We start from the raw sequence: 61,352 nt of genomic DNA on the forward strand, positions 1-61,352 counted from the left end.
TTAGACCTCAAGTAACAAACTTACTTTATGAGTCTTTAGATAAAGTTTGGATCATTTAGGATAAACTTTGAGTGACTTGGAGTAGGCAGAAGTGCTACGTAGATCATAGAATTCATGCCTTGAGATTTAGTGTTTGTGATTGAGTCTTCCTTCTTGTGTCATCCATTAAGGGATGATGAGGTTTGGGAAGAGGGAAAATCTTAGAACCGGGTATATTGAACCTTTTAAGATCCTTCAGACTATTAGGGATGTGGCTTATGAGTTATAATTGCCCCCAGATTTGTCAGTTGTTCATCAAGTCTTTTAAGTTTCTGTGCTTTGGTGTTATATTCTAGATGATTTTCATGTCATTCATTGGGATTCAATCCAGTTAGATGATCAATTGTCTTTTTTTGAGGAGTTTATGTCCATTTTAGTAAGAGAGTTATGTTTTAGAGTTTTTCTTATGGTTAAGGTCCAATGGAGGCATCGGCCTATAGATAAATCTACTAGGGAGGACGAGTCTGATGTGTATGGTAGTTATCCCCAAGATTTTATGGATTTAGGTATTTATATTACCTTTAGTTTGAGCACAAACGAGATTCTTAGTGGTGGATAATGTAATAATTTGATTTTTAGTGATTTGTGTGAAATAATTATTTGTTTATGATTCAATCATTTTACCTCTCCCCATAGTTGCTTTATGGTATTTCTGGGATGTAGGGATGATTAACATGATTCCCAATGTATTTTGGCATAATTTGTCCGAGTTTGTGATTTTGGTGGTTTGAAAAGCCTTGTAGTTGACTTCGATTAACATTTATTGATTTGTGCATTGTATATAAAAATAGATTGTACCAGCAAATATGAAATGTCAATTTTAGGTTGGTAATATGGTCGGTATGGGTTTACGTCTTTTATATCTCATTTCGACCCTTTATTTTAAAAGTTGTGAAAATAGGTCTCGGGTGTCAATTCCTTGAAAACAACATTTTTTGAAAATATGCTATTGTTGTTGATTTTGGAGCATCAAATTTAGTGAGTTAGCATGGTTCATTTGTGTTCTCAGGATTCTGGATAAATCCTGAGGGGTCCACGGAGACGTCGAATTCCAAGTCTCTACAGCTAGTGCAGTCGATAAAGCGCCACTTTGGTTGCTTTAGCAACGGGCACTAAAGTGACACTTGGTCTATTTAGTGGTTGACTACTAGCTGGGCAAGGGCATATTAGCAGCCTTTGTCTACTTTAGCGGAAGGCGCTAAAGCGGCCTTTGTCTACTTTAGCGAAAGGCGCTAAACCGATCCTTCTCTACTTTAGCGGAAGGCGCTAAAGTGGCCCTTGTCCACTTTAGCAGTGACCGCTAAAGCAGCCACTTGACCACTTTAGTGGTACGTGACAGCTGGGTATAAAGAATCCTTTTCTCAATTTTCTTCACCATTTTTCAGACGTAGAGCTTCGGGATCGAGTTATTGAGCATTTTTTTCCATTTCTAAGCTTGGATAAGCTCTAAAACTCCTATTTCAACTTATTTCTTCAATTTTAATCATTAAATTCTTATTTAAATGTGGGATTAAGGGCAGAATTTGGGGATTTTGGCTTAGAAGACCAAACCACCATTTCTTCAAATTAAACCCTAATTTTACCTTATTTTTACTTGGGTTTTCTCCTATTAATTTTTTTAATCTTGTATGTTTTTGGATAAAAATTTTGGTTTTATCCTTTTTTTGAAAATCCATTTGGGGGTTCATTTTTATCCTGATTAGAAATTGGGCAATATGGGTGTTGTTGGATTTCTTTTGACGCATAGATTTTATGTTTTTATGTTTTAGTTAATTCTGGGTTCATTTGTGAGGGGAAATCTCTGAAGGCTTTTAGGATTGATTTTTGGCATTTGAGGAAGTTATGGCTTAAATTCTTCAGGATGGATTAGATAGTTAATAATAATGTAAGAATATGCCATTGTTATGCGATTGTATCATGGAAAATCTGTTTATGTGATTCATGTGCCCATATGGGGACCTATGTTCATAGTATTTGGTGGTTTTGAGACATTATTTTCTATGTTTGACTATGTAGGGTCTCATATGATTTTGTTGGTCCGATATTGATATATGTATATTTAGTTGTACTCTTTTTGGTGGAACAACCTAGATTTTGGGATTTATGTGGTGTCAATGACATTTTTTGCATGTTTCACTTAATGGTTTCTGGATTATGTTGGATCATGGATGGTTGGTTGATTTGAGTAAATTTTTAGCTGACATGGTTGGTATATTGGTTAGATATTGGATATTCTTATTTTTTGATTGGTTGTGAACATTACATACCCATATCATATTTATTCATGAAACATTGGTAACACTATGGAAATTCTGGAAACACTAGATTTTTTATAGAAAATATGACATGTTTAAGAACCCTCTACCAATGTATGTGCCAGAGAGTAGATATGGATATTGGTTGTATACGGGTTGACAAACCCCCCATGGGTCCTACCTTGGGAAGCTTTAGCTTGGTAGGTGTATACGGAGGTTGTACGCTAACCTCGTACATCACATCATCATTATCATCTTCAGTGTAGTTCATAAATTGTTCTTATGTTGTGATTGTATATTGTCTTTGACTTGATATTTGTCCACTTGTTCTATCTTTCTATACTTTTATTTTATGTACGTGTAAATTTGTTCTTCTTTTGTCTACCAGCATTTTTTATATTTGTGAATATTAGAACTGTTTGTGGAGACAGTGTGGGCTACCGTTTGGGACATTTTCTAATTGCAGGTGACGTGCTCATAGTTTGAGTTTACCTTCTTTTTTTCTACTTTATTCGATTGTCCTATGATACCTACTGAGTAAAAATGGACTGTACTCACTCTTATACACGCTTTTGGTACATATCCAAGTACGAGTGCACGACAGCTGATTCAGGTGTACCTAGAGTATATTCAAGGTAGAGGTTGATCTAGGCTTCTAGAGTTGATCTACTACCTCTTCCTATCTATTACATATCTTATTTTTTATTCTGAGATAGAGTCTTGATTTTTTTGGACAATTATTGTATCTTTGGATATTTAAGATGTATTTATCAATTCTTACACTATGACACCATGTTTTGGGGTATTGTATGGTATCTTGACTATGTATTTTGACTTTTACTATATATGTGTGGCTCAACTCTATTCTAGGAGTCTTTCCTTAGGTTTGGGATTGATTTCTCATTTCATATCAGTTTCGGTGATAGGTTTATTTGTCAAGACTTGCCGAGACAAGTGCCATCATAATCCTTGGTTTTTGTGTCATGACAGAGACTAAGTCATACGTAATGTAGAATCAATTTGCATAGATACCTGCTTTCCAAATTATTATAAAAACTAAGAGAAAAAGACCCCTAATCAAGGAGGTTTAGTTAAGCTTCATAAGTCCCAACTTCATACGATTTCCTTCAAACTAGTCCTTGTTGAGAATTTTGGTGAAATGTCTATGATTTGATCTTTAGTTTTAGAGAAAACCATTTTGACCAACACTTTCTCTACATTATCTCTTAGGAAATGATGCTTGATGTTAATGTGTTTTATTCTCTCGTGTTGTGCTGGATTTTTGGTCATATTCATAGCACTGGTATTATTACAAAATAAGGGACATATTTTGATCGAATTCCAAAATCTTCAAGTTGTTGTTTGATCCAGAGAAGTTGAGCACAACATGGTGCAACCGCTACATACTCTGCCTCAATTATAGAGAGAGCCACTGAGTTTTATTTCTTTGTACACTAGGAGATCAACGATGATCCTAGAAATTGAGTTATTTCTAAAGTGCTCTTCCTGTCAATTAGGTACCTTCATAGTCTGCATTAGTATATCTAACTAAATCAAAACTGTCACCAGCAAGAAAGAAAAGGACTAGGTTTGTGGTTCCTTGAGATATCTGAGAATTCTTTTAGCACCCTTAAGATCTGATTCATATGGACATGCCTAAAATCTTGCACACATACCCACACTAAAGACTATGTTAGGTCTGCTAGTAGTCAAGTAGATAAATGAACCAATATTTCCTCTATACATAGTCTCATTCACAAAGGGATCAGGTTCATCCAAGTCCAACTTTGAAGAAGTCCGTTAGGAGTATCAATAGGTTTATCCTCCTTCATATGAAACTTTTTCAACAACTCTTTGAGATACTTTCATTGATAAATTGTAGCACTATTTGCGCATTTCTTGATTTGCAATCCAAGGAAAAAATTTAGCTCTCCTATACAATTCAAACTCACTTCCTATCAATTTGACAAATTCATCACATAGGGAACTAGTTTTGGATCCAAAAATAATGTCATCCATATAAACTTCCACAATCAATAGATTTCATACCCTGGCATTTAAGAGAGAGTGTGTCAATCTTCCCTCTCTTAAATCCATTAACTAGAAGAAACTTGGATAATCTCTTATACCAGGCCTTAGATATTTGCTTTAAACTATAAAGTTCTGTGTCCAACTTAAACAGATATAGAGGATAATCAACGTTTTTTAAACTAGGAGGTTGCTTTACATACACTTGTTCCTTTAGTATCTCGTTCAGTAAAAATATTCTTTACATCCATTTGGTACAACTTGAACTCCATATATGGAGCAAAGTCAATGAGTACTCTGATTGCTTCCATCTTAGCAACTGGTACAAAGGTCTCATCATAGTCTATCCCTACCTTTTGATTGTAGACTGTTGCACCCAAGCACACACACAAGTGTACGTGGTCTACCAAGTAGTAAAATAGCCTTTATAAATCCAAGTATCGATCCCATACAGACTTGTACTCAAAAACTATCCTATTCTAATCTCACTACAAGGACTTAAGCAAGTGCTAAAGTAGCAGAAGGTGTTTAAAGGTTGAAAATTAGATTAAAAGTAAACAATACGATAATGCAAAGTAATTGAACAAGAATGGGGAGAATCCCAGGGTTAAATTACTATGAAAAATCCTCCATAGCTATATAATCTTGTTGTTTTAGTTAATTATCTTGATTGTTAGTTCACAAGGTTTATAACATGATTGTGGTCTTCTGAACCTCTAGTCAACTATCAAACTTAGCCTCATAACTACATTGTTGAGCAGGGATGCAAGAACTAACTTAAATGCATTTGTAATTCTTCCCATATATTAACCAAATAGGGAAAATTAGGTATATTCCTATCCTAAAATAAAATCATAACTTCAATTCATTGAATGATTACGATCCTATTCCACATATACGACATTCTATTTTATCATTAATCCTTCTAGGCTCCCAATAGAATTATGCATTTACACTAAGGGTCGCAAATATGTAGAATAGTAAAACACAAGGATATATGAACAACCAACAATGATAATAACATAAACCAACTTAATTATAAGACCTCGCAAAATTCTTTGCTTAATTCAGTCCTTTTAAGTTTGCTAAGGGGGCCCAAACTTAGAAAATTCTAGCTAAGTATTCAGACTTAGTGTTATTTTAGCCTTTAAAAGTTGGCAATCTTACTTCACGGCCTTTATGTCCATTAAATATTGATATTTGAGTTAATTCATGAATAGAAATGTCAATAGGTATTTTTGGACAAGTTTTGGATTTTTTGGACCTCGTTTAGATCATGTTCGAATTACCAAAATAGTGAGTCAACGTGATCTTGACGCATCACGATGTCCATCATGTTGACAGATAAATTTTCCCTCGGCTCAGTGCAATTTCTAGTGAATCAACGTGGACTCAACGCGGCGCATTGGCTATCACATCGATGTAAATGACGCGGTGCGTCGGCCTATGTGTCGATGATTCAATTTTTCAGTAATTATAAAGTCGCATCCTCAGGGTTAATTAAGTCTTTTTCCCATGCCCTTAAGCCCCCATAACACAAAATTTAGCCCTCCTTTAGCAAAATATAATCATTCTTTCACAAATTGCTCAAGAACAAAAACCCTAGGTGAATTAAATTCAATTCAAGGCTCAAGATTCCACCGTTAATTTTTCAGAATTCACCAACTAAGGTATGTGAAGTGTTTATCCAAGGGTTTCTTCCACTCTTGGAGTCCAAGAAACTCTTTTAAAGTTCATGTAGAGTGATTTCATGATTTCTATGATTTGAATTAAAGTGTATTCATGATTTATTGCAAGATTCATGTAAAGTTAATCGATATGTGTGCTTTATCATGTGAATCCATGTTGAAACTCTTAGAATTGTGGAATTGGAATTGAATCATGATGCCTACATGTTGTTTTAGTATTATGTGCATATATTGTGCCCCACAAGTGTGTGATGAATTGTCCATGTGAGTTAAATAGTAAAATTATATCATGTTAGCACATATGTAAGTTCATGTCATGCAAGTGTTTTCTTGAATGCCCAAATGAATGAATGATGACTAAGTAGTTAATTACCATGTCTCAAGATTATTCCATATCTTTTAAGTTTATGCTATCGAGTCTTCGGGGTATTTAATACCCGACAATTTAGCTGTTTGTCTAAAGCCATAGTCAGTCACAGAGTAGAATCAGTCATGTCTCGATCAGTAGAATTTAGTCAGTTATAAAACGTAGGAAAACTCAGTGAACTCAGAATCAGTCCAGTTTAGTTCAGTAAAAATCAATTCAGTTTAGTTATACAGTACGATCAATAACAGTTTAGTCCAACCTAGTATAGTTTAGAGTTCAGTCCAATCTCTATTCATTTGGGAGTAGGATTAAGCACCGAGTGAACCCAAGGATGGGGACTCAAATGCCAATAAAGGGTGTAATCCTTAGAAGCAGTCTTTGTATTCTAGAACTACGTATTCAGCATAGGTTTTGACATCAACCTGCCAGTTGAGGGTTGATAAGGTGATCTACCTGGCAGTTAAGGGTACCACCATTCTCGTTAAGAGTACCTGTCAGATGAGGGTGACTCAACACTTGTCCTTACTCATGGCACGGTATTGACACCCTTCCAACTGGGGTTACAGGTTAGACCCCAAATCAGTTAGAGAAGGGGCATGTTTGTTAGATGATTATTTCCCACAGTCTCAGTTTCAGATTCAGTCTCAGTATGGAACTCAGTTCAGTTTCATAGATTCAGGACTGTCAAACACAGTCATTCATCTCAGTATGGTACTCGTTATAGTTCCACAGAATTAGGACTATCAAATGTAGTCATTCAGTTACCAGTAATACAGTATTCAGTGTTATTACGATCTTAGTACAGTTTACATATTCATGCATATACTCTTATTCAGTCTAGTTAGTATTGTTAACGCATATGAACCCTACCTCACTGAGCATACCAGTATATTCAAAGTACTGACACATGCTTTTATTTTACGCTATGATGTCTTATATCATAGGTTCAGACACACGGGCTCCCGAGCACCTTTAGTAGTTCAAACTCTCAGCATACAGAGTTAGTGGTGATTTCTTATAGTTTGAGGACATGATTATTTATTTTAGTATTTCAATTCATTTTTAGTAGTCGGAGTTAGTTGGTGACTTGTTCCATCAAATCCACAGTTCAGACAGTTTAGAGGCTTTTTAGACTAGAGTATTTTCAGACAGTTGTTTAGTTTTCAGTATTGATGTTCATTTTTGGTATTGTGATACCATATTCAATATTATTTATAGTATTGAACCATATGGCCAGTTTTCTGCCTATTTTTAATATATTTATCGTATTATTATTCAGTTATTGTAGTAGGTACTAGTCATGGGTTAGCTTGTGGTCCTTCGAGATTATGACCACCGTGTAGCATCTGGGGTATAAACTCGGGGCACTGAAAACTTGGTATCAGAGCCTAAGGTTCAACAAAGTCCTAAAAAGTCTAAAAGCCACATCTAGTAAAGTCTTGTGCATGGGTGTGTTGCACGCCACACTTATGGATAAGAGGCTACGAGATGTTTTAGGAAAAATTTCCCTTCTTATAGTATTCATATCATGTGAGTGAGCATGAGATCCAGTTAAACTCCCAGTCTAATCTTTTCTCTTATGTTTACAGGAATATGCCTCTAAAGAGGACTAACAAAATAGGAACAGGAGACTAGCCAGAACCCCAGCTCATCCATCCAGATTTACTGGACGAATACATCTCCCACGCAGAGTTTAGAGCAGCCTTCACTACCCTAGCTCATTCTTTGGCAGCCCAGAATGAATGCCTAACTACCGTTCCGGCCAACTGAGTGGCTAATACTATTGCTGCCAAGATTCGGCACTTTACTTGATGAACCCTTCATCGTTTATCGGGTCTAAGTCAAATAAGGACCCTCAGGAATTTCTTAATTAGGTGTAGAAAGTTACTGATATTATAGGTGTGACTACGATTGATAGTGCTGAGTTATCCGCATATTAGCTACGGGATGTGGCTTACTCATAGTTTAAATAGTGGAAAGTAGAGAGGGCTATAGATGCAAGGCCCATAGAGCCAGAGGAGTTTACCACTACTTTTCTGGATAGGTTCTTCCCACTGGAATTGAGGGAAGCGAAGGTTTTGGAATTTATCAATCTGAAGCAGAGAAATATGATAGTGAAAGAGTATTCTCTCAAGTTTACTTAATTAGCTATATATGCTCCTCATGTGGTGGCAGACAGCAGATCTCGAATGAGTAAGTTTGTGTTAGGGGTGTCTAGCAGTCTAGTCAAGGAGTGTAGGACCGCAGTAATTTTTAAGGAGATGGACATATCTAGGCTATTGGTACATGCTCAGTGAATAGAGGAGGCCACGAATAAAGAAAAGAAGAGGGAGAGTAAGAGAGCGAGAATAGGTAGTTTTAATTTCGTTCAGCCTAAGTTAGAGAGTGGAAATTGTTCTCAGTTTTTTCTGAAATCCTTAGTTCCAGCTTTGTCCTCATCCAGTTCTCTTGTGAAAAAATATAGAGATGGCAATAGGGATAGGGCACCAGGCCCTAAACCCTAGGGCAGTGTTAGCAGTGTCTGAACCAATCCCCTTCGTCAGAAGTGTGGCATAAACTACCAGGGTATCTGTAGAGCAGGTAGTGATATGTGTTTTGGGTGTGGAAAACTAGGACACTAAGTCAGAGATTGTCCCCAGTCAGGTTCTCAGGGTCAGAATAACCGTCCCCCAGCTCAGTTCGATTGCACGAATTAGCAGGGTGCCTCTTCCAGTCCAACAGTGGGAAGTGCCCAAATAGACTCTATCTTTTTAGTCCTAACGGGATCAGAAGAGTTCTCCTAATATAATCACTGGTATGTTACAAGTTTTCCATTTGCATGTTTATGCTTTGCTAGATCCAGGTGCTTCTTTGTCCTTTGTTACTCCATATATAGCAGTTGATTTTGGAGTCAGTCCTGAAATTTTAGTAGAGCCTTTCTCAGTCTCTACCCCAGTGGGTAAATCCATCATAGGCAGGCGAGTATACAGGAACTGCCCAATTATGATATCTAAGAAAATCACTTCAGCAGATTTAGTCAAATTAGAGATGATCGATTTTGATGTCATTCTCGGTATGGATTGGCTTCATTCCTATTATGCCTTAGTCAACTGTAGAAATAGAATTGTCCAGTTTTAGTTTCCAAATGAAACCATCCTAGAGTAGAGGTGTAGCACTTCAGAACTTAGGGGTCAGCTTGTTTCTTACCTTCGGGCTAGAAAAATGATATCTAAGGGATGTGTCTACCATCTCGTTTGAGTTCAAGACTCTAGTTTACAAACCCCTACTCTTGAGTCAGTTTCAGTAGCATGTGAATTCCCATATGTATTTCCCGACAATCTTCCCAGAGTTCCTCCTGAAAGGGAAATTAATTTTGGAATTGATCTTCTTTCAGATACTCAGCCCATATCTATTCCACCATACAGAATGGCTCCAGCAGAACTCAGAGAATTAAAAGAGAAGTTCAAAGATATCATAGATAAGGGATTCATCAGACCCAGTGTGTCCCCATTGAGCTAGCAGCAGTAGTGTTTGTCTTAAAGATTTGAAGGCACTATTTGTATTGAGTTTATGTGGATGTATTTACAGACCACCAAATCCTGGAGTATTTATTCTCTCAGAAAGACCTAAACCTCCGTTATAAAAGGTGTTTGGAGTTGTTGAAAAACTATGACATGAGTGTCTTGTATCATTCGGGCAAGGCCAATGTAGTGGTGGCCAATGCTCTCAGTAGAATGTCTATTGATAGTATTGCTCATGTAGAGGACAGTAAGAAGAAGTTACCTTAGGAATTTCATAAGCTAGCCTGACTAGGTGTCCGTTTAGTCGATTCAGTAGAAGGTAGTCTATGGGTACAGAGTAGTTCAGAATCATCCCTAGCTTCCAAAGTAAAGAAAAAGCAGGATAGGGATCCCAGTCTAGTCAAGTTGAAAGAATCAGTCAAAGATCAGAATGTAGAGGTTTTCTCCTAAGGGGGAGATGGTGTTTTACGTTGTCAGGGTCGACTATGTGTGCCAAGCATAGATGACTTGAGGCAGCGAGTTCTTGTAGAAGTGCATGGTGCACGCTACTCTATTTATCCAGGGGCCACTAAGATGTACCGTGATTTGTGGGAGATCTATTAGGGAGTTGGTCAAATTACGCAGCATTTCTTTGTCCATCATATAAGATAGAGGTACCTAGTTCACCTCTTATTTCTGGAAAGTATTCCAAAAGGGTCTTAGTACCTGAATTTACCTCACTACAGCATTTTATCCTCAGACAAATGGTCAACCAGAAAGGACCATTCTGATTTTGGAAGATATGTTGTGAGAATATGTGATAGATTTTAAAGGTAGTTGGGATGACCACTTGCCTTTGATTGAGTTTCCATACAACAACAGCTATCATTCCAATATTCAGATGGCTCTATTTAAGGCACTTTATGGGAGGAGATGTAGATCTCCAATTGGTTGGTTTGAAGTGGGTGAGGCCACAATGGTAGGGCCCGAATTCGTACTTGATACCTTAGAGAAAGTTCAGTTGATTAGGGAAAAGCTTAAGACCACGAAAAGCCAACAGAAATTGTACGCAGATATGCGCATAAAGGATATCAAGTTCGAGATTGGTGACTATGTGTACTTGAAAATCTCTCCTATGAAAGAAGTAAAGCATTTTGACAAGAAGGGGAAGCTCAGTCCCCAATTTATCGGTCCTTACTGAATTCTCAGCCATTTTGAAAAGGTAGCTTACGAGCTTAGTTGCCTTCTGATCTATCATCAGTCTATTTAGTGTTTCATGTCTCCTTGCTAAAGAAATACATAGGTGACCCATAAGCTATAATCCCCATAGAGGGCATAGATTCTCAGAACAGCCTCTCTTATGAAGATATTCCAGTTGAAATCCCTGATTATTAGATTCGCAGACTGAGGAACAAAGAATTCTCTCTAGTCAAAGTTCTTTGGCTGAATCAGTCCGTTGAGAGAGCTACTTTGGAAGCAAAAGTAGATATGCAGACCAAGTATCCTCACCTCTTCTCCTCAAACTCAGATTTAACTCAAGGTAATAATTTTCCTTAAGCTTATTCAGTTTCATTCTCAAATTTTTCATTCCAAACTTAGTATCAGTTACCATTGCATATTCAGTCATATGTTTAGGAGCCAGTACAATCATGTACTCATGCATCAGATATGCATTTTTGGTATGAAATTCAGTATGTCAATAATGACAATCAGATAATTATGTTTCAGATGTTCATGTTCAGGAAGTAAGTTTAGTCTACCAGTCCTCTTAGCATAGTCAGTTTCATTCGAGAACGAATGTTCCCAAGGGGGAGATATTGTAAGACCCCGTAAAATTCTTAGCATAATTCAGTCCTTTTAAGCTTGCTAAGGGGTCCTAGACTAAGAGAATTCTAGCTAAGTATTCAGACTTAGTGTTATTTTAGCCTTCAAAAGTTGGAAATCTTATTTGGCGACCTTTACGTCTATTAAATGTTGATATTTGAGTTAATTCATGATCAAAATGTCAATAGGTATTTCCGAACAAGTTTTAGATTTTTTGAACCTCGTTTAGATCATGTTCGAATGACCAAAATAGTGAGTCGACAAGATCTTGATGCGTCGTATTGTCCATCACATCAACAGAAAATTTTTCCCTCAGTTCAGTGCAATTTCTAGTGAATTAACGCAGACTCGATATGGTGCATTGGCTATTGCGTCGATGTCAATGACCCGATGCATCGGCCTGTACGTCGATGATTCAATTTTTTAGTAATTCAAAGGTTGCATCCTCAGGGTTAATTAAGTCTTTTTCTCATGCCCTTCAACCCCCATAACACAAAATTTAGCCCTCTTTTAGCAAAATATAATCATTCTTTCACAAATTTCCCAAGAAAAAAATCATAGGTGAATTAAATTCAATTCAAGGCTCAAGATTCCACTGTTAATTTTTCAGAACTCACCAACTAAGGTATGTGAAGTGTTCATCCAAGGGTTCCTTCCACCATTGGAGTTCAAGAAACTCTTTTAAAGTTCATATAAAGTGATTTCATGATTTTTGTGATTTGAAAAAAGTGTATTCATGATTTATTGCAAGATTCATGTAGAGTTAATCGATATGTATGGTTTATCATGTGAATCCATGTTGAAACTCTTGGAATTGTGTAATTGGAATTAAATTATGATGCCTACATGTTGTGTTAGTATTATGTGCATATATTGTACCCCACAAGTGTTTGATGAATTGTCCATGTGAGTTGAATAGTGAAATTATATCATATTATCATATATGCAAGTTCATGTCATGCAAGTGTTTGATTGAAAACCCAAATGAATGAATGATGACTAAGTAGTTAATTACCATGTCTCAAGATTATGTCATGTCTTTTAAGTTTATGCTATCGAGTCCTGGGGGTATTTAATACCCGATAATTTAGCTGCTTGTCTAGAGCCATCGTCAGTCACAGAGTAGAATCAGTCATGTCTCGATCAGTAGAATTCAGTCAGTTATAGAATGCAGGAAAACTCAGTGAACTCAGAATCAGTCCAGTTCAGTTTAGTAAAAATCAGTTCAGCTCAGTTATACAGTACGATTAGTAACAGTTCGGTCCAGCATAGTATAGTTTAGAATTCAGTCCAGTGTCTATCCAGTTACGAGTAGTATTCAGCACCAAGTGAACCCAAATATGGGGAATCAGCTGACAATAGAGGGTGTAATCCTTAGAAGAAATCATTGCTTTCCAGAACTATGTAGCCAGCGTAGGTTGAGACATCAACCTGCCAGTTGTAGGTTGGTGAGGTGATCTACCTACAAGTTGAGAGTACCACCATTCTCGTTCAGAGTACCTACCAGATGAGGGTGACTCAGCACTTGTCCTTACCTGTGGCACGGTATTGACACCCTTTTAACTTGGGTTACAAGTTGGGCCCCAAATCAGTTAGAGAAGGGGCATATCATCTAGATGATTACTTCCCACAGTCTCAGTTTCAGATTCAGTCTTAGTATGGAACTCAGTTCAGTTCCGTAGATTTAGGATTGTCAGACATAGTCACCTAGCTCGGTACGGGAATCAGTATAGTTCCACAGTATGGAACTCAGTTCAGTTCGGTAGATTTTGGTATTATGATACCATATTCAGTATTATTTACAGTATTAAACCTTATGGCCAGTTTTCTGCCTATTTTCCGCATATTTACCGTATTATTATTCAGTTATTGCAGCAGGTACCAGTCATGGGTAGCATCCGGGGTACAAACTCAAGGCGTTACAGATCATTACCCCACAGTTAAAGTCTTTTTCATTCTCAAACAACTCTTTACCTTAAGCTTCATCTAAGGAAGACTTCACAATACTACTAATACAAGCAAGACACTCAAGCTAGCACTATAATGACTACACAAATTGTAAGTTCTGCACTAAGCATTTATTATACAATTGAAAATCATAAATACTACTTCAAAATATCCTAACCTCAAGAATTTCCTCCACAAAGTTGGAAAACCCATGCATATTAATCAACCAAGGATATAATATAAATTACATAACTATCATTAAACATGTGCCCTCACCACAAAAGAGATTTACCCATATTCACTCACAGAGATGCAAGAATACAAGAATGGGTATAGGAATCAAATTACTCTCACTCTCACAAAGAATTCTCATGTCACACAAGATGAACCATATGCTTGACCTTAGTGTAGTACTCTACTAATATCAAAATTTTAAGGCTTAAGATCAAATAGGACCTTAAGGGCTGTAATGTAGGCTAGGGGATGGGTAGGAACTATCATGGCCAATAATAGTGGCTATCTTCCCTAAGCTCTTTAATACATCACATTTATCATTGAACTCTTCTCTAAATAGCCAATCTTTCATCACCTTTACCTTCACACATCTCTTTTGTTTTACTCCATCTCTTTAATCTAGTTCATCTATATGAAGTGGGGGTATTCTCTATCACACATGATTCAATTTTTCACATTTTTATTTCTTTTCCTTATATCATTCATTACCATAAAATATAAACTTTTTAAACACCAATAGCTACTACTTTGGGGCTTCACTTTCACCTCTCTCCTTTTTATTTTTCTCACTCCTTACCCTTAATAAGTTTTAAATTAAAGCGCTTAGGAGCATTGGATCAAATTATGGTCAATCAAAGAAGGGGAATAGGCTACATATGAGGCTTGCAAAGAATAGTCTAAGACTCAATATGGCTAAAAGGGTATATAAAAGAGGTATAAAGCATGGCTATTAAAGAAAGGCCTATATCATCTCCTAAACCCTTATTTTTATTTTTCTTTGCACATACACCAGGAAGCTCTATACATTAATATGCAACAAGGAATACACAAAACCTCACTCACATATGGAATATGCTCAAATCATGTAGGATCATAATAGACTCTAAACTATGCAATTAAACAAATTCAAAATATAGCCAACACCACACAAGAGTCATAAACATGAACCTAGGTGTCTCAAAAGTAATTATTCAATACAATCAACATGCTTTCAAATTCAAAATCCAATTTGCATCATGTAATCATACATAACACATAGCAAGAATATTTCACTTATTCGTAACACAAAAATTTTAAAATTTACTCCTAAAAATAAAAAAAGAATACTGGGTTTAAAGGGCGACCCCTCGGAAAAGAACCAAAAATAAAAATCAAGGGGTGGGTGAAGTCTGCACCTACAAGACTGACACCAACAATAACTAAAAGAACAAAGAGAAAATCTTTTTGTAATTTTTCAAATTTAGTCAAAGAAACTACTAGGAATGAATTTCTATAGCAGCACTTCACTCTCAACTATGGGAATTTTCCCACCCCCACACTTAAAAGCACACTTTGTCCCCAAAGTATACTCAAAAGTAAGGGTAGAAATACTCCTCGAGGACTCTAGGACTAGATAGTAGTATCTTTAAATATCAATGTGGTCAGATGAACCCCACACCTAGACTTTATCATATCTCTTAGCTCAGGTTTCCAGTTCAACCTGTGAGTCAACAAAAACAAAAACTATGTGAAAGCAGAACTAACATACAAAAATAAAATACATACCTTAACTTGAGTTGCCTCCTAGGAAGCACCTAATTTAATGTCGCGGTAAGACCCTCATCACTATATCTCATCTATGTTCCGTCATTCTTTTTCTCCTACTCAGAGGATATCTTTTCACTCTTTTGTAACCTCTAGAGTATGTACTCTCAAGGTCTGAATCTTTATCAACAATAGCCTTGTCATTCTCCTTCTTAACTTTTCCAACTTTGGGCTTGAGTGATGGTTTGGGAAACTCTATGAGATAGTCCAAAAAGGTCACTGTTGGTTTCCACTCTACCACCTCACACTTATCCACTTCCGTGGTTGTGATCATGCATAAGTCTATATAATGCAAAGGTGGATTCAGTGGTTTGTATACTTTGAAGACCACCTCTTCATCATCCAATCTCATCTTTAGAGTGTCCTCTCTAATATTAATTATCATTTCTCTCCATTGCCAAGAATGGATATTCTAATATAATTGACACCCTATAATCTGCATAATAATCAAGAACAATAAAGTCAGTAGATATAATAAATTTACCAGCCTTAATAAGCACATTCTTAATGATTCCTTCGGGCTGAAATTTGGTTTTATCTACCATTTGAGCACCACGAAACATGACCTCAGCTTACCCAAACTAAGAGTATTGAAAACTAATAGAGGCATCAAGTTTATACTTTCCCCTATATCACTAAAGTCATAGACCACATCATTATCACCAATTTCTATGAAGAGGGTGAAACTCCCTACGTCCTTTAACTTTTTAGGCATCTTCCTCATTATCACTGAACTGCACTTCTTAGTAAGTTCCTCCATCTCAATATCCTTCAAATTAGCCTTGTAAGTCACCACATCCTTCAAGTAATTAGAATACTTAGTCATACCCTATAAAACATCTAACAAAGGAAGATTAATGTGAAGTTCTGTGAATGTGTCAAAAGCTTCTTAAAAAATGCATCCTCATTGACTTTTTTGAGCCTTTGAGGGAATAGTGGTGGTGGCCTTTCATGGATATGATATATTGCCTTTGTTTTTGGGTACTCATACATTCCCAAATTTTTAGCATCTTTACTTGTAACCTATTATTAAACTAACTATGTCAGTACCTCCGAATTTTTCTTTGGAGGCCTTTCAATAAGATCTCTACCACTTCACAAGGTAATTGCTATAACTTGTTTTGGATTCTCTGTATTACTTGGTAATCCACCTTGGGGCCTGGTATTTTGTGCCTGATCTACCTACCCCAACTGCATCTCTAAATTTTTTTGTGTAAGTTGTTGATTATTTATCTCAGCAGCCATTTGATCTTGATTGGCATGATCTTTTGCAATATCTCCTTAATATTACTAGCCTATATATCATGCTGCAGCTGAAATTATTGAGTCTGGTTATCACTTCATGAATAATTGGGTTGACTTTGCAACTTGAGGTTGCAGGCATTACCATAAGTACTTTTCTATGCATTGCCTATAAAATTCATCAACTCCAGATTTTATCCACACAAGTCTACAGACTGGCCATTATTGCCTCAAATTTCACACCAAGATGGGATCTGCTAAATTGCATTTACCTGAGCCTGAGATTGATTCATACCTAATTTGCTAAACTCTGTCGTCATCTGATTCTGAAGAGCTGACAATTGGGCAGATAAGGTTGTGATACTATCAACTTCAATCGTTCCTGCAGGCTTTTACACTACACCTATGGAGATGTCACCATGCCATTCAAGATTACTTATGTAATACGGTTAAACAAGTTACAGATCTCATCATAGGTTTTCTCCAATGCTTGACCACCTGCAGCTGAATCTAGAAAATTCTTTGTATTACGGTCAAGTGCTTCAACAAAAGTGTAAGCCAATACCTCATTGGAATGTTGGTGATGTGGATAGTCCTAGAGTAGAGATTTAAATCTCTCCCAAACATGATATGAGTATTCATTAGGCTTCAAATTAAAACTCAAAATTTCACAGTGTAGCGTTGCACACATGTTGGGAGGGAAAAAATGGATAAGGAACTTCCTTTCTAAGTTGTCCCACATTTCATCATAAATCTACCTCCAGGTGCCGGTCTGTGGATTGCAGAGATATCATAAGCTACGAGTGGGATCACCACTTTATATACTGTTCTACGGGCTGGTGGATCTTCAGCCATAGGTGTAAGAGTATCTTTCTCTTGCTAAATTTAAGGTATTCAGTAGAAAATTATTGATTCTCTTCTCAATTAGTGTAGGTATTACTCAGGTTTGGGATATAGGTCAACCAACTCCCTATCCCTTACCAGCTTACTAGCTTTACAAACCTAAACCTGTAAATTTAAAAACTAAGGTCAAGTAATTAGCACTCACAAAATCAAACAGCAAAACTAAAACTAATACATTTGCCAATTATTAAGTCCACAACAATCGCACCAAAAACTTATAGCACCCAAGAACACACGCAAGTGTACATGGTCCACCAAGTAGTAAAATGGACTTTAGCAAGCCAGGTATCGATCCCATAGGAACTTTTACTCAACAAATATCCTATTCTAATCTTACTACAAAGATTTAAGTAAGTTCTAAAGTAACCAAAGGTGTTTGAAGGTTGAAAACTAAGATTAGATGTAAACAATGCAGTAATGTAAAGTACTTGAACAAGAATGGGGAGAAGCCTAGGGTTAAGGCACTACAAACAATCCTACATAGTTAAAATCTTGTTGGTTTAGTTACTTATCTTGGTCGTTAGTTCAAGGTGTTGATAACATAATTGTGGTCTTCCGAACCTCTAATCAACTATCTAACTCAGCCTCACAACTACATTGTTAAGTGGGAATGCAAGACCTAAGTTAAACACATTTGTATTTTCTTCCATATATGAACCAAATAGATAGAATTAGGTATATTCCTATCCTAAACACAAATCATAACTTTAATTTATTGAATGATTATGATCCTATTCCACTAACCCACATTTTGTACTATTGTTCCTCCTTTCGGGCTTCGAATAGAATTATACATTTATCCTAAGGGTCACGAATCCACGGAATAGCAAAACAAAAGGATATATAGACAACCAATAATGATAATAACATAAAACAAACTTAATTATAAGAAAAAGTACTCATGTTCTTTGCCTCAATCGTAGATAAAGGTGTTTAGCCTTTCATGGACTTACAAGGAATCATAATGATTAATACATGTAATAATCAAAAAGTGAACTAAAGAAAGGGAATAAAAACCCTAATTGAAACCTACTCAAGTGTATTCTAATCCCCACAAGTCTTCCAAGGTGTTTACAAAAGAATTGGAGTTTCCCTTTATAGTTGGATAAGAGTGCCCATTTTTGACATACTAGCATGCCAAGCAATGACATTGATGCAATAAGGGCATGGCACAACCTTATAGTGGATGCTTACTAGAATTTTCCAATCGTGGTTTATGTCTAAGGGCATGGCATGCCCTTAACACAGAGATCCAAGGGCATGGCATGCCCTTGTGCTCAAATTTTCTAGATTTTTTCATGCTTTGCTCCATGGATTTGGCCTTTGATTTCTTGCTTAGTGGTAGATCTTCCTCTTCACCTCCAACTTGTATATCATCACTTTACCAAGTTCATCATCCCACCAAGCTTTCTATAGTATAAAACATCATGAATTAGAGCTCACAACATGATAAAATCCAACACGAATAACTAGAATAATAAATAGCTTGAGCCAAGAGTACTAATCTTCTTGTCTAGACTCTAAATGAATGTTTTGATTCCAAGTTTGATTTGAACACACCTTAAATGCTATAATAAGTAACTTAGAACTTAGATGCTCATTTATATAAAGGTTAACACATTACACACCCAAGAAGTCCTCAAAACTAATCTAATTAAGGCTAGATAACAAGACTTAGGTGCATAAATCCACCTAAGATCATAGCCCTGCACCACAAGACAAGCCTTATTTCTAATAGTATTTCCATGTTCATCAACTTTGTTCCTGTAAACGCACCTGGTCCCAATAAAAGTTCTATCAACAAGGCTTAGGGACTAAGTTCCATACCTTACTCTTTTTAAATTGATGAAGTTCTTCTTGCATGGAATTTCTCACATTTTTGGGTTTAATTTAAGACAAAATTGTTGAGAAGGCACATATATTTATGGCTTGATTCTAGATTTGAATCCCTGAACCCAAAGGATAAAAAAGATTATCTAGAGGATGAGAAGACGTGTTTCCAGCTTGATATTTATTGAGGAGGTTGTGATTGATAGTTACCAGGTCCCTTTGATAGATCTCCTTGAGGAGACTATTTATCTCTAGAGATTAAACTTGGGTCTGGATTATTCTGTGAAGCTTTAGGGGAACCAGGTTCCTAAGCATCTACAACATCACTTCTATCTTCTTCCAACCCTTCCTTGCTAACTGAATCTCTTTGAATTTAAAGAAGATCTTCAAGTTTTATATCACCTTGAACTCATACTTCACTTGAGTTTCTAGATTCATCAAAGATCACATGCATACTTTTTTCCATACACTGAGTTTGTTGAAAATATTGTAAGCTTTTCTATTTAAGGAGTATCCTACAAAGATTCCTTCATCACTCCTTAGATCGGACTTTCTAAGATCATCTTTCCCATTATTCAACACAATGCACTTATATCCAAAGGCTCTGAGATAGCTTATCTTGGGATTTATTTTGTTTAATATATCATATGAAGTCTTCTCAAGTATAAATTTGATAAGACATCGATTGATCACATAGCAGGTGATATTGACAGATTCTGCCCAAAATTTTTTAGCAATTCCAATATCAATCAACATGGCTTGAGTAATATATACCAAGGTCCTATTTTTCCTTTCAACAACACCATTCTGTTGATGTGCTCTTGAAATAGAGAAGTTATGGTTAATTCTAAACTCATTACAAAATTCATCGAACTTGGCATTTTTAAATTTTGTTCCATGGTTTGACCTGATCCTAGTAATTTTTTTCACTTAACTTGATTTGAATCTGCTTAGCAAAAGTTACAACATCTAGGAATGTTCCATCCTTGGACCTTAAATGTATGGTCCAAGTAAACTTGGAGTAATCATCAACGACCACTTAAATGTATCTTTTCCTCTTCTACTCAAAATTTTGATAGGTTCATATAAAGAAGCTCCAGAGGTCTTGATGTGCTCATTTATTTCATTTACTTGAATGAGGACCTGATCTGCTTTCCTTTTATGCAAATATCACAAACTTTGTCGACAACAAACTTCAAATTACTAGGTTCTTGGACACTAATTTGTTGAGAAGATAGGAACTAACATATCCCAACCTTTTATGTCATAATTCTGTAGCATCATCTTGAATACTGAAACAAATGAGACCTTTAGCATAAGAAGATACCAAGTCGGCTACACACATATTTCTGCTTCTCCATGCTGTGAGAATTGTTTCACCATTTTTAAGACTTGTAACTGTGCATTTGTGTGACATGAACTTCACTTCATTTCCCTTATCACAGAGCTGAGGCACTAAGCAAGTTGTATTTGAGTCCATCAACATAGTGCACGTCTTTAATTGCATGATTGAGATTCTTGCCAATATTTTGAACCTCAAGAATATATCCTTTCTTTCCATCACCAAGGAAGACACTTCCTCCATCATGGGCCTTGAGAGAGAGGAAAATCTCAATTCTTCCATTCATGTGCTTGGAACAGCTACTATCTATATACTAAAGGTGATTGTTTCCTCTTACTCTTGCCTACATACACAATTATTTGTTATCCTTGGGAACCCATTTTAGTTTGACTTCCAAATAAGGAGATAGAGGGAGAGTAAAATTTTTTCTAGTCCATGCAAGTAGGTTGATAGTTTTAATCTTTGAACTAGCCATCTTGCTATGATACCCAGATTCAAAAACTTATCAATCTTTCTAACAACAGTAATTCTTGTTGAACAAGAGTTTTTCATATGTCCAATCCAACCACAGTGAGTACACAATAGATTCTTTGCCATAGATATATATTTGTTGTGAGTATTATATGGAGAATTAGTCTTTTGAAAATCAAGACCCACTGCACCATTGGATCTCTGACACGTGAGATTAGCTAGGACTTGAGAGGACGTAGTCCACTTAAGTGAATTTTCAAAATCAGCTTTGATCCAGACCAGGTCTCTCTCAAGCTCTGAGCTCCTCTCCAAAAAGATAGTCAAATTTAATTGATACTTGATTAGTTTCTCCTCAAGCTTAACTTGAATGCCACTACCTTAATTTTTTTCTTTTCATTGGACTTGGCTATTTCTTTAAGTTTCTCATTCAACAAATCATTTTCAAAATACACTAATTGATATTTCTCTTCTATTTCAAAAATTGGCATAGTCAAACTAATTTTCTCAGTTTCTAAATGATCAAGATTTTTGTTTAATAAGTCCTTTCTTTAGTGAGATCACACAGTGTCCATTAATACATTTGTAAGATATTTCAGTTCCTTAAGAGTGTAATCCTTAAGGTTATATTTAATGTATAGAATATTTACCTTGTCATCATCCTCATCCTCATATTTGGTCATGAGAGCAAAAGTAGAATCATATATTTGATTTTCATCTTCTATCACCACCATTGAGGCATCCTCAGGTTATTCTAATGTCACTAATTCATGGGAGGAGTCTCCCTAAACTGCAAGAGCATGCTTAACACTTTATTAGCTGCAACTTTTCTATTAAATATTTCAGGGACCTGATCCTTCTTTTTCTCTCTGTCTCCCCCATCCTTCATATAATCTTTGTACTCAATTTTATGCTGAGTATATTTCTTGATAAAATGACCAGGCATACCAAATTTATGACATGGGTCATTTCCAGTAGAGTATTTGTTGGAGTTCCCTCTTCTAGGAAAACCTTTATTCCTTCTTGCTATCTTTGGAATCTTCTTGTGATGTATGCAGTGTCTTCATCTTCCTCGATTGACTCTCTATTTGCTGACTTTAGTGTTAAATTCTTTTCCTTTTTTGGTTCATTTCTTCCTTTTTCTTGTTGTTTCTTAAGATCATGAATCTTCAAGTTTCCAATCAACTCATCCATGATGAAGGTTTTTAGATTTCTAGCTTCAGTAATGGCATCAACCTTACTTTCCTAAGACTTAGGCAAGATTTTAAGAATCTTTTGAACTTATTTACTTGGCCTGATTACTTCACCAAGACAGTGTAACTCATTTGTGATTTTTTGAATTAATTAACCTTCTTTCATGCTAAAGGCTTCATACTGAGTGATTAGCATATCAACTTTTGATTCTTTAACTTGACTTGTACCTTCGTGAGCTGTTTGTAAGCATTTCCAAATCTCCTTAGCAGATTCATAAGTATAAATTCTTGTTGTATTCATCAGGTCCAATACCACAAACAAGAAGTTTCGTAGCTTTGAAGTTCTTTTCAATTTTTGTTCTGTTATTTTCATTCGATGCCTTTCTTGTTTTTGGAACCATTGAAGTGACATCTCCAATCTTCATAGGATTTATGGAAACACAAGCTCCATCGAGGATTACATCCCATGACTCACTATCTTCAATCATGATAAAATCGTGCATGCGAGTCTTCTACCATCATTAATATTGTCCACTGAATTGGGGTGGTCTCAAGTGGATTGACCTTCTTCTAGATTAGGTGGTGAAGTCACTAGAGATGATCCTTCTTAGGTGGTAACTATTTAGAAAGAACCTGCTCTGATACTAAATGATGAAATGTAACCACTATATACCAGACTAGAGACTAGGTCCTCTAACAACTTTGCTATAAATAACAACGAACAAGAAAGAACACAAACTGAAATTAGATGACACAAGATGTTTACGTAGAAACCTTCTAGCTCAAGGGAGTAAATCCATGACCTACCTCGTCAAATTTTTCAACCACTTTGCTATCTTCAAGCAATGTTAAATATAGACTTCGTAGTTGTATGTATTAAACTTGTAACCCTTAAACATCTTGCAACTACTATATTACAAGACACAATCCACAATAACTCTATTGCTACCAGCTGAAACAACTAACTCTAGTCGACTCTATGCACAAACTAAATTTAGTCTTAGAATGTTAACTAACTCTAGCTAACTTTTTCATTGTGTATGAGAAAGGACGTTACAAAACAGCTACAACAACTTTACTAGAAAGAGTAGGTTTGCACTTTTAAGAACAAGTAACAAAGACTCAATTACAATAAGAACTCATGACAAAACAATTTTGATTGAATTGGTCCCTGTTGTGATTGAGGTTGTGTTATGCTTTTGCTTAAGAGAGATTGTCTTTCAATTCAATGCAAAACCTAGGTCTTTTTTACCATCCTTTTGCATATATATAACACATGAAAATCTAGAATTGTTCTCATTAGTCTAGGTAAAAAGGTTTTTGCACCTCTGCAATCGTACCCACAAACTTTCTACTAGAAATACACAATACAACTATAATGTTGACTTGTCAAGAGGTGCCAAAAAACACTAAACCTGGTCCTTGGAGGTTTGTACTCATCATAAGAATTACAGTCTATCTAGGGACCAAAACCCATCAATAGGTGGTTTTAACACTAAAGAAAATGACTTCCTTAATCAAAATAGGAAAAATAAATTGCAGTGTTCATACCACTATAAAAATCACCCACGCCCACCCAAAATAAAATATTCTTACTTACCCCCAACCCTGACCCCTACTACCCACCACTCCTTCAAAAAGAATTTAATATTTTTAAGTTGTTTCTTAAAAAAAATTTAAAAAAAATTCTTTGTCCCCCCCCCCCCCCCCCCCCCCCAAAAAAATAGTAAATTTATTTTTGAAATTTTTCAAAAAGATTTTCTTACCCCACCCCTTACCAGCAGCCCCTTCCCCCATTAAAAAGAAATTTTTTTCTTCAAATTTTTTAAATTTGATTTTAAGAAAAAATTCAAAAAAATTTCTTATCCCACCGCCTACTAGCCCCCTCCCCCCAACCAAAGAAATTTTTTATATAATCTTTTTTAAAATTTATATTTTGAAAAATTTCAAAAAAATGTCTTGCCTCACCCCCTTACGCTATTCATTCTCATTATAAATACATGTAGAAAATATTTTGCTACTTGCATAACGAACAAGAGAAAATAAGTAAGCAACAATAAAGGTAAATCAGGCTCCTTAAAAGACCTCGTGTGTAATATTTTATCCTCATGCATTCTCTTATTATATAAGAGGGATTTGGCAACAATGAAGCTCCTCTCCGTTAACATGTCTGCTGACATAGGAGGGGTAGATTTGATATTTCGTAATTATTCGTGTTTCAAATCTGTTGTACTTATGGTATTGACTGTGTACTATCTTTTAATTAGACAAATAGTTAGACCGCTTTTTTTAATAGGGATCAAATTTATTCCTCTACTTTAAAATATTAGCTAAATATAGCTTTTGTCATACTTTGGGGTCAAATTAGCCTTGCTGTCATACTTTGGGGTCAAATTTACCCTTCTGATTTGAAAAAATGACTAAATATATCCTTCTTCATACTTTGGGGTCAGATTTACCCTTGATGTCATACTTTGAGATCAAATTTACCCTCGTTGATAAGAAATTTTCCATATGTATCCTTTCCTAATAGAAAAGGTCAAATCAATGTTAAATATTTCATTTTTAAAAAATAAAATACACCTTAATCTAACATGTTCGATTCGACCCGAGCCACAAAAAAGACACAAATAAATATATCCCCTAAAATTTTATTGGTCAAATTTTTCAACGAGATTAAACCACTGGATATATATCAATGCAAAGCTCATGAAAAATTGATCCAATTAGTGCAAACGCAAAGAAATATATCCCTCTCTCAATTCATGGATCTGCAGCAGTGCAAAGCTCATGATAAATAACGTTTGACGGTCAAATACAATAGATTAGACACATTGGACATTTCTCTGTATGACTGAGTTAAGAGGTATCCATGTGTGACAATCGTGACATCTCTCTATTCATATATATTTATATGCAATTAAGATCTATATAAACTTTTCATCATGTCATTTGCTTAGAAAATTTATTCACTAATTCTAGAATCTAGATGCACATAGAATTGCATACATCAAATTTTAAAATTTGAATATAATTGAACAAGAGCGGAGTTTGTAATAGACATTTTCTCTAGTTTCATGCTTCTATGTTACCCCATTTCGTTTTACGTTTTGTTCATTTGTAAAACAACCTACCAGTGTTGCACGTTGAAAGAGAAGTATTTTTGTTTGTTGGAAAAATTCGACCAACAGAATTGAAGAAGGAGTATATTTGTTTGTATATTTTTTGTGGGTCGGATCGGACGAATTAGATTAGGATGTGATTTATTTTTAAAAAATTGAAAAAATTTTCATTGATTTGGGATATTTTGTTAAAGAAAGAGTACAAGTGAAAAGTTTCTTAACGGTGAGGGTGAATACGGCCCCAAAGTATGAAATCTAGGGTATATTTGGCCCCAAGTATGATGAAGGATATATTTAGCAAATTTTTCAAAGTAGAGGGGTAAATTTGGCCCCAAAGTATGACATCAAGAGTAAATTTAACACTAAAATATAACGAAGGGTATATTTAGCCTGTTTTTTAAATTATAATGGTAAATTTGACCTTTTCCCTAATTTCTTTTCACATTTCACTTTGACAGTATAAGATCTACTCTCCGCTCCAGATGCTATATATTTAGATTTTTTAGAGTACCACTCATCTTAATTACTCTTTTAGTTCCTTATTCCAAGGCTTAATACACATCTATTTCCTATTCTATCCAAGCAAAAAGGGGAGGGGGGGATACTCTAGCAATTAGTCAACCAAATAAAATGGTAGCTTATTTTAAATTTATAATTATACTAGTTAAGTGTAAGTGCACATGTATATCACATTAACTAAAAGCTTTGAATATAAAAAGAATAAATTATTGTGGTTTTGGCATGTTTTTTTAAAATTACAATAACAAGTGTTCATTAATCGATGGGATGATCATTTCTCTTCTTATAATATGATGAGTATTGGATACTATTCAATTGTAAATCTAGTTTTTAACGTTGAATAGAAAAGTCTTGTAAAAAGAATATTATTTGGTTTGAATTTTTAATTTGAGAAAATAGTTCTTCTTCTTACCATATATTTAGAGCTCCTTAAATATTAATTCTCCTAATATCTATTACCATATATTTTTTCTTATCAAATAATTTAGGACTCTTCAATTTTAAAAATATATTACTCTCTTATAAAAATATTTTTGGACTTCTTAATTTTAAATGTTATAAAAATAAATAATAATTAAAAAAAATAAGTGAAAAGACAATTTCAACTATTACAGAGTCTTTTAACGAAGGACAAAAACTTCAAATCACTTTTCTAGGAGTCTTCACATTTTTAATATATTATAGATATAGATATAGATGATATACAAGTTTTGAGTTTAAGTTAATTAAATTTATGTTAGTACTAATTATATGGAGCCTAATTTTTAAGTATGAGAAAGTAACGGATAGCGCTCAGAATTTTTTGTTATTAATAATATTTATCAAAAATTTATTTTATACTTAATAAGATGATTTACTATCATAAATATACATAATTTAATTCAGATCAAATTTTTAAATTTATTTAATTAAAATTGGTTAAAAAAAGAAATTTATGAAAAAATGTTGTGCACGGGCTTTTCCTCACTAGGTTTTTTCCTAATGAAGGAAATCGTGTAAATAAGTCCGGCGTCAAAAGGGTTTTTTTTAACCAAAAATTTCAAAGGGGTCACTTGATTTGGAAGAAACCAAAGGGGACAAAAAGTTGTCGGTCCAACGACTTACAAGTCGTCTGGGGTCCAACGACTTATAAGTCGCATGGGGCCTAGAGACTTGCATGACTTTTTTTTCATTATTTAAGCAGCTTTTTGTTGTGAGTCGTTTTAGCTTTCTCTACACTCCCGTTTCAACCTGCATATTTATTCCTATTCAGCTTACAGTTTCTGTATTTATGCAAATATTTTTATTATCTCTTAAATATGAGCGGTTGCAACTCTTACTAAGAAATAAAATGGGTATAAGTGATTCGAAAGATGTAGTGGTTATCACTGGACGATATCCAACGTCTTTTTGTACAAATGGAGTTATAACATACGATGAGACTTGTATTTGGATTATTTCAATATGTCGTACCCTCTAGCACCATTCGGACTATTCATTACGTACTTCTTTTGAATAAGGCTCCCAAACAAACAATAAAACAAATAGATTATTTAAAAAAAAAATAGTAATTAAAGTGCTCCTTTCAAATAGAAATAATATTAATACTTTAAATTATATATAAGAAAATCTACTAGTAGCAAGTATGGTACTTTACAATTCTTACATTATAATTTTTTTTTAATCAATATGACAAATCATTAGTATTAGAAGTTCAATTACCTGCTCAATAGTTAGGTTATTTAAGACATCTCGACCGTTAGTGGAGTCGAGGTTGAATTCATCAAAATGAGTTGATATAATTTTGTCATCTCTCTGGGGATCCATAATCTGTCACGACCCGATTTCTTAAGTCGTGATAGCGCCTACCTTATCCCCCCTAGTAGGCAAGTGAAGCCATAGCCTGAAATAATAGATAACGGACTAATAGCCAAAAATTAGAAAAGATCGCATATAATGATAGCAGTAGTAATAAAAGTAACAAACAGAAAGTAACCATATCTCATATACTAAAAGGAGGGAAGGACAATTACCAAATACCCAAAAGAATTCCTCCCAAGACCTGGTAAGATCAGTACTAGAGTCATTACTAAAATATACCCAGAGTATTAGACAAAATCCCAAATATACCCAATATACACAAGGAGTCTCGAGTACAAAAGGCTAAACGAGAGTAGATAGAGAAGGATCAGCCTCGGATGACAGTAAGCTCACCCTGCTCCGAATCAGTACTGGAAGGAAGAAATTACGCCAATGTCGGCTGCTAATACTCGGATCTGCATCGGAGAAAAGATGTAGAAGTATAGTATGAGTACCAAAGCAACGGGTACTCAGTAGGCATCATCGGTCGATTGAGCTCAATACAAAAATGGTATAACTACAAAAGGAAGTAATCTAAGTCAACAGTAAAAAGGGGAAAGAAAAGTAAACAACTACCAAGCTACGCCAATGAGATAAAGAAATAAATGTAAGAGATCAAAAAATAAATAACGCAATAATTACAGACAAATCAAACATAACCTAACTGGGCCCCCATAAGGCCACTAGGCACACAACATAACCTAACTAGCCCCTATAAGCCCGCTAGGCATACTGAAGAAGACAATTAACCCAATTGTACCCCCATAAGCCGGTGAGACACACAAGTAACAATTAAAGAAAGTAAACGTAAATAATTTATAACTGAGTCAATCCCAAGAAATCATGATAGTCATCCAGATGTGCACCAGATTTGAACCGACACCAATGGGTTGTAACAAGAGGCCAGATACCGGTCTCGAACCGGTAGTAATGGATAATAACAACAGGACACATGCCGGATTCGAACCAGACATAGTGGGTACTAACGAGTGGCCACATATATAATATGCAACAAAACTCATAATCAGATGCCGAACTCGAACCAGAACTCATAGTAACTATAATAATCAAATGCCGGACTCGAACCGAAACTCATAGTAACCATAAAAATCAAATGTCGGACTCAAATAGGAACTCATAGTAATCATAATAATAAAAATACCGGACTCAAACCAAAACTCATAGTAACCATAATAATCAAATGCCAAATTAAATTAAATAATCCATAATACATTTAAATAGTATGAAAATTATCAAAAGACTCTGAAAATCAAACTATCAGTCCGAACAATTCATAAATAACTTGGGACAGTTATAAAAAAAATAAAGCTCTGCATATTAAAAATATATTAAAAATACGAAAAAATGACTGTGAGGGTCATTACAACGTCCACTACTAAAAGAACTTTAGGAAATACTTGAAAGCTCAAGCAGGTAGGGATACTGGGCGGGCATATCACGCTCGAAAGAAAGACCAGGTAGGTCATTCAAAAACACATCAAGAAACTTGCGAACCACAAGGACAGAGTCACGCAATAGACTCTCGACACTGATATCCCGAATATATGCATAAAATGACTCATAACAATAAATATCAGTCTCCAAGACAGAACGTAAAAAAAATCCCCATCAACACACGACTAATAGAATCCTACCGCATAATCAGATCAACCTGAGTTTTAAACTCCCGAACGATCACCAAACAGGATCTATCCAATACAAAAGAATCACTCACAAGTATATCTATATGCAATGACATAGATAAAGACTCCAAACATGAACCTAATTGCGACGCAAAATAAGCAGAAACATATGAAAATATGAAACCGGGATCAATCAATGTAAAACCTGGCTAATGGCATACGAAAATAATACTTATGATCTCAACATCCTCAGCCTCAGCCTCAGGTCTAACTGATATAACATAAAAATGACCCTGTCCACTACCGGATTGGGTGCCTATCCAACCAACTCTAGAACCCTGGGGACCATCCACGACTATATGTATCACCCCTACCTAACAATGATGTTGACCTGATCAGCTGTGCAATTGAAATTGAAGGCTCAATCATTCTACATGAGGACACTCATAGGCAAAGTGACCAACAACTCTACAGTCATAACATACCCCGAGCAACCTACTCTGTCTAGAAGGTCCGACGAGTTCGGAATGACCACCCTAACTCAACGATTATGACTTAGTACCTCTCTACGGCTGACTGCTACTCTGACCACTAGAACAATATAACTGGGCTGACCCCTGACCTCTGGGTCGACCTCGACCCCTAATCGAAACTCTAGCAGCTAATCGGGGTCCCAAACCCCAATTACCCAACCTCGCGTCCAAGCCATCTTTATAAAGAGTGAACTAATAAAAGCTTGAAAACCAATTCAGACACTACACACGAAAAATGGATCAAGAAAATGAGATTATTTCCTAAAAAATGCTCTATAGCTTCTCAAAGATAGGATACAGATGTCTCTGTGCCGATTCGCGGGACTACTAAACATTGGCTCTAGTACCAACAGTACAGGTGAAACCTAAGCTCTGATACCAATTTTTCACGACCCAATTTCTTAAGTCGTGATGGCGCCTACCTTATCCCCCTAGTAGGCAAGCCAAGCCATAGCCCGAAATAATAGATAACAGGCTAATAGGCAGAAATCAGAAAAGATCGCGTATAATGATAGCAGTAGTAATAAAAGTAACAAATAGAAAGTTACCATCTCTTATATACTAAAAAGGAGGGAAGAAAAATTACCAAATACCCAAAAGAATCCCTCCTAAGACCTGATAAGGTCGGTACGAGAGTCATTACTAAAATATACCTAGAGTATTAGACAAAATCCCAAATATACCCAACATACACAAGCAGTCTCGAATACAAAAGGCTAAACCTGAGTAGATAGAGAAGGATTAGCCTCGGACGACAGTAAGCTCACCCTGCTCTGAATCAGTACTGCAAGGTAGGAATCACGTTAATGTCGGCTGCTAATACTCGGATCTACGTCCGAGAAAAGATACAGAAGTGTAGTATGAGTACCAAAGCAACGGGTACTCAGTAGGCATCATCAGCCGACTGAGCTTAATACAAAAACGGTAAAACTACAATGCAAGGATGTAATCTAAGTCAACAGTAAAAAGGAATAGAAAAGTAAACAACTACCAAGCTACGCGCAATGAGGTAAAGGAATAAACGTAAGAGATCAGAAAATAAATAACACAATAATTACAAACAAATCAAACATAACCTAACTGGGCCCCCACAAGCCCGCTAGGCACACAACATAACCTAACTAGGCCCCCATAAGCCCGCTAGGTACACTGAAGAAGGCAATTAACCCAACTGTACCCCCATAAGCCGGTGGGACACAAAAGTAACAATTAAAGAAAATAAACGTAAATAATGTAACTGAGTCAATCCCAAGAAATCATGATAGTCATCCAGATGTGCACCGAACTTGAATCGGCACCAATGGGTAGTAACGAGAGGCCAGATTCGGACTCGAACCGATAGTAATGGATAATAACAAGAGGACACATGCCAGATTCAAACCAGACATAGTGGGTAATAACAAGAGGTCATATATATAATATGAAATAGAACTCATAATCAGATGCTGGACTCGAATCGACACTCATAGTAACCATAATAATCAAATACCGAACTCGAACTGAAACTCAAAGTAATCGTATAATCAAATATCGGACTCCAACCGAAACTCATAGTAACCATAATAATTAAAATGTCGGACTCGAACCAAAACTCATAGTAACCATAATAATCAAATGCCAAATTAAATTAAATAATCCATAATACATTTAGATAGTATGAAAATTATCAAAAGATTACCTGAAAATCAAACTATCAGTCCGAACAATTCGTAAATAACTTGGGATAGTTATACAAAAAAATAAAGCTCTGCATATTAAAAATATGTTAAAAATATGAAAAATGACCGTGAGGGTCATTACAACATCCACTACTAAAAGAATTTTTGTCCGCTAAAGCAAAAGATAAGGAAATACCTGAAAGCTCATGTAGGTAGGGATACTAGGCGTACATATCATGCTCGGGAGAAAGACCAGGTAGGTCGTTCGAAAACATATCAAGAAACTTGTGAACCACAAGGGGACAGAGTCATGCAATAGACTCTCGACACTGACATCCCGAACATAAGCATGAAATGACTCATAACCATAAATATCAGTCTCCTAGACGAAACATAAAAAAAAATCCCTATCTACACACGACTAACAAAATCCTACCGCATAATGAGATCAACCTGAGTATTAAACTCCCGAACGATCACCAAACACGATCTATATACCTAATCCAGTACTAAAGAATCACTCATAAGGATAGCTATATGCAATGACATAGATAAAGACTCCAAACACGAACCTAATTGCGACGCAAAATAAGCAGAAACATATGAAAATGTGAAACCGGGATCAATCAATGTAAAAGTTGGCTAATGGCATACGAAAATAATACTTATGATCTCAACATCCGAAGCCTCAGCCTCAGCCTCAGGTCTAACTGATATAACATAAAAACGACCCGGTCCACTACCAGATTGGGTGCCTATCCAACCAACTCTAGAACCCTGGGGACTATTCACGACTATACGCATCACCTTTAACTAACAGTGACGTTTAACTGATCAGCTATGCAATAGAAATTGAAGGCTCAATCATTTTACATGAGGACACTCATAGGCAAAGTGACCAACAATTCTGCAGTCATAACATACCCTGAGCAACCTACTCTATCTAGAAAGTCCGACGGGTCCGGAATGACCACCCTAACTCAGCGATGCTGACTTAGTACCCCTCTACGACTTACTGCTACTCTGACCACTAGAACCAATATAAGTGGCTGACCCCTGACCTCTGGGTCGACCTCGACCCCTAACCAAAACTCTAGCAGCTAATCTGGGGTCCCAAACCCCAATTACCAAACCTCACATCCAAGCCATTTTTATAAAGAGTGAACCAATAAAAACTTGAAAACTAATTCAGACACTACGCACGAAAAATGGATCAAGAAAATGAGATTATTTCCTAAAAAATGCTCTGTAGCTTCTCGAAGATAGGATACAGATGTCTCTGTGCCGATCCACAGGACTCTACTAAACATTGGCTTTAGTACCAACAGTACCGGTGAAACCTAGGCTCTGATACCATTTTGCCACGACCTGATTTCTTAATTAGTGATGGCGCCTACCTTATCCCCCTAGTAGGCAAGTCAAGCCATAGCCCGAAACAATAGATAACGGGCTAATAAGCAGAAATCAGAAAAGATCGCGTATAATGATAGCAGTAGTAATAAAAGTAACTATCTCTCATATACTAAAAATGAGGGAAGAAAAATTACCAAATACCTAAAAGAATCCCTCCCAACACCTAATAAGGTCCGTACTAAAGTCACTACTAAAATATACCCAGAGTACTAGACAAAATCCCAATTATACCCAATATACACAAGCAGTCTCGAATACAAAAGGCTAAACCTGAGTAGATAGAGAAGGATCAGCCTTGAACGACAGTAAGCTCACCCTGCTCCGAATCAGTACTGGAAGGTAGGAATCACGTCAATATTGGCTGCTAATACTTGGATCTACGTCGAAGAAAAGATGCAGAAGTGTAGTATGAGTACCAAAGCAACGGGTACTCAGTAGGCATCATCGGCCGACTGAGCTTAATATAAAAACGGTAAAACTACAATGTAAGGATGTAATCTAAGTCAACAGTAAAAAGGAATAGAAAAGTAAACAACTACCAAGCTAGGCGCAATGAGATAAAGGAATAAATGTAAGAGATCAGAAAATAAATAACGTAATAATTACAGAAAAATCAAACATTACCTAACTGGGTCCCCATAAGCCCGCTAAGCACACAACATAACCTAACTAGGCCCCCATAAGCCCGCTAGGCACACTAAAGAAGACAATTAACCCAACCGTACCCCCATAAGCCGGTGGGACACAAAAGTAGCAATTAAAGAAAATAAACATAAATAATTTGTAACTGAGTCAATCCCAAGAAATCATGATAGTCATCCAGATATGCACCGAACTTGAACCGGCACCAATGAGTAGTAACGAGAGGCCAGATTCGGACTCGAACCGATAGTAATGGATAATAACAAGAGGACACATGCCGGATTCAAACCAGACATAGTGGGTAATAATAAGAGGTCATATATATAATATGCAACACAACTCATAATCAGATGCCAGATTCGAACCGAAACTCTTAGTAACCATAATAATCAAATACCGGACTCGAACCGAAACTCATAGTAATCATATAATCAAATGTCGAAATCGAACCAAAACTCATAGTAACCATAATAATCAAAATGCTGAACTCAAATCGAAACTCATAGTAACCATAATAATCAAATGTCAAATTAAATTAAATAATCCATAATACATTTAGATAGTATGAAAATTATCAAAAGACTGCCTGAAAATTAAACTATCAATCCCATCAAGTCATAAATAACTTGGGATAGTTATAAAAGAAATAAAGCTCTGCATATTAAAAATATGTTAAAAATACGAAAAATGACCGTGAGGGTCATTACATAATCAGAGATGTCCTAGATAACCCAACTATTGAGCAGATAATTGAACTTCTAATACTAATGGTTTGTCATATTGATTAAAAAAAACTTATAATGTAAGAATTGTAAAGTACTATACTTGTTACTAATAGATTTTTTATATATATAATTGTAAGTATTAAAATTATTTCTATTTGAAAGGAGAAATGTAATTACTTATTTTTTTAATAATGATCCATTTGTTTTATAGTTTATTTGGGAGCCTTATTCAGAAGAAGCAAGTAGTGAATTTTCCAAGTGGTGCCAAAGGGGACAATCTATTTGGAATATTCTAAATACAAGTCTCATCGTACGTTATAACTCTATTTGCAGAAAAAGACGTTGAATATCGTCTAGTGATAACCATTACATCTTTTAAATCACTTATACCCATTTTGTTTCTTAGTAAGTGTTCCAACCGCTCATATTTAAGAGATAATGGAAATATTTGCATAACTACAGGCCGTTGATTATATATTACAAAATCAGTTTCATATAAACCTTTACCGCCCCAATATAAATTTACACTTATTGTATCTTGATTCATTTTTAATGCAAGAAACTGTAAGCTGGACAAGAATAAATATTCGAGTAAAACTATAAGCTGAACAAGAATAAATACACAGGTTGAAACGGAAGTGTAGAGCGAGCTGAAACGGCTCACAACAAAAAAAAAACTTAAATAATGAAAAAAAGGTTATGCAAGTCACTTGGGCCCAGGTGGCTTGCAAGTCACTGGACCGACAACATTTTGTCCCATTTAATTTCTTTCTAAATTATGTGGCCCCTTTAAAATTTTGGTAAAAAAAAAAACACCCTTTTAACTTCGGACTCTTGTGTAAATTTGCTAAAAGTTGTTGCCTTAAATAATAAATAATTAACAAACGAAGCTTCCAATGATACACCGGTGATAATACACCATCTATTATTAACTCTTGGACCTTGTTAGGTGAGAGGAATAAGGAATAAATAATCCCCAAATTAATTTACGAATGAATTTATCCCATGTTTATTAGGAATAACTTATTCCAATGTTATTTTTATTCCACATTGAGGGTAGAATAACAATAATTTTGAGATAATTTATCCGAAATAATGTGTTCCCAACCAAACGAGCCCTTAGTTAAAAATATCCCACCTCCTGTATGTATCAGCCAACCTTAGTAATATATGAATGGCAACAAAAATAAAACCAATGTGATCCCTCAAGTGAGATCGGAGAGGGTAGTGTATACGTAGACTAGGGGTGACAAAATTAGCCTAAACCCATTTAGCCCGCCCAACCAACCCATGCTTTAATAGGTCGAGTTAGAGTGATTTTGAAGATGGGTTGGTTTTGGCTAGCCCAAGTGAACCCATCACAAATCAACCCAAATGGGCTCATAACGATGCCCAACTTTGACCCATAAAATATTTAATTTTAGTATTTATAATTTCATTTTTAACATTTTTAGTTACTTCAAATATATTCTTTTTTCGTTTTGAAATAATTGTAGTAATAAATCAGTTTTCTAATGAAGAAAAATAATTTTTTTTCTTACACCATCCCCCTACCCTTACCCCATCAAAATAAATTAAATACTTTCTAAAATTATTTAAAAAAAAAAAAAAAAAATTCCCCACCCCCTAGCCCAACCAACCCCAATCCCCTCCTTCCCCCCAAAATTTATATTTTTAAGAAAGTAATTTTTTTCTTACACCATCGCACTATCCCAACCCTTACCAGCCCCCTCCCCCCCCCCCCCCCCCCCCCCCCCCCCCCCCAAAAAAAAAAAAACTTAATTTTTAAGAAAAAATCAAATTCATTTTTGCCCCAACCAACTCCTACCCCCAACCCTCCTAAAAAAACACATTAATAAAAAATAAAATTCTTACGCGATCTCCTTACCTCCAGCTCCCTAAATACGACCCCTTATCCCCTACCCTCACCCCGAAAAAAAATTAGATTTTCTTAAAATTTAATTTTTTACAACAAATAAAAAAAAAAAAAAAACTTTTTCTTGCCCCGCCCACTCCCCTCCCTACCCCAACCCATCCCAAGCCCCCTCCTAACAATTAATTTTTTTAATTTGCATTTTAAAAAAATTTCAGAACTTTTTTCTTAGCGCACCCCCTACCCTTACCCCTCTCCCCCTCACCCCCCCGGCCCCACCCACACACCAAGAAAAAGAAATTAAATCTTTAAAATTTATTTTATAAAAAAATCATATTTTTTTCTTTTTCCACCTCTTATCTTATTCGTTATCATTATTTTGTGTTAAATATATATACAAATGCTTTTATTAAATTTTTTTAGTTTTCATATGTTATTTTTACGTAAAAATGATACTATAATAATATAAATATAAATATAAAAAAAAATATCATTCCAACTTAAATTGCTACTAGAATGATAACTTGTTCAAAGATTGACTAAGTTGGACGGATTGGGCTATAACCCATTGTTTAGCCCCTCTTGGCCCAACCCATCTTAGCCCATCTATATTTTGGACGGGTTGGGCAATGACCCATTTATTATTTTAGCCCATTTTGACTTGCCCAAAATCGGCCCACCCCGTCCTAACGCAGACCACAAGTTAGGGGAATATGCATGAGTCATGAGATATCAATTATTAACCTCTGATAAATCTGAATTTCAAGATATTACAGCAGACAAGCAAGATTATATCTATGAACGTTTCTATGAACATGACTCGGACGGAAAAAAAGAATGTAATATACATAGAACTTTCTATTGAAGCATATGGTAACTAAGTTGATTTAGCTGGGAATGGCCATGCTATTGTAATACCTATATCTTCAGCCTCTTCTGAGCTTGCTCCAAGTCTTCATCACTGCTTGCCTCCCGGAAATGATCCATATGTTGTTTGCCAGAGGGTGTAGGATTCTCATTATCCTAGAGTTAAATGCAAATGAATTGGTAAGCGTACAGTGGGGAGGGGGTGGATCGCTAAAAGAAGACATTTGGTGAGTGACTGAACATTCTCATGGTTACTGGATGCAGAGCGATATCTCCAACATATGTGCTTCTCGTTTGCAACAAGTCACAAAGTTCATACCTTTGCAATAGGTGGCCCTGGGGTCATTCCTTGGTTTGCCCGGTTCCCAAAATTAATCTGCGTTGAGATAGTAGCCTCTGAAAGATCTATACCGGCACACAGCAGTGCTTGTATCACCGAATCCAGTAACCTGATTAGACCAAATCAATGACCAGTGATCAGTAGAAATATCACATTGACATCAAGGGAGCCTAATCCAAAGACATCATAAGTCTGGTAACGGAAAAAAAAGGAATGATAAAAGTAATTGGTATTTATATGCATGTGGGAGGTAGCATATATCCAGTAGAGTAGTTGAGATGTGCACAAGCTAGACCGAAAACTACCATTATATGAAATAGATATGTATATATAAATTTGTATACACACTTGGTATTTACTTGAGACATCATTCTCCACCACAGCTTTACCGGGATCATTTCTCAACTACAGAGATGAGTATGAACCATACCGTAATACCCCGTACTTCTACCTAGCTTAAATTCGTCCCGAAGATGTCAAAAACATGCCTTAAAGATGAATACACTTTTATACATGTGGTATTTTCAAACTTTTTACTTTTTACCATGTGGAAAATTGAATAAGCTTTCCATCGATACCAAATTCGCCCAAATCCGACACCCAAGCGAAGAGTTAGAGCCTTTTTAGTGAGACAGTGTATCACCTGAGTCATCAACGCGTCGCGGAGTAGGCCAAAATGGCAATCGTCAAAATCCAGTGAGCCTCCGTGATTATGGTGCGTCACGCTAGGGCTCAAATTCACAATTATCCTTTTTCCAATGTCTCAGCGTGATGTCTCCGCGTCGCGCCAAACATCCAGGTCCCATACAGTATTGCAACGCGATTTCACCGCGTCGCGCCGTCAACCCAGTTCCCAGTGTGCAATTTCCAGTGACACGGCACGATAGCGCCGCATCGCGCCAGCCTACCAAATCGGGAAATTTTGACAAAAATCAAAAGACGCGTCCAGGGTTAAATAGGTATTTTCCCATGATTTTAGTTCAGCCTTAAACACGAAATTTAACCCTACATGACCTAAGGATATCATTATTCACTCTTTTTTTCCCAAATTGTGTTGCTCTCTCTCAAGCCAAGGAACCTTAGCTCTCAAATTCAAGGGCCAAATCACAAGAACTCTCCATCAATCCTTCCAAATTCATTAACTCAGGTATGTCAAGTGTTGATTAATGGGTCCCTTTCACCCATGAAGCTCAAGAATCTCTTTTTTCAAAGTTCAAGTATATGGATTTTTATGAATCCCATGTTGGGTTGCTTTTGTTCATGTTGATAATGACCAATTGAATTCTAATCCATGTTTGGTGATAAATTTTATGTGGAATTAGTTATTATATGAGTAGATTTATGTGAACCCATGATTAAATCCTTGAATTGTGAAATTAGAATTGAATCATGATGTTTACTTGATGTGCAATGTTGTCTACATATATTATGTTCATTATGTGCTTGATGAATTGCCTATGTGAACTAATAAGAGAAGAAACCATGCCATGATATATTTATGGGCAAATGTTTGATAAATTGTCCATAAGAATGGATTAATGCCACGATATAGTATGCAATTATGTATTCCCCATTCATGTACAAGTGATACATCCCAAGTGTTCGTTGAAATGTCTTAATGAATGAATTGTGAGTATATAGCCATTGTTGGGCTTTTAGGCTTGTGTCACGATTTACATATTATGCTATCGAGTCCTGGGGGTATTTAATACCCGACAATTTAGCTGTGTGCCTAGAGCCAGTGTCATATTTTCATGATATCCTCAGTCAAGCCATGTTTAGTAGAATTCAGTCAGTCGTGTGACTCAGGAAAACTTAGTAAACACAGTAATCCCAGAAATCTCATAAAGCTCAGTAATTCAATAATCTTAGTAGTGTTCCGTCAGTCAACGGAACTCAATGAACTCAGTCCAATTCAGTTCAGTTAATCATGTTCAGTGTCTATTCAGATGGGAGTAAGATTTAGCATCGAGTGAATCCAAGGATGAGGACACACACTGACAGTTGAGGGTGTGATCCTTAGAAGCAATCCTTGCTTTCTAGAACTATGCAGCCAGCATAGGTTGAGACATCAACACTGACAGATGAGGGTTGATGAGGTGGATAAACACTGTCAGATGAGGGTCCCACCGTTCTCTTTTGGGGACACTGTTAGATGAGGGTTACCCACAGCTTATCTTTACCAGTGGCGCAGTATTGACACCCTTCCAATCGGGGTTACAGATTGGACCCCAACATAGCTATATTGCTTTATTTGGGGCATGTTGGTTAGATGACTACTTCCCACAGTTACAGTTTCAGACTCAGTTTCAGTAATAGAACTCAGATAGTTCTTCAAAATTTCAGGACTGTTAGATACAATCAACTCAGAACAGTGCGGAACTCAGTTATTCCATCAGAACCTAGACTGCAAGATACAGTCATTCAGTATCAGTTATATCAGTTATCAGTGACTCATGTTATCAGTAATCAGACTTAGTAGTCAGTACCATCACGAATTCAGTCACAGTCACTTATTCATGCATGTATTCTCACGTTCATGTTATTCAGTCAGTTAGCAGTGTTCATGCATTTGAACCCTTTGCATTCAGCCTACCTCACTTGCATACCAGTACATTCAAACGTACTGACGCACACCATACCATAGGTTCAGAAGCACGAACCCAGAGCATCAGTAGCATTCCAGTTTCAGCAGTCAGAGTTAGCAGTGAGTCCCTATCCTTCGAAGACATATCATCACTTTATTTCTTCATTACTTAGTTTATTTCAATATTTGGAGTTAGTTGGGGACATTTCCCATCAACTCCTTATACAGACAGTTAGAGGCTTTACAAACTATCATGTTCAGACAGTTCATTTCAGTTGTTTTGGGTAGTTCATACCCCATCCAAATGTTATGTTATATTAGTTATATTACAGTTTTGAACCTTATGGCCTTTCAACCTTTATTTCCGCATTTATACAGTATATTATGCAGTGTTCAGGTACAGATATCAGTCATGGGTTAGCTTGTGGTCCTTCGGGGTCATGAGCACCGTGTAGCGTTCCGGGTACCAGATTTGGGGCGTTACACATACTCTTGGCAATATGCTAAACTCAATACGCCATAATTTGGAATATGATTGAACATATGAAACACAAGAAGATGAATTGGTTGAAGCTATAACATTAGCATGAGATATATTTTCTCAAAACTGAAGAGAAAGGTATCAGACACTGAAGTATTTACGTCCCAAGATAGGATAACTGCTTATGTTAAGTCTCGATTTTGACAAAGAGTATGTAATCAACAACTGACTATTATTTGTGTGACAAGAATTGACGAGAAGGAATAAGATGAAGCAAAAAGACTCGATTTAAGACAAACAAACAAACCAAAGGAACCAAGCATACAAGGAAGGTGGCTATAACCATAAGGAAGGACATATCAGGAAGTTTTGATGAACTTCAAAAAAAGAGAAACTCCAGAATACTGATAGATAAGCTCATATAAGGAAAGAGCCAGTCACACAAGACAAGTCAAGAAAGAAGACCCCTTTGATACAAGGAAAAACTCAATCATACAACATCAGTCGACCAAAAGAAGACCTCCACAACATTGGTACAAGGAAAGATCCGCACAAGATCAATCAACATAGAAGACATTGTATCCAAATTAATATGGAAAAGAAGACCTACTACATCTTGAGCAATATCTCTTGGGTTGCCAAAATTGGAATCTCTCACAGCTTGTTGCGATAAATGTATGTATACACAACCTTATCCAGTCAAGCAAAGGATGCGGGATATCAAGACAAACAAGGAAAAGAGTGTTGAATGCTCAATCTCAATCGGTCATCCGCAAAGTTCGGTTAAGTTTAAGGGAAATCAACTATGAAGATTCAACAACTAAGACGATTCAAATTGGAGTACTAATATGAACAGTCAGCAACAAGGAAGTTACACACCTTAAATTCCTCTCAAGGTCCTCCTTATTCTTCTCAAAGATCTGTATTTCACACACTATAGTAGATTTACCGATAAAAAGAGAAACATAGAGAGATCTGGTTGTGTCAAAGTTGTTGGTGAGCAAATACACGAAAACCAGCTGTTAATCATCATTGGTGGCACGAATTCAAAACCACACGTGTAAACAAAACAAGAAGAGTTAAAAGAGAACCTCCTTGCAACCCAAGGGGACTGGACTAGGATATCACACCGGTTCTGAACCACTACAAAAACATAGCCTTGTCCAAGGCGGAGCTACACTTGCCCGGGGTTCCTTGAGGGATGAAGCGACACCCCTTCGTCAAAAATTTACACAATATAAATAGGTTAAATTTTGATTTTATAGGTATATATACCAGTACTGACACCGCTTGAAACAAGTTGAAGTCTTAGCCCAGTGGTTAAGGGGTTGCAGAAGTTCCTTGAGGTTGCATGTTCGACCCTAGTTATCAACATAATTTTAATTTTTTGACTTTGATCTTTTTCTTGTTGTCTAGATGGGCGAATTTGAAGTAACCAAGCTTGAAGTGCCCAAATCATATTTCTAAATGAGCAATCATTACCATCAAATTTCATGTTTCCATAAAAATCATACATTACTCGTTATTCCTCAACTAATTTGGAATGAGACAGTTTACAGAATGGTATATTTCATTAATTACATGTATTCTAATAGATTGAATAAAGTAAATAGTTAATTTTTTCATTTGATAGAGCAAGAGATTGAAACACACCCCTGTTAGCTCAACTCTTCATGCCATTAATCCATTATCCAAATGCTAACATTTAAAAGTTCACCAATTTCCTCCTATTTTTCTTTTCAATTTTCTAGGGACTTTCTTGGCACTATTTTTTTCATTTGTATCTGGTAGACTTGTATCTATCTAGCACTCAATTTCTTTTCCTAAATTTGGTTGACTTACTTTTACTTTTTTTAAGAAAAAAAAAAAAAGAAAATCATTGAACTACACCAATTTTAATTTCCTCTGAAAGCTTGAAAAACTAGGTTGTATGTATGTGAAAAACATATTTGTTTGATTCGACAATGAAGCTTATTAAGAATGACCCATGGAATCGGATAATGAACTTTTGAGTGGTTGTTTAGCGCATTATGTAGAAAAGATGTAGTTATTGATATTTTTAATGATGCTAGTGTAAAAACATTTCAAGAGATGAAACCTCGTCGAGTACAATTGTGATAATGTCATTACATTTTAATTTCATCATTAGCAATTTTTTTTCGTTTTTTTTATGTGTTTACTTCTTTTATATTTTGACACCCTTAATAAAAATCCTGGCCCCAACACTGACTGTGTCATTTACTTTTCTGCTTCTCACATTAATCTATGTTATTTTCCCTTGACTAGGTGACTTATCTTTACCAAGTAATTGAATAATTTTAAGAAGGCCACAATCCCCCTACCCTTTCCCCCTCCTCCCGGATTAGTTAGTATTTACCTACTTATCTCATCTTTATTCTTAGATTTTTGCTATGCTTAATAGAGAAAATAGTGCATTTAATGTGGTTTACTTCCATTTTACATGTTCATATGTTTTGGACGTGATCGGGAAAGAAACCAAGAGAAAACAAGTCTAAAAAGAGCTAAAATGAAGAACATGGAAAAATTAGCCATAGATGCAAAAAGTGGCTGAAAATGTAAAACTGAAAATGTGAATGCTATATTTTTAATTTTTGATGTGGGAAAATTGGGGATCTATAAAAGCAAGACTTGGGGGAAATATCCTTTATCTTTGGCCATTAATCCGAGCCTTGGGAGCTAGGGCTCATTCCTTTAGCTTTGGCCATTTATCTGAAACCTAAGAGCTAGGGTTCATTTTCAAGCTGTCGGGAGCAAGGAGAGAACACCTATGCAGCGTGGACTCTTCAAAAATGTCAACGGGTGCGTGTTGGATTCGCCAAAACTAGTGTATTTTTGGAGAATCTGACACGGGTGCGACATCGAAATTGAAGAGTCCGCGCGACTTAGGAGGACGCATCCACACTCTTTGGGATTGAAGATTTGGAGCAAGTTTACGAAAATTTCTTACTCCTCTCTTTAATTTCTTGCTTTGTAATGATCTATTTGGGTTGTTGGGGTAATTTTGGAATTGGAAATTGTGTTTAGAGATGAAACAATATTTGGATTTTGATTATTATCTTGTGGTTTTATATTATTTGAATACTTGCTATTTTTATGAATAGATATTTGTCGATCTAATTAATCTTGTGATATTATTGTTTCTAAAGGCAACAGCTAACCCTAGGACTTGCTCATTTACTTTAAATTGAGTTTGGGAAAGAAAATTAAAGTTGGAAAGCTTTATTCGCGCGGTTTGAGGCTTTAAACCTTATTTAATGAGTTCAAGCTAGAGATAGGTTAATCCAAGTGTAGCCTAAAATTGAAATATATTTAATGTCACTTAGCTAGATTCGAGAGAACTCGTGAAGATAATTCGCTAGTCGAGAGACACAAGCGACAAGCGGGTGATGGATTGTTGGACTCATAATCAATCAATAAGTAGTTAACTAATTACAATGGATCATTTGTGATATTAATTGATTTCCTATTTCCAAATTCCTTGTTTTCCCCAGCTAGTGAAGGTCCTTGATCATTTTATCTGTTTTGTAGTTAATTTTATCTTTATTAGTTTTAAAAACAAAGCTCAACTATTAAAAAGTCTTCAGTTTAGTATAATTGGTGATAATTCCTAACTTACTTGATCACATATATATTATTCTCTATGGGACTCGACCCCGACTCATAGTTGGGTAAATTATATTGCATACACTATGTTCACATTCTCTCTGACGAGTGTTTGGACATTATCTAGTAAAGATACTAATTGTTAGGGTTTGATTCAACTCTTGTTGCTTTCGTTTTGATTATTTCTTGCAATTAATGAAGTTGGTCTCTTGTTTTGAATTGATTCCTAAGGGAGTATCTAACCCTAGGGCATCCTCAATTCCCTTTAATTTAGCTTGAGAGCGGATATTAAGGTTGGACTTCGATTACTTAACATGATTTGGGCTTTAAACCTCTAGATTTAACCTAGAGATGGGAACCATCAAAGTGTACCCCAAAATTGGAATCTGTTAAATGCTTCTTAGCTTGATTCGAGAAAACTAGCTAAGATAGTCTTCTTAGTTTGATTCGACAGAACTATCTAGGATAGTCTTCTTAGTTCGACTCGAGAGAACTAGCTGAGATAGACGCGCTAAATAGTCGAAAAACATTAGTGAGTAAATTGAAATGCTAATGGCTAACCCATGATTAACTAGCGGTAGATCATTATTTGCAATGAATCATTTTTTATGTTAATCATTTCCCTACTTTCCACATTTCTTATTTTTCTTTGCTTGATATGTCATTGATCACTTTACTCGCTTCTAGTTAGTTTTATCTTTGTTAGTGTTTATATCAAAAATCAAATATTATCAAATGTTTGACTTTAAGTAGTTGGTAATAATTTCTTACTTGCTTGATTGCATATATACTGTTCTCCGCGGGATTCGACCCTGACTCATAGTTGGATAAATTATATTGCATATGACCATGAACACTTTCTCACTTAAAGAGTGTATTTGGATGTTATCACCCCCTCAAACACAATACATTCAGCATAGTGGTCTGTGCACTAGCCAAACCTAAGTTGCTCTGACTTGGTTGCGGGTGTCCGATGTGCGGATCTAGAGGTTGGATCCTTCATGATCTAAATTTTAAGATTTGGGGATACGGATCCGGCTATGAATATGACATGGGGGATGATAGCATTTACTTTGCAGTGGGCTTCAAGTCATATGATGTTACCAGGGTGGTTTTTAGAGCAGATACATAGTATGAATGGGTTGAAAGAGGAAGCAATATGATGAAAAGAACGAGTATCAGTCAGAAGACTATGGAGTGGCTGGTTTACGCACTCAAGAAGGCATCAAAAGGTCTTGGGAACTCAGTACGCAGGAGGAAATTCCGTGATCACTACTCAGTGTTTTTCTCTTCAAGAAATTACAACAAATCTGGCCGTTATATTAGCATTATAAATATGCAGGGTAGAGAGGAGTTATCATCATCCCTGAATGGTCATTCTACTACGGATGGATAGATATTGCAACCAAAATAACGAATTTCATTAATGCTAAGTCCCAGAAGGTAGTCAAAGTACTACACAGAGAAACAGAGGGGGGCTTATTATACTCGGACACTGTCAGGAACAATAAATGGGCTACAAGAGAAATAAATGCGGCAAGGATCCAACAAAAAGGGAACTCGCTAATTATTTCAGGTGCAACAACAAGAATACAAGACGAGCTGCTAGCGAAAAGCGTCGTCGGAAGTTTCCCCGGGGAGAATCCAGATATCACATTGTCAGAAATTCGTCGATGGGCTACGAACACTTGGAAGCGCAACCATGGCATCAACATTTACGACATAGGGCGAAATCAATTTCTCTTCGAGTTCCCCAACAAAACTAACGCAGATCACATTGTGAGAGGTAATTGGTTCTGGAATTCTCACAAAATCAATCTACAGTGGTGGTTACCGACTTTAAACTCCATAGACGAAAGGTTGGACCAGGTCTGGATTAGAATAGTAGGATTACCCCTCCAACTGTGGTCTCAAAAAGTTTTATGCGAGGTTGGTAACCTGTGTGGGTGGATACAAACTGAAGAAGAAACAGAGTTGCGAAATCATATGAAGTGGGCAAGGATTAAGGCGAAAGGAGATGGTGATTCAGTCCCAAAATCAGTGGAGTTGGTCCATGAAGGATTGACTTTCAAAGTTCAAATTCGGGTTGAGCCACCAGCAAGAGTGATTTCTGATGAATGCGAAGAAGTACTTTCAAAGACCCAGCAGTCTGTAGAAAAGACCTAATATAAAGGGGATAGAGGACAACTAGGGTTTAGAGAAGTGTCAGGGCACGTGGGTTCCTCTGATGACTCAGCTATTTTGAATTTGCCATCTATTCCAGCATGTGAACCTGCACGTAAGGCTGACTTTAATTTAATTGCCCCTCAAAAGAGAAGTAGGCCAGCAAACAAGAGGAGCAATAAATTAGGCCCAAACCTGCTGGCCAATGCATGACTGGTGGGCCTGTTAATGTAAATAATACTTTTGCTCCTTTAATTGATCCTTTTGCAGCTGAACTGGAGGCAAATAATATAACCTCTGCAACGATACTTGACATTGAAGGAGGAAAAGAAACAGAGCATAATACAACATGAGCGAAGAAGTTGTTGCCCAGAAATCAAGTGATGAAGAAGAAGCATCAAATAAGACATTGGGGAATCGAGAAACTCCTTCATCTCTAGGGATCCCTGACACGTAAGAATTTATCCCACAAAGAAGTAAAGGAAATAACTTGAGCTTGACACTAATTGAGGAGGCAGTACCACTTAATCAACATAACACAGAGGAAGGAGCAGACTAAGACTTTGATATTCAATCTGGATTGTACATCATCAAATTTGCCAAGAAATTCGGTGTAGACATAAAGGGGTACAAAGAGGAAGCAACATTGCTTTTTATGAAGATTGATATCATGAGGCAAAGCAACTCTAACAAGGAAGAAACAATTATGAATTCGACTCCTATAGTCAAAAGAACCAAAGAACTGAAGAGCCTGTGAAAGCAATTTCAGAAGTAATGGTACAAGAAGTAAGGGGGGATACACAATACCAAGTGATCAATGACTATCAATATTGTGTCATGGAACGTGAGGGGCCTAAACCAGGCAAGTAAGAGGTGCACAATTAAGAACTTAATTCGCAATTGGAGAGCTGATGTTTATTGCTTTCAAGAGACCAAAATTGAAGGATATATGAAGAATATTGTGAATGATTTGTGGGCCAATAGATGGGCAAATTCGTTCAGCTCAAAGCTAGTGGAACTAGAGGAGGCATATTAATTTTGTGGGATGGGAAAACATGGATAGGAGAAGTAAATAGTGTGGGAGCGTATTCTATATCCTGTGAGTTCACCGAAAAGAATCAAGATTTTACTTGGTTTCTCTCAGGCATTTATGCACCTAACAATAAAGTAGAAAGAGAAGTGTGGTGGGAAATTGGAGCAGCTAGAGGACTTTTTACGGGCCCTTGGGTAGTCTGTGGAGATTTTAACACGATTAGATTTCCTTCTGAAAAGAAGAATTGCTCTAAAATCATGAGGGCAATGACTGATTTTTTTGACTGTATTGAGGATATGAGTTTGTTGGACTCTCATCTTGTAGGGGGCAGCTATACTTGGAGGAAAGAGAATAGACACGACATAGCAGCCAGGCTAGATAGATTTCTAGTATCTGATGAGTGGGACGAGGGGTTTAGAAACATCAAACAGTCAATCCTTCACAAACTTACTTCTGATCATACATCTATAATGCTTTATAGTGGGAACTGGGAACCGGTAAGGTCGTATTTCAAATTCGAGAATTGGTGGTTGCATATAGAGGGTTTTTTGGATAGAATCAAAGAATGGTGGAAATCACCCTAGCCTTCAAGTTGAAAGCTCTAAAAGATAAATTGAGAGAGTGGAGCCAAACTATCCAAGGAAATCTAGCAATGCAGAAACAGAGTCCTCAACTTGTAAAACTAGAAGAAAAACAAGACCAAAGACCTCTTAGTGAAAAGAGAGTCATGCGAAAGTTGGACTCCTAGTTGAGTTTGAAAACATAGCCAAGCATGAAAAGATAGCATGGACACAAAGATCAAGGGTTAACGGGTTAAAACAGAGAGACAACAACACCAAGTTCTTCCACAGAACTGCTAACTCACATAGAAGATATAACAACATAGAGGAGCTAAATGTGGGTAGAGAAGCTATTAGAAATCCTGAAACTATAAAAAGGGAAATTGTCGACTTTTACCAGAAATTATATTCAGAGACTCTAGTGGTGGTTGCAGGGAAGGCAATAGAATCTCCGAGGAAGATAATCTATTGCTGCAAGAAGACTTTAGCATCCAGTGGGAATATGTGAAACTATGTGCTGGAGACAAAGCTCTTGGGCCGAATGGATACACCATGGCATTTTATGTTCACTGTTGGAAGGTAGTAAGTGAGGAGGTAGTTGCTGCAATTTAAAATTTCCATGAGAGATGTGTTTTTGAAAAAAGCTTCAACTCTACCTATGTGGCTTTGATCCCCAAAAAGATGAGTGCAAAGGAGTTAACGGATTTCAGGCCCATCAGCCTAATTGGTAGTGTGTATAAAATTATCTCTAAGTTGCTAAAAGAAAGACTCAAAAAAGTGATGCACAAGTAGGTGGATACTCTTATAGCAAATAAATGTGTGGACTCAAGAATAAGAAGTCATGTTCTGGGCATCCTTGTAAGCTGGATATACAAAAAGCTTGTGATCATCTTAATTGGAATTTCCTACTGGAGACCCTATCAAAAAGGGGTTTTGGTGATAGATGGTTAAGATGGTTGAAATTTTGTATTACCACTGTGAAATTTTCTGTTTTAATTAATGGTTCTCCTACTGGATTTTTCTCTTCACGGAGAGGCTTAAGACAAGGAGACCCTCTGTCCCTTTTCATATTCATCATTGCGATGGAGTGACTAAATGATATGCTAAAAATTGCCCAAGAAAAATCCTGGTTGAAAGGTTTCAAAGTTGCAAATCGATTGGGGATGGGGATTGACATGGAGATCACTCACTTGCAGTATGTTGATGATACACTGATTTTTTGTGATGCTAATAGAGAGCAGCTTATGATGGTCCGGATCATTTTTGTTCTTTTTGTGGCAATTTCAGGACTACACATTGATTGGAATAAAAACTTCTTGTATCCCATTAATAAAGTGACTGGCCTATCTTCATTGGCTAAGACCCTCGGAGGTAGAATTGGTGAACTACCAACTATATACTTGGGTATGCCACTGGGAGCCAAAAGAAGGTCCATAGATATATGGAATGGGGTGGTGGAAAAATGTGAAAGAAGACTTATGAACTAGAAAGCCAATACCTCTTTTTGGGGGAAGACTAACACTTATTAACAGTGTTTTGGATTCCATGCCTACTTACATGATGTCTCTTTTCCCTATTCCTAATGGTGTTATTCAGAGACTCGATGCTCTAAGAAGGAACTTTCTCTGGGAAGGAAATAGGGAAACCAAAAAAATTCACTTGGTCAAGTGGAATGCTTTGATTGGTAGTAAACAGGCTGGAGGACTAGGGATAAGGAATTTGAAAACCAAAAACCATTGCCTTATGTTGAAATGGCTTTGGAGATTTGCATCCGGAGAGCAGGCTTTATGGAAGGAGATAATCAAGTTGAAGTATGAAATGTATGGTCACTAAACTACCAAATTGGTCACTAGCACTTACGGAGTTAGCCTTTGGTGAGCTATCAGGAATCTATGGCCAAAACTAAGAGAAAATTGTAGTATAAAGACGGAAAATGGCATGAAGGTTTTCGTCTGGGACAAAATAGATGGTTGGAGCAAGACACTTTAAAAGATCTATTTTCTGATATTTACATCCTCAACCAGCAGCAAAATGCCACTGTCGCAGAGGTATGGTCAAGCAAGGGATGAGATTTGAGCTTCAGAAGACCATTAAATGATTGGGAGATTCAACTGTTAGTAGAGTTCTTTAGAATTCTGGAGCAATTCAAAGGAACAACCACTCCACACAATAGTTTTGTATGACAGAATCACAATCAATGCAGATTCAAAACACAGGAGGCATACATGAAGTTCAATACTTTCAACAATCAAGTTGGTAGTTGGACTGAAAACTAATTCGGAAAGTAAAAATCCCCCTAAAAATTTCATGTTTTACTTGGTTATTGGCTAAACAGGCAGTGCTTACCAAGGAAAATCTAATGAAAAGAGGTTTCAATCTGAATCCAACATGTTTCCTATGTGAAGAAGTGGATGAAACAGTCACTCATCTCTATCTCTTTCTACACTGTAGGATCACTAATTATTTGTGGAAAATCTTCATCAACATGAAGGGACTGCATTAGGTGATGCCAAAGAGGATAGTACAGACTCAGAAAATCTGGAGCAGCTATGCTAGATAGCTAGTATCTCTGGACATAAAGAAAGATGGAAAATCATACCTACATGTATTTGGTGGTCCGTGTGGAAAGAAAGAAATCTCAGATGCTTCCAGAACAAGTGCAACAACATACAGAAGATGAAGATGAATTGCATAGTTTTATTTCATTTTTGGTGTAAAAAGGAGTACATGGAAGATCTAGAATCAGTTATGGATGTTTTAGGCTCATTATAAGTTTTTGCTATAGGGTTAAAGATCTTCCTGTTACTTTCTTACAATTGTAATTATGAAACCTGTAACATGTTGTGGCAGGTATGATTGTTTTGGAATAGAAAACTAATTGTTACCTTCTCAAAAAAAAATATAATGAAAAGACATCCACAAGAAACTGAAGATATTGGCATGCTTTTTCATGTAAGAGGATGCTACAATTGAATACCCAAACCAATAACATGTCCCACATAAAAGAAACAAGAAACAGAGATTACCATGAATAGAAGAGAATCAAAAGTGAGCAAATAAGATATGGAGAGACCACATTCTGATTAACTCTATATGGTCCCAACTGTAAAAGTTATATAATTACTCACCCCTCTGAGTATGGAGTTGAAATGCTGATTGTGCCTCCATCTATTGCCAGATCCTCTCGATGATTCAGAGCATCAACTATGTTGGAACTTTGATCAGACACTGGTCTAGGTTGAGGCTCTGAGAAGGCACTATTGTTTGGCATTGGCATCGGCATACCAGACTGCAGAGGAATGGTGGTTGTGATTGAGTTGTTAGCTAGTTCATTCTGTTGATCCATTGATTTAAATGACACGCCCCTGCTAGTATGAGATTCAATTGGATTCTGCTGATTTGGTTGCATTGTAGAAGTAACAGTTGCGGGATTCTCATCAAACCTTCCCAGGTATGTTGATTCTGGACCAATACCATTCTTCAAGGCATGTGGCTGTACTGGTAAACTCTGCATGTGCCAATGACTGTTCCTCTGGACCATATAAAAAGAACTTTTAACTAATGAACAAAAACAGCCTTCTCACATGACATATTCAGTCATAAAACTGGTACTAGTTGGAACAAGATGAGACACAAGTTTAGGAGTTAATACCATAGCCTAAGTTGCACCTAAGACTTTTCGTTACCCAAGTCACATTTATCAGAAAAATCATTCCCAAACTGTACCCGTGTATGTGAACACTTCAGAGAACGGAAGAGAATGGAACAAGAGGGCACCTATTATAATCAATCTTACAGGAGTAAAGATACAATACCAATAAATAATAAAGCCAAAACTAATCTTATTGAAGGCACAGTAAGAAATAAAAGTGAGAAGTGACAGAAACCCGACTATGGAAAGAGATGGCTGGGAAGGAACACAATTCATGGAGTTAAATCCCTTGATTTGTATTGCATTGCCGTAAATACTTAAGTATAGCTGCCAGAAGCAGGACTGGCAGTAGATAGAATATACGATTTAGAAGAAATTCTCAAGACTAGGAGACAAAGGGTGGCTCACATCCCGGGATGTGGCCTAGTGGTTCAAAGAAGTGGGTTGAGCACCATGAGGTCTTAGGTTCAATTCCCAACAAAGACAAACACTAGGTGATTTCTTCTCATCTGTCCTAACCTTGGTGGACAGAGTTACTTGGTACCTGTTGTTGGTGGGAGGTAGCAAGTATACCGTGGATTTAGTCAAGGTGCGCGCAAGCTGGCCCGGACACCATGGTTATCAAAAAGAAAGACAAAGGGTGGCTCAATATTTTGAAGACACCAAAAACATCAGGGAGTTAACCAAGAACCAGACAAATTATGGTGGAAAGCAAAGAAGGTTGGCACTTGGCAGGTTCAGAGTGGGATGTTGTAATAAACTACTGACATGACAGATGGCTATGGAAAATGATACGGAAGACGAAGGCACCACAAAAAGTTTTGTACCAATAAAAGTTGCATGTTTCAGATCGATTGCTACAAAAGAAGCCTTTTTGACTTGAGATAGTTTGCAGATTACAAAGGGGAAAGGGGAACAGCACAATATTGGGAAGCAAAGATTACGGAGAACCAGAGGAAGACACTATGAAAGTCCCAGTATGCATATTATGGACAGTGTAGTCAAAAGGAACTACAGGTGCTTTGAGGGAAAGAAACCTGCAGATTTTTGTTTGAAATACAGGTGTACTTTTGGTGTAGAATGAATGATGCATATGATTTTGACAGCATAGAGATGCTAGACTAGTAGACTTTATGCACATTTAACTGCAGCACCAAACCGCTGGTACAGTTTTTGAGTATCCACTTGGTGCTTTTTACTTCATTAAATTTACTTGCCTTACTAGAAAAAAACCCAATAATCAAATTCATATGAACAACAAAGCCAAAACTGATCTTATTCAAGTGCAAATCCAGAAAATAAGGAGCAAGAGCAGTCATGCATACATTCACGGAAGTAGCAGTGGAAATGAAATATACACAAAACAAAAACAATGGAACCACAAAATGAAAGCATAGACATGGACTAATCATGGATCTACCGTTATACAAGTATAACGTGAAATACGTGCACATCAATGTTCATCTGCAGGAGGTGTTTAACGTGAAACACGTGCACATCAATGTTCATCTGAGGGAGGTGTTTTTATTTTTGTGCATGCACTCATGTGCATGTGTGAAAGAAAGAGAGAGACAGACAGAGTATTAGGAAGAAATTTTAACTGATATGGACAACGGAGACAAGAGGCCACGGCTTGCAGTGTTGGTACAAAAAATGCAGCACTCTAACGAAAAAGATGCAACATAAGATGCATCTTTTATTTGTGCAGCAATATCGGTAGCCTATGCAATATTCAGTATGTTTGTGCTGTCTAGTATATTGGATTAGCTAGCAATATAAGCAGGACTTTCCACATTAGTCTTCACTTTGTAAGTTGATTATCAGACAACTGCATCTTACCATATAATACCTGAAGCATAAGTGTTCTCTGTAAGAAGAGTCGATCTTTCTTACAGTTGAAAAATACAAAACGCAACCCAAAGTTCACAATCGAAAACGTTTGATAAGAAAATTGATATGTCATGAAACTAGCTAGAGGAATTTACCCATGGCATAAGCTTTGTAGGCTCTGAGCTCCAAGGCTGATATGATCCTTCATACTTCTGTACCTTATCCTGTAAAAATTGTACGTACTGAATTACCTGCATACAAACATCAATTATCACCAACAGAATGAACAAATAAAACAAAAGGTAAACTGGTTTTCAACTAATAGAATGTACCTCCAACAAGAATGACGCAGTGTCTCGCTTTTGATTGGTATGGGGTATCAGATTTCTCAATGCCTGAAATCTAGATTACCCAAATAAACTTTAGAACAATACGGAATTTTCTCAGACATTTTAGATAGATTTCACCACATAATCTTCAAATACCTAAGATTAATATAGTCATTCTATGCTTCATTTCCAAATCAGATTGAATACGAGGAGAAACCCCATAATTCCAAGTCCCCTGCCCTAAAAAAAGGAGGGAAAAAATGTGCAATTTAAAGACTTCAATGGACTAATTATGAGGCATGCTTTTCTTCAAATTTAAAAACTACTTCATTTTCATGAGTGACCGGATTTATGAAATTCACTTCTCCGGGAATAGAGTTAGTAATTTAACATCAGCAACCAATTAGTGGCACTGTTGCAACAATTCCTGGAGGAATAGGAAATTAATATCCTGTAAGTATTTTCTATGTAATAATGAAGCTCATCAGTTATCAGATTTCTCTGTAACATTTTTAGATGTTTTTGTAAGACAGAATATTTGGAGTGTAAATTCAGTGTTCGTGAGACGGACGTAGTAGCGAAGCTTGATACCTAGGCCATTCCAAAGAGAGAGAGTTTCAAGTATCTTGGGTCTATGACAAAGGGAGATAGTTTCAAGTATCTTGGATCTATGATATAGGGAAATAGTGAGTTTGACGGGGATGTCACCCATTGTATTGGCGCAGGGTAGGTGAAATGGTGGCTCGCATCCGGAGTCTTGTGTGATAAGAAAGTCCCCCCTCGATTTAAAGGCAAGTTCTATAGAGTGGCGGTTAAACCAACAATATTGTATGGAGAAGAGTGTCGGCCAGTTAAAAACTCCTACATTCAAAAGATGAAGGTGGCAGAGATAGACGATGTTGCGATGGATGTGTGGGTTTACCAGGATGGATAAGATCTGAAATGAGGTTATACGTGACAAAGTGGGAGTGATTTTGGTAGAAGACAAAATGCGTGAAGCAAAGTTAAGATGGTTCAGGCATGTGATAAGGGGGGACGCACGGATGTCCCAATGCGGAGGTGCGAGAGATTGGTTATGGATGGATTCAAGGCGAGGTAGAGGTAGATCGAAGAAATATAGGAGGGAGGTGCTTATACATGACATGGAGCAGTTACGGCTTATCGAGGATATGACTCTAGATAGGAAGATTGGGAGGACACGTATTAGGGTAAAACGTAAAAGGTTAGTAGGATAGGGGCTAGTAGTTGTAGAGTTTCACGGGTAGTATCTTGTTCTTGGAACTTTTGGGTGTTTGTGGTTTTGAGTAGATTGTTGGTAGTATTATTACATGATAATCTTGCTTCTGCTACTGTTGTTGTTTTCTTATTGTCCGCGGTTTTGTTACTACCTAGTTTTTCTTGTTCTTATATTATGTTTTTTCCTACATTGTTTAGTCTCGAGCCGGGGGTCTATCGGAAATAGCCTCTCTACCTCTCTACCTCGTCTCTGAGGTAGTGGTATGGACTGTGTACATTCTACCCTCCCTAGACCCCACTATGTGGGAATGAATATACTGGGTATGTTGTTGTATTACTTTTGATTTTTACAGAGTTTTAAGTTCTAAGTTCTAAGAGGACTACCTACTACCTCCTCTTCTGCAAATATAGGTATTACTATGGTGCTCTAAAACCATCTCGCTACATTACTTAAACCTTAGAACCTTTACACAAATATCACTGAAGTCTAAATCACCCATTATCTTCTTTCATCCCTTTTTTGCTTTATTTTATTTATTTTATATTCTTCTTGATTTTTTGATCTATTTTGAAGCCTATAAAGCTTTTCTCAGCTCCTTTCAGCCGTTTATACAACTTATTGAAGACCCAAATATATTATTTCAATTGGAAAATTGTAGGATTGTGTGATAGGGAGACTAGAGATTTTTCTATCCTCCTATTTTGCATAAATTGAAATTTAGGTTAGCTTTTCTAAACAATTGTCTGCAAATAATACATTTCACCTAGTTGCATGGACTCGGGTACGGGTATCCGAGACAGGTGCGGATTCGAGAGTCAGATTCGTCAAAATTTAATTTTTAAGATTCGGGGGTGCGAATTCAATTATGGATACGGGTGCAGGGATTCGGCTAAAAAATTAAATATTATAAATATAGTTCTATATTTAAACAGTCATTTCAATTAACTTTTTCTGATGTGTCAAGGAAATTCTACTCCTAAAAAAATATTCTTTACTTTTTTCACTTTTAAGGTAATTTCTTTTAGTTACTTTTTAAATTAGGAATAGTATTTTTTTATATGAAAAAAAATAAATTCGTTTTAATTAGGAGTAGTATTTGAAAAGTCAAACACTCACCAGATCTGCATAAATTAGGTTTACCTTTTTAATATAATTTATTTTTTAAAAAATATAATTATTAAAAAATAGGACCACCAACAGTGAGCATTTCGACGAAATTCCGGCGACAACCATCAGATCTGAGCATTCTACTCTTTCTTCTCATCGAAATTCCAGCGATGATAACACTTCCGCCGGCAACAACCCTTTCGCCGGAAACAACCCACAATCACAAATCTAAGTTTTCTTTCTTCCCCATCGAAATTCCGGCGACGATAACCCTTCCGCCGGCGACAACAATCACAGTCGCTGATTTTCTCCCTTCGCCGGTTTCTCCCTTTTGATAACGGAGATAACTTTCTTCTTGATGTTGGTCAACGTCTCCGGATTCGATTGACCGAATCCGAGACGAATCTCACGCCGGCGTCCGCACCGGTGTCATGTCGGGACGGGTTCGACGGCATAACCACCGAGTCCGAGCAACATAGCATTTCACTTAAATTAGTCCTTTCATGCTTATTATAACTAGTTATCTCGTTTTTTTACTACGGTTTTAATAATTAACTCAGCTCCATTTTTATTGATCTGAACAAGATTTGACTGATCTTCTCTCTTTCACACACACTAAAAACACGCATTAGCCAGAAACCTTACTCAAATTTCATATGTCATTTCTGTACATGAAGTCTAACATCTTATTTGATGTACCCTATACAATTTGCAGACACACCCCAAAACACAGAGATCTCATCAGAATTGCATCCAGATGCTTCCCCAGTTCCACTATACGCAAGTTAACATATGGACTGAAGTTTGAACCCCAAAAGTATCTTCACAGCCTACTTTACATGCTATGTTGCTCAGACTCTCCAAAAATGCACTACTTTTGGAGGATATGCACACGGCAGCATTTTTGAAGAGTCCGAGCAACACAGGTTATATGTCACGATTTTTGTTCTAACCAATCTAGTTTAATAAATTATTTGACACTCTTAAGATCTCAACATGTTTATCTTTTAAAGAAAGGCATTAAAAAAAAAAAAAGTAAACCAATAAAAGGTCGAAAATTACGAAAGATTACGAATGTGTTGGGCATGATAGAGGTCATTTTCCATGGAAAATGTTCTTCATAGAAAATCTTATGTTTTCTGGTGTGTGATTGGTGGGTGAAGAATATTTCTGAAAAGTATATACTAAACATCAATAATAACTGTAGCAAATTAGAGATGTTCTGATGACATTTTTGAAGAGAAAAGATTAATAATAATGTTAGTTTTAGTTAACACAAGTAACATGAGTTTGAAAGTTAAAGAGACAATTTCCCTCCAATGGGAAATGGAAAAATTTTCTGGTAACCAAACACCACAAAATGACTTCCTAATGGAAAACATTTTTCTGCAAAATGACTTCAGTCATACCAAGCACCCCCATTGTATGATACTTGCAAATTATTTACAAGATTTATACTCCTAAATACATTGAAATGGGGTTTTCATTTCCTTTGCTTGAAAGTGCCATATAGGAATCATGCAGACTATGCAGCACAAACAATTATTGTAAAACAATAGATGACGTGGAAAAGGAGGACCTTTGGAAATCATAACAAACAAATAAATAGAAGAAAGAGACATTGCAGAAACACTAATCCACACAATAAAAATGTGAATTCACAATATTAGGAGGATTGCAGATATACGGTCAGTTGAAATAAAGAGAGTGCGCTCTCCAGAACTGAATCATTTTAGCAAATTAGGACTGAGGGACAGCATTTCACAGTATTAGGAAGATTGCAGATATACGGTCAGTAGAAATAAAGAGAGTAGCGCTCTCCAGAACTGAATCATTTTAGCAAGTTAGGACTGTGGGACAGCATTTGAAGAAGAAGCATGTAGGTTCATTTGGAGATTCATACTTCAGAACTTCATATAAAACATTAACAACTAGCATTTACAAACAAGTATATTTCGAACTAAGAGAATATTCAGACATATAAAAGTGAACCGACCCATGAAGATGATGAAAGCATTACGGTGACAGCTAAACAAAGGATAATATGTATGTGCAATCATTCCTCTAATCAATCTCCCGTTTATTCCTTTTGCTTTCCTACTTCCATCATAAAAGTGAATGAAAGCATTCCGGCGACAGCTAAACAAAGGATAATATGTATGTGCAGTCATTCCTCTAATCAATCTCCCGTGTATTCCTTTTGGTTTCCTACTTCCACCATAACAAAACATTTTTAATCATTCCTTGATTGTAAGTTGGTGCAACTTTCTGGTTGGGCATCCACCAACAAAAGCCAAATCACATTTATCATTAGAAGTTCAACAACACAATGGCTGTCACACGGTCTAATTTCTCAAATTTATCACGATCCAAAAGATTTACACTTAATTGTTATTCTATTTCGAGTAAAATACCAGACTGCTGATCAATATTTGAACTTAGGGCCTGAAGAAATTTTCTTACTCAAGCCTCCAAATACTTGTTTTACTATGATTTCTTTTTTCAAACTCAACCAACAACTCCTCTTGGCTGAAAGCAATTGACTTAATCAATCACTCTACACCTCAATCCTACAATCCCTGAATAGTTGTCTGTAATTAAATCCTTTATACTCATTCTGCTGCGTTCAGGCCCATTTCATTCCAAAAGAAAATTCTACACTAAAGACGGAAAAAAATAAGCTATTTAGTGCTGAAATCAAGCTTCCCAATGTCCAGCTAGTTACAACTTCTGTCAAATAGTCACTTCACATTTACACTGTTTCTGTCCATGTAACACAGCCATTATACACAGTTATTCCACTCAATCAACAAACTACAACCGCCAGTCTAAATGAAGACCTAAAAATCTCACAAACTGACCTTTTTCATGTACAAGTAGCAACAACATACTTACAGATGAGGAGGGCAGTGTGTACGCAGACTTTACCTCTTCCTTAAAAAGGATAAGAGGCTGTTTCCAATAGACCCTCGGCTCCAATCAGATGAAAAAAATGAGAACAACCATAAGCAGTAAGAACAACATGAAAATACAATAATGAAGGCTAGGGAAACAAACCAATAGTTCATGTGCAAGTAGAAAAAGCCAAAACTTCAATTAACCAAAAAGGAAAACAAAATTTCTGGAAAAACCTCTCATTGATCTTGCACCTCCGACGCTGCTCTGTCACTGAATGCTTGGTCCTTAATGCACTAGCCTTGTCATTATTCTTCCCAGCTGTTGCTTCCAATAATAATACAACCACAAAACAAAATTAAGGATTTTGTGTATTACACTTCTAAATTCAATTTAACTTCTTTTTTCCAAAACCCCTCCCTAGGAACTCCCACCCTTTTTGCTCCAGTGGAGACTCAAACTCACAACATAGGATTGGAAGCGAGGGGTGCTTGCCGTCCGAGCAACTCCCGCTTGTCAAAATCCAATTTAACTTATATCCTTAGCAAAAAAAATGCAATCTTTCAACTAGAAAAATAAAAGTTACAAACCTTTGGTATTGCTACTAGAAGGTGTGGCATCTTTCTTGATACAAGCATCATCTTCCTCCGCTTCTTCCTCTTCTTGATGACCCTTCATCCGTTTCATAGCGACTATCTGCACAAAATGATTAAAGAAAAAAACAAACAAACACAATCAGACCTTTTTGCAAACACAGCAGTGGCGGAGCAGTATTTTCACTAATGAATTTAAAAATCTGAAGAATTAAACAAACAACTAACCAAAGGGGTTTGACATTTGCTATATATATATATATACAATAAGAAAAACTATGCATAAATAGTATAATTTTTAGCGGAAGCATAGATTAATTCATTTTGCATCCATTCGGCTCAATTCAGACTCAATTCATTCCAATTCAAAGATATACACCCCAAAAAAAAAAAAATATATATATATATATATATATATATATGAAATAAATAAATAAATAAAGGTGTATATGGGATAGAGAAGAAATATTACAGCTTTTTCTTTTCTGGCAAAATTGTGTTGATGGGAGAAATTGAGATTCGGGGTAGCTGGCAATAGTAGTACTTACTGCTGCAGGTTCTTGATTGTGGTATTGATTAGTGAAAGTCGAAAATTAGCTTTTTGATGTGAATCCTTAAAAAAAAAACACTCCGTTAACTATGGAATTACTATCATGGCTTTGCCTAAATTGTTTGTCATGGCACATGTGATTTATTTTAATTAAAATTTTAGTAGTAAGCGGCATCCCTTTTAGTTTTGAGTAAGCGGAACCATTCTGTTTTGATTTTCTCCACCATTAACAAATTAATTCACATGTATTTGATGATTCACAACCTAAAAGGTGCAAGTAGCGTGAAGTGACTTCTTTTGTCTTTTGTTCTTTTTTTTTACGCAGACGTTTGATTCTAAAATTTAAAATTTTTGGTGATTATTTATGAAATTTGTATAAGATTTTAATTTTAATTATAAATTATTTTTAAAAATTTTAATATTTTCTGAAAAGTGAAATTTTAAATTTTAAAATGTAAAACTTGACTCGTGAGTTAATATTTTATTTTTAAAAACTCTATTATTTTAAATTTATTTAAACAAAATTATTTATATTAAAAATAGTTAATTATTATTATGATTGATTTTTTACCGGTAAATCTTTATTTTCAACCAAAATATCAACTTCAAATCAGCCTTATTTTAAATCACGAATTAAAATAATGTTCAAACGAATCCTTAGTTAACCCCTTTTATTAATTAGCAATTAAATAAGAAAAAAAATACATTAAACTCACCCTAACTATTCATCACACCCTACATTATAAGTTTCATAATTAAACTCATTTGTGGATCAAGCGACATAGAGAGTGATATTATTCTCTTTGTGTCATGTTAAGCCAAAAATTAGTAGTCATATGGCATGTTTCTTTCTCTCTCCTTTTTTTTTTAAAAAAGAAAAAAGAAAAAACATCTTTTTCCCCCGAACTTGTCGCCACAACTCACTTTAGCACTTAAACTTAACTTCCGTTTATTTACCCCTTAACATCTTTAAAGTGAATTATTTTCACCCTTCAAAACTGAATACCACTCTCACGATGGAGAGTGCGCTACACACACGCCAAGTCATTGCCAAATCAGTGCCACATCAGTGTCATGTCATTTGCCATGTAAGATTTTTTTTTTTTTAATAATT

General features: G+C 36.2%; 1 protein-coding gene across 6 annotated transcripts; it reads right to left on the bottom strand.

The window, feature by feature from the left end:
• Positions 1 to 37,115: 37,115 nt before the first annotated feature.
• Positions 37,116 to 60,513, bottom strand: LOC107870791 (transcription factor BIM2). Of its 6 annotated transcripts, none has more exons than XM_047413146.1 (9): positions 60,237 to 60,466; positions 59,686 to 59,791; positions 59,332 to 59,416; positions 53,860 to 53,929; positions 53,683 to 53,778; positions 51,489 to 51,577; positions 51,174 to 51,410; positions 37,577 to 37,706; positions 37,116 to 37,413 (listed from the first exon to the last, which is right to left on the bottom strand). In XM_047413146.1, the coding sequence occupies exons 2-9, from the start codon at positions 59,780 to 59,782 to the stop codon at positions 37,309 to 37,311; spliced, it is 909 nt and encodes a 302-aa protein (XP_047269102.1). In that variant the 5' UTR covers positions 59,783 to 59,791; positions 60,237 to 60,466; the 3' UTR covers positions 37,116 to 37,308. The 6 variants fall into 6 exon arrangements, with proteins under 6 accessions (XP_047269102.1, XP_016572925.1, XP_047269103.1 ...); XM_016717439.2 differs by having other exon boundaries at positions 60,161 to 60,465; XM_047413147.1 differs by lacking the exon at positions 60,237 to 60,466 and adding an exon at positions 59,917 to 60,070.
• Between the last annotated feature and the right edge of the window lie 839 nt (positions 60,514 to 61,352).

Source organism: Capsicum annuum, chromosome 5 (genome assembly GCF_002878395.1).
Source record: "Capsicum annuum cultivar UCD-10X-F1 chromosome 5, UCD10Xv1.1, whole genome shotgun sequence".
NCBI lineage: Eukaryota > Viridiplantae > Streptophyta > Magnoliopsida > Solanales > Solanaceae > Capsicum > Capsicum annuum.

Excerpts from the sequence above, each read along its gene's own strand:
- LOC107870791 (XM_016717437.2), bottom strand. The coding sequence starts at position 59,782 with ATGAAACGGATGAAGGGTCATCAAGAAGAGGAAGAAGCGGAGGAAGAT. Across the intron at positions 53,779-53,859 it reads CTGCGTCATTCTTGTTGGAG|GTAATTCAGTACGTACAATT; the intron begins GTACATTCTATT and ends GTTTGTATGCAG. Across the intron at positions 51,578-53,682 it reads CTACAAAGCTTATGCCATGG|AGGAACAGTCATTGGCACAT; the intron begins GTAAATTCCTCT and ends TATATGGTCCAG.